This window comes from Labeo rohita, chromosome 25, assembly GCF_022985175.1.
Source record: "Labeo rohita strain BAU-BD-2019 chromosome 25, IGBB_LRoh.1.0, whole genome shotgun sequence".
Lineage (NCBI taxonomy): Eukaryota > Metazoa > Chordata > Actinopteri > Cypriniformes > Cyprinidae > Labeo > Labeo rohita.
Genome location: NC_066893.1, coordinates 20,964,651 through 21,016,562, shown reverse-complemented (window position 1 = coordinate 21,016,562; position 51,912 = coordinate 20,964,651). Strand labels below are relative to the sequence as shown.

Here is a 51,912-nt window from a genome sequence, read left to right as displayed (position 1 = left end):
GGGGAAAAAGAACACTCTTTTAGCGCCACCTAGTGGACATTTCACATCAAATATGTCAGGAAACGTACATGGCGACACACATTTTGCGTTTTGTGAAAAAGTTCCCACAGGTACATGTCCATCACAAGAGCAGCATATTAAATTGATTTTCTGAAGGTTTATGTGACGCAAAAAAAATTTTAAAAACAACACTAATAATTAAAAATAATCGTAAACATCTTCATGTAATATTATCAGTACAATATAAACAATGAGCCAAGAAATATAAAATATTTAAAAATCAGAGCAATAATTGCATCCAGTTCATTCATCTCACTGTACATGGAAGGTCAAGAACACACAGCATTGTGAAAGACCGTATCCCACGCAGAATGCTCTGTATGCTGCTCATTTTGCCAAATAGAGTAGATTATCTATGCATACTAGTTATTACATCCAATTGGCATACTAACACACAGAACAGAATTTATTCCAAATTTAAATCTTTTGTAACAATATAATCCTTTATCATCACTTTCTATCAGTTTATATGGTGCTCAATTTACTGTGTCCTGGCTGAATACAAGCATTTTGGTACCATTTTTTTTTTCTTCACCAAACTTTTGGATGTTAGTGTATCATGGTTCATTCATGCAAATATAGTAATTAGCAAAAACTATTTGTAACATTGATAATAATAATTGTTTCCTGAGCAGCATATTAGAATGACTTCTGAAGGATCATGTGACACTGAAGACTGGAGTAATGATGCTGAAAATGTTATAAATAACAAAACATTTGAAAATATATTAGAATAGAACAGCCCATAATATAATGGAACAGATTTTTAAATTGTACTGTTTTACTGTGTTTTTGATCACATAAATTTGTCCTGGTAACCATAAGAGACTTTTAGAAATGTTAATTATTCCATATATATATATATATATATATATATATATATATATATATATATATATATATATATATATATATTATTATTTTTTTTTTTTCATCATCATGTTGCGTCTTTTATTTTGTCAGTGCCAGTATGTTAGAATAAATTTGATTAAAGGGATAGTTCACCCAAAAATTAAAATTCTGTCATTACTTACACTCACGTCGTTCCAAATCCGTAAGACCTTTGTTCATCTTTAGAACACAAATTAAGAATTTTTTGATGAAATCCAAAAGCTTTTTGACACTGCATAAACAGCAATGCAACTGACACGTTCAAGGCCCAAAAAAGTAGTAAGGACATCAGTACAAAAAAAAGTCCATGTTTCAGTTTTTTTTTTTTTTTTCTTTCACGCACAAAAAAGTATTCTCACAGCTTCATAACATTACGGTTGAAGCACTGATGTTACATGGACTATTTTAACGTTGTCCTTACTAACTGTTTATGCAGGGTCAGAAAGCTCTTGGATTTCATCAAAAATATCTTAATTTGAGTTCTGCAGATGAACAAATTTCTTACAGGTTTAAAATGACATGAGGGCGAGTAATTAATGACAAATCTTTCATTTTTGAGTGATCTATGCCTTTAAGGGAGAAGTCCACTTCCAGAACAACAATTTACAAATAATTTACTCACCCCCTTGTCATCCACGATGTTCATGTCTTTCTGTTTTCAGTTGTAAAAAAATTGTTTTTTGAGGAAAACATTTCTGTGTTTTTCTCCATATAATGGACTGATATGGTGCCCCGATTTTGAACTTCCAAAATACAGTTTAAATGCAGTTGTAAACGATCCCAGCTGAGGAAGAAGGGTCTTATCTAGCGAAACAGTTGGTTATTTACATTAAAAAAAATACAGTTTAAGTACTTTTTATTCTCAAATGCTCGTCTTGACTTACTCTGCCTGAACTGTTTTTTCTGGTTCATGACAGTTAGTGTATGTCGAAAAACTCCCATCTCATGTTCTCCCTCAACTTCAAAATCGTCTCATATCAAAAAAAGGTTTTACCTTTTTTGTTAAGGGTGTTTCATCTTTTTGCCATGTTCAGTTTGCAAAGACTGGGTTGGTACTTCTGCAGCGATGTAGGATGATTTTGAAATGATTTTTGAAGTTGAGGGAGAAAATACGGTCAGCGCTTTTTGACATACCTTAACTGTCTTGAGCCAGAATACCCAGAGTTCAAGGAGAGTAAGACAAGATGAGTGTTTGAGAATAAAAAGTACTTAAACTGTATTTTTTTAAAAATGTAAATAACCGATCGTTTCGCTAGATAAGACCCTTCTTCCTCGGCTGGGATCGTTTACAACCACATTTGGGATCGTTTGAAGCTGCATTTAAACTGCATTTTGGAAGTTCAAAATCGGGGCACCATAGCAGTCCATTATATCGAGAAAAATGCTGAAATGTTTTCCTCAAAAAACTTCTTTACGACTGAAGAAAGAAAAGGGGATGAGTAAATTATTTGTAAATTGTTGTTTTGGAAGTGGACTTCTCCTTTAAGGTCTAGTATTCCATTCTGAACATAGACAATCCCCACATCCAACTATGCCTACTGCACTTCTCAACTATTCATGAAACAGTACCCCACTGTCATATTATTTTCACAGAGATGGTATTATATTTATACTACACTCCTTCATACATATAGAAAATTGCTGTAAAACATTCAGAAAACAGAACTTTCCAGCAGCCAAGCTGAAGAACTAGAAGTACAAGTACATACTGTAGCTTTATCCTGTAGAAAGTGATCACAATTGTGATTGATAATGTTTTCCCAGCCATTTCTTCTGCAATAAATCACTAATACACTTTGGAAAGAACTTAAGAGCATTTGCTGGAGAAGTAACCACAAAAACTGATTAAATGTATAAAAAGAACAGGACAGTCACTTTAGTTTTGTTTAATCAAAACAGCAACTTCCATGATCACTTAAATGCCATCTTTCATAAAAGTAGCCATCACACACCTGTGTTTGACACATGGTAATTTCACAGCATTTGCATATTTTTGAATCACTGAATACGAAATCCAATCAAACAATAACACATTTGAAGGTAATGATGTTACAGCTGACCTAATTTAAGGAAAGAACAGACAGTTGCAAACTCTGCTTGGGGAAATGCAGTGCAAACTCCGTCCTATAATATCAGGCCACTTTAGAGACTTCAATATCTCAAGTATTTTTGTGGAACTAGTTGAACAATTACAAACTGATTGGATTAAATAAGGATTTCATGTTTTGAGTGCGTCATCAATTTGAAAAACAGCCCTATTATTGTCAAAGAACACATCATTTTAAGCTTTGAACAGGAAGACACCAAATGCATCATCATATTATTAGACTAATATTTTTGTATGTTTATATATATATATATTAGTTAATGCTCAAAATGTTGCTGTTTAGTGTCGCTAAAGTTTTTCATATATTTATTTGATTAAAAAATACAGTAAAAACAGTAAAAATCTGAAATATTATTACAATTTAAAATAATTGTTCTCTATTTAAATCAATTTTTTTTCTCTATTTAGATCAAATTTATTTCTGTGATGGCAAAGCTAGATTTTCAGCATCATTACTCCAGTGTTCAATGTTGTACATGATCCTTCAGAAATCATTCTAACATGCTGATTTGATGCTGAAGAAAAATTATTTATTATTATTTTACAGTTCTGCTGTTTTATTTATTTGTTTGTTTGTTTGTTTGTTTGTTCAAGAAGAGCATTTATTTAAAACAGAAATCATTTGTAACATTATAATTTATTTCTTTTTTCTTTTCATTTGTTTATTTACTGTTTACTCTCTTTTAATTAATTTAATGCATCCTTGCAGAATAAAATTAATGATTTTAAAACTGTAAATAAAATAAAATTATTATGATTATAATAAATTATAATAAAAAAACACAGTATGATATAATATATATTATATCTTATATATATCTTAATATATCGTAATATATATATATATATATATATATATATATATATATATATATATATAGTTTTGTAATGACATTTCTAAAAGATTAGGGTTTTTTATTAGATTAGGGTTAACTTCTTTTCTTTTTTTTAAATCATATTTTTTTCAGGAGCAGCAATTATTACCAATTTTTATCTTATTTGTTTGTTTGTTTGCTTGTAACATCATAAATGTCTTTACTGTAATCTTTTTCTGATTATGTGTTTCCATGTTTTTATTTCACTGTTTATTATCCCTTTTAATTAGTTTAATGCATCCTTACTGAATTAAAGTGTTAATACCTACCCCCCCAAACACACACAAAAAAGATTAAAAAAAAAAAAAAAAAATACATATATATATATATATATATGTATGTATATATATAATTAATACAATTATAAATCATAATAAAATTTAATAAATTAAATAAAATCTTACTGACCCCAAACTTGTGCGTTATGAAATTATAAAATATATATTTAGTTTTCTATTAACATTTCTAAAATATTTATTACACTTTTTTTTTTTATCTTACTTATTTGTCGGATTGTTTGTTTGTTTCTAACATTATACATTTCTTTACTGTCATTTATTACCAATTTAATCATTTCTGAATAAAAGTTATTGGTTTGTTTATGTATTTATTTATTCTTTGATGAAAAGAAAAAACAGCATTTATTAAATTGTTTATCTTATTTATTTATTTGTTGGTTTGTCTGTTTGTTTCTAACATTATAAATTTTATTTACTGTCATTTTTTTAATAAACAACAACAACAACAATAATAAAAATAATTAAATTATTTATAATAAAATAAAAAAATAAAAAATAAAATAAAATCTCACTGATCCCAAACTTGGCTGTTATGATATTATAAAAATATATATTTTGTTTTATAATAACAATAAAATATAAAAAGATTAGGTGTTTTATATATCGTTTGTTTGTTTGTAAGATTAAAAATTGGCTTATTTTTATTTTTATTTTAATGATTTTATATATATATATATATATATATATATAAAATCATTAAATCATTATATATATACACACACACACACACACACACACACACATTATTTTTTTTTGTGTGTATATATTCATTTATTTAAATATATAATTATAATATATTCACACGGCAACACTGCAGCCGTAATAAAGCTCACTAACGGTCGCATTAAAACACGGGCCATGTTTGACCGTGGACAGGGGTGACACAGTTTTCGTGAGTTTCATCTTTTTGGGAGCTTTAATGGGTGGAAATGGAAGGGTGATATCTGGAGCTAATAGCCTGAGGTCGAACTCTTCAGCGTGACAGATATACTACAACAGCGGGACACATGGACGTTCTGGAGAAGCTCTCTGCCAAACTTTAATTATATCTGCTGACACGAAATGACAAAGTGTAGTTCACTCATCTCCTCGGGCTCCAGGAGGATGAAGCAAGCGGCTAGAATGACACTTGTGTATATTATTTTCCTGTCTTTTACAGCGCATACCCTCTAGCTACTGTAAGTATCCATGTGGCACTATTTAGCATTTATGTTGTGCCAAGGTCATCACGCTCCGCTAATAGTCATTTACTGTTACCCTGAGGCGAGAGTTTGTGTGTAGAGCGCTTAATTTACACAGATGAATGTTTAACGCCACCTGCTTTCAACGACCTGCTTTAAGATCGTGTTCCTTGAGGTTTTTACTCAAGAATTCCCCATTACCCAATCACATTCTGTACTGAACTCATCTTATTTTAGCATCTTTCATATTAATTTCTATTTTCAAATCTATTTTTCATGTTCAATTTAATTTTAAGTTAACGTTTGTTTTTTTCCCCCATATTTTATTGTTTTAATTAATGCTTATTTTATTAAAATAATATTTTTAATCGTTTTAGTTTTATTTTAGTACATCAAATGACAAATACATAAAATAAAATGTTTATTTTTGCATTTTATTTTAATGTGTATATATATATATATATATATATATATATATATATATATATATATATATATATATATATATTATTTCAAATAATATTTTTTAATCATTTTAGTTTTAGTTATTTTAGTACATCAAATGAAACCAAATGTAAATGAGAATTTTTGCCTTGACAGCTAGATGAAATAAAATAAATTAATTTTTTCAATTTCATTTTATGTTTTTTTTTTTTTTTCATATTTTATTTTATTTTAATTAATGTTTATTTTATTTAAAATAAAACTTTTAAAAAATGTTTTTGTTGTTTTCAAATTAAACAAAATGAAAATCAGAAATTTTTCTTTGGCAACTAGATAAAATAAAATAAGTATAATAAGTTTACTTATTTTGGTACATTAAACATTAATGAGAAATATTGACAGCTTTTATTATTATTATTATTTTTTTTTTTTCAGTAAATGTTTCTTTTATAACAATTTTTTTTTTACAAAGGTTTTCCCAGCTGTGAACAAAATATCTTCCAGAAGAATGTGTTTGTGAGATACAAACACAGGTGCTTTGGAGAAAAAGTGTGTTAAATAAGTACTTCGGGGGGCTGCGTAACCATCTGCTGGTTAAAGTCCACGGGGGCGGCTAGGTCAATGAACGCGATCAATTTAGCCACTCTGAACTGTATTTTATATAAACAGTGGAAAAATGAAGAAAGGTAGTCATTAGCAGCTGGGATCAGGAGGCCCCACGGTAGGCCTGGAGCCACTCTAATTAAAATCCTGTAGGGCTGTGTTTATCTTAGATTAGCTTAAAGCTAACGGAGTCCGGGTCTTTGTTTAAATCCATTCCCAAGTCTTAAAAGCCTGGTAAAAAATAAGCCTTATCCTTTGGGCCCGCTAACAAGTATACAAATAGAGAACGCCACCTCACGCATCCTAAAACGCGCACACGCGCTTTCCTCTCCTGGCGAGTTTGTTTGCTGTGCTTGATGGTAATGGATTACATGGGTGCTGTAAGCCCTCCTTCCTGTGAGGGTCTTTCTAGACCAGACCGCCAATGGCGTTTAAAGCATTATACGATGCCGGGGAGCACTAGCCCTGCACACGGTGGTGCCCGTTTGAACACGGCTAACTGCGGCGAGCCCTTGCTGAGCCGATGCGCTGCAAAATCCAGATATTATATGAGCACTACCGTACGACCGTCATTAGTTGACTCTTTAAACATTGTCCAGTCATTTTTTTCTGAATGACAAGCATCAAATGCTAATTTAGGAAGACTAGTTTAGTAGTCTTGGAAGACAGGTTAGTAATTTATTGGCGAGTAGCACTGAAACAGTGCATATAAGAGTACACAAGTTAGAGCCCTGCACGGGCCTTAAATATAGGCCCTAGCCCGCCCTTGGCTCAAGATGTTCAGGCCCTAGCCCGATCAGAATTCTTGGCCCGAGTCCGTCTTTTTTCACCCTTCTCCCAAAACTGCTTATACTACTGTTTTAGCCATTAAAATAGTTCAATTTTGTATGTAATGGCAAAGTGATTATATTTCGTTTCGTTTTTTTTTATTAAGTTAAATTAAAAAAGCATTTTTTGTTCGTTAAATATAAGTTTTTGTTTTTTAAAGTAGCAACCAAGCGGCCAATATCTGTCATTAGTTTAACTGTTAAACCTAGATAAATATGTCCAATCATTTGTGGGGGGAGTGGTAACTAAAGCCGCTTTGCAGGACGTGGAGTCGCCAGCACGATCACTTTCATTATTTCATTGGAAACATTTTCAAATATTCCGTCATTTTTGCCCATAAAGGTAAGAGTAATATATCATTCGGAACTGTAAAGGGCCTACTTTTATTCGTGTACACTCATAATATCAACAAAATGTTGCAAACGGTGCTTTTATATAATAAAGTAAAGAAACATGATGCACTTTCTGTCATCTCAACAGGAGCGCTTCACAAAAATGAAGCGAAACTCAGCGAACACATACCTCACAGACATGATAAATGTATCTATAGAAAGTTTTAAATTATTACTTAACAAAAACTCTTTCATTATGTAATCTGTAAAGACGCATTCCTCTCTAAAGACGCGTCCAAAGAGGAGATGGCGAGTCAGGATTGGCAACTTCTTCCTTGCGACACTGACTCAGAAAACACTAGTTTATTAATAAATAATTCAAAAATCTCCTTGCAATATCCCCCCGAAACATTCATGGTAATAACTTGTGCCGGTGCTTTGCAGAAAGCTTTAGCCTCTTGCATGTGCTTGAACGTGGAACTCTTCCAGCTGCGCTGAAGGCGGAGACACTAAACGGAGACACTAAACGCTTTCCGAGCCAGTCTCGAAAGTCAAAGCGAAAGTAAAGTCTTGTGTTGTTTTCACCAGCGTGGAATTTTTTTTTCATCATCATAATTGGTGGATGTCTAAAATATAAAAATAAGGAGAAGCCTAAAACAGGCCCGCGTCTGAACTATGATGTGAAAACTGGCCTGAAGCCTGGCCTTAGGGGCATTAAAAAAAAGTCGGTGCTCATCGGGCTCGGGCTGAAATGCAGGGCTCTAACACAAGTTATGTCAAACATGTTATGCCATTTAATTCTTATTTACTTCTGTAATTAGATTATTTTTGAATAGAGATGGGCATTTTGGGAAATTTCTCATTTTGATTATTGATAGGTTTCAAAACGATTAATCGGGGGCGGGGCTTGTGCGGGGGGGAGGGGCATGTCCATAATGGATATAATGAAAAAAACTCTGAAGACTGTTAAGAAAATGAATGTTAAAAATAAATATATGACATGAAAACCTATGAAAACATGATTAGGCCACTGTTACATTATAATTATGATGCAGCAATATTATTAATAAAGAACCATCTAAAAAGGAATAGCTGCCTGAGGTGAAGAGTGACTTTATGCCAATAAACTGAAGCCCACTGTATGACGTATCCTATGATATTAATCAGATAACTTGGTAACATTTAAGTTACGTGCTAGAGAGAGAGCGAGTCAGCGAGCTCCCGCTGTGATGCGCTTTCATAACAGTGCGCTGAAACATGGGCAAGGACAGAATTCACTATAGATTTCTATAAAGTTAACCATTATAAATGTTTATGGCAGATTTGTGCTATATTTTCATCTACATCGTTTAGAGATTCCATAAATCGCCTGAGCGTTTTCAAAACCATACGAACTGAATTATGCCTACTGTTGAACAAATATGATGGAAAAAGCACTACTGCATTATTATAACATCAGTATTAAAAAAAAAAAAAAAAAAAAAAAAAAAGAAAAGAAACGTCTAAAAGCAATATGACCATCTCAAATAACTCAACTGATATGCAGCGCATTCAGCATGTAATAAATGTTGATATCCCAACACATCCCAAGAGTGACTTTATACCAACTGAAGCCTGTTCTATGGCACATACTATGATATTAATCAGATACCTTCTACACATAACATAGAGGTAACATTACAACTATCTGCACAAGAAATCCCAGGGAACTTTCTCTTACACGTTTTAGAGAGAGAGCGCGCTCCATGTTGCGCTTTCATGACAGTGAACTGCAATGAAAGCAGATATAATTTACTATAGATTTCACATTCTGTAAAGTTCTAATTAGTATGCTGTTTTCATGAAATGCCAGTGAACTTTAAGTTACACGCTATAGCGAGAGATGCACTTTAATAGCCATACGAATTCCGAAAACAACTGAAACTGAAGAATAATAATTTTATATATATATATATATATATATATAAAATATAAATTCATGCTATGAAAAAATTATAATAATATTATTATTATAAATATATAAAAACATTATAAAAAATACTATGCATATTTACTTCTACATATGCTTAACATTTATATATTAACATGTAATATAATAATTATTATAAATATATAAAATATAAAAGTCATGTTATGAAAAATAAATAAAAATAATAGTATATAAAAATATCACGGTTATTATTATTATAAATATATAAAAAACATTATGAAAAAAATACTACTTATATTTACTTCTACATATTCATGATTTATATATATATATATATATATATATATATATATATATATATAAATGAATTACAAAATTAATCATTACAAAAATAAATAAATGTTATAATAATGTTAAATAATGTTTAATAATAATAATAAACAATAATAAAAAAATTACCAAAAAAAATTAACAAATATTATTGATTTATATTATTTTATATAATTATTCTCTTGCAATTCTCTCGCTCTCTCTCTAATTTTATAAATTATATTAGTGTATTATGTATTTGAATTATAAAATGAATTAATATTAAATAGAAATACATGAATAATAATAATAATAATAATAATAATAATAATAATTCTATAAATTATATTATTATAATTGTAATAAAATATTAAACTATTATATTTAAATATTCCTACCAATTATTTACATTTTACACACTACCATTAAAAAGTTTTGGCTCATATTCAGACTTTATATATTACATATAATATTATTACTATTATTAGTACTATATGTAATTATTTCCTTAAGATACATATATACACACACACACACACATTATTTTTTTGTGTGTATATATTCATTTATAATTATAATATAATATAATATAATATAATATATATATATATATATATATATATATATATATATATATATATATACCATGTATGTATATATATATATATATATATATATATATACACATTTATTATGAAGTATTATTAAAATGTAATTTATTCCTGTCATGCAAAGCTGAATTTTCAGCATCATTGGTCCAGTGTCACATGATCCTTCAGAAACATTCTAATATGCGGATTTACTGCTCAGGGAACACTCATTATACTGTAACAGTTGTGCTGGTTAATCATTCTGTGGAAACCATAATATCTGATATGAAACTTAAAACAGATTTTTTTTCTATATTATTTACTGTCAATTTAATCCATCCTTGTTGAATAAAAGTATCAACTTCTATCAAACATAAATCCTACTCACCCCAAACTTTGCTAGCTGAAGTGTTTTGTTTCCCCCCCCCACTCCTAGTTCCCAGTTCTCTCATTTTCCAGATCCGCTGGTCTTTAAACACCACATTTCCGCCTGTGCAGCAGAAGCCAATTGATGGTGTTTCTGCAATTAGGTATTTGGAGCACAGTTGGCATAACAACTGTAGCTCTGTGTTACCTGCTGTGCTTCCCAGCGGTGGTAAATCTGACTGTAATAGACCTGCTTGGTGATTGTCACAATTTGTATTTGACTGCCGCACATGCGTCTGGTCCATACATGGGCATGATCGGAGCAGGAGGAAGCAGAATCTGGGAGAACAGCCAGAGCCCGCTCTTTTCTCATCGGGGGGTCAAGGTGAGCGTCCGATGCCAGGTATGCGCTGATGGGAGCTGGCAGAGCAACCACAATGCCACTGTGCTAATGCCCCTGGCAGCATCTGTCCAAGAGAGAGAAAAGAGCATGAGGAAATGGATCAAATGAGAAGGGGAAAAAATACAGCGCTTGTTATCCGCATATGACCTTGGAGGTGTCCATCATTAATAAGACAAGCTGGTGAGATCAGCAGGTGGACGGAGGTATAGAAAACTTACTGTATAATAATTAATAACACCCAATCAAGGTCTTTCTCCCTGACACATTCTCTGCTGGACGTTCGGTTCAATATGCTAAGCTTTGCTTTAAATAGGATTCCTGAGAAAAAGGTCCTAAGGTTAGGCTAGCAAAATGAACATTACTGATGAGAGTTTTATAAAATGGTTCAGGTAATAAAATCTTGAAGGCTGCCACATTCACAATTGATTGAATAAACGCACTTTGAATTCGATTTCAACTATCACCACTCGCCTTCTGGACATTTTGAGAAGTCAAATACACTTTCATGGCAAACTATTTTGCATTTTGTTGAACTGGTTGGTAAGTCATTTCTCATTTGTACATTTTCATATGGCTCCATAGAGATAAACCTTCATGCTTATGATTTTTTTCAATCTAAAAATAATGATTCTGTACGAAGCACATCTTGTGACTTCTTACGAAAACGTCAGCTTAAAATAATGAGCATCATGCACAAGTTTAGGAAGGTTAGCATTAGTTTAGTCAACATGGCAGTCAACCACTCAATGCTTAATTAGGAGTTCAAGCTAGAGGTCTTCACGGGTCCAAAAATTTGTACCCGAACCTGAAGAGGCCCGTAAATTTGTTGCACGGAACTGACCCGGACCCGTATTTAATTTGAAATTGGGACCCAACCCATGCAGACTTGAGAAATGTCTTAGGTTTACTACCCGGAACCGACCGTTATTCGTAAATTGGACACGAACCCGGCTGGGAAGACACAGACCCTTATTTCCCACTCACACTTTTCTCATCCTAATTTTACAAGTTACAAGTTACAAAACACAAGCAAAGTGCTGACTGACACCGATCACTGGCGGGTGCGGTGTTCTCCGATCGATTTGGGTATTTATTGGTTCGGGTCTCATGTCCTCCGTGAAGACCTCTAGTTCAAGCACATAGTGCTGAAACCCTATTGTAATTGTTAGAATGATCAATGATCAGTGATCTCCACATTAAACTGATCAACTGATCATGCAGACCAAACCGTAAGTCGTAGAGACCTGAAACTTGGAGGGATGGTAGTACACAAACGGCCTACAACGTCACCAATGCTCGCCCCAATCGGCCTGACAGGGAGCGCTACAACAACCAAAAGTATGAAATCGCGGGCTTAAATGTCTAGGAATCCTCTGAAGAGTGAATACCAATAATTATCAAAAAAAAGTTGAACTTTCAAGGGAACTTTCAATCAAAGAGACCCTAAAACATTCGAAAGGGGCAGGGCCACTTTTAGTAAAATGCCTGAGTTATCTTTGCCAAACTCAGAACACTTAATGTAAAGGCTCAATCTGAGGTCACAGGAAGAAAAAAACAAAAAAACAAAAAAAACATTTGTCCTATCAACCATCTCTCTTCATTTAGATTACCGTTTGCGCAACCATTTGTCCTATCAACATGAAAATGTGTGCGCACAGTCTGGTTCCAAAGTGCCACAAGTGTCTACAAGAACATTGCGTATCTTAAAAAACATGGTCGCCACTGGCCGATGAAGTTTGAGCACCTATTAGACATGGTTAACGGAGGCCGATCGGAACGAAACTTGGCGGGCCTGTTCGACTCACGGCCCCAAAGGTCTGAGAAAAATTTGACAGAAATCAGCCACTGGGGGGGGGTGCATTTTTTAAGGGCGCAAACAATTGTACGTCGCCCTTTTTCACACATATGCCCAATATTCATATCATATGATAGACGACCTCCTTCCGAACAACTTTGCTTCTAGAACCACTGCAATTACTCACCCCCTTGTCATCCAAGATGTTCATGTCTTTCTTTTTTTTTTTCCAGAAAATAAACATTTGTATACTTTTTAAGCACAAAAGCTCGTGTAGCATAGGCTCTGGGATGCACGATCACGTACTATTGAATCATATTGAAAGGTCACACGGAACCTAAGAACAAAGACTAAGAAAGTGCAAGTCAAACGCTGTTTACAAACAAAAAGGTACAACGATGTCGGACGCAGTTGTAGGAGAAAATAACATGGAGTTTTGAGACATACTCTACCTTTTTGAGCTGGAGTACACAGACAATAAACTTGTGGTAATTTGAAGATGTGATTCGTAGTAGTGATGGGAAGTTCGGATCATTTTACCGATTTGGAACTAAAATGAACGGATGTTTTTTCGAGTCATTTCGTTCATTTTAGCAAAATCAGCATCACGTGACAGCCCCATCAGATGAACGAACGACTCGAAAAACCTGAAGACTCGAAACAGGTGAAGTAATTCCAGTACAGAACTTAATAGGATGTTGCCCATATGCGACTGATTAAAGATTCGTTCAAAATGAACGAACCGTTCAAAAAACGACCCGTGGATGCGCATCCCAGAGCCTGTTCTACAGGAGCTTTTGTGCTTAAAAAGTATACTTTTTTTTTTTTTCCGAAAACAATGACCAGTCGTTCCGCCAGATAAGACCCTTCTTCCTCAGCTGGGATCATTTAGAGCCCTTTGAAGATGCATTTAAACTGCATTTTGGAAGTTCAAAATCGGGGCACCAATGAAGTCCATTATATGCAGAAAAATCCTGAAATGTTTTCCTCAAAAAAACATTTCTTTATGACTGAAGACAGAAAGACATCAACATCTTGGATGACAAGGGGGTGAGTAAATTATCTGTAAATTGTTGTTCTGGAAGTGGATCTCTCCTTTAAATGCCTTAAGCACTTCAACCCCACTAATCGCTATATTCACTTTTGTAATATGAAATATTAAAGAGGTGGTTCAGCTAAAAATGAAAATTCTGTCATTAACTACACACCCTCATGCCGCTCCAAACCCATAAGACCTTCGTTCACTGTTGGAACAAAAATTAAGATATTTTTGATAAAATCCCAGAGCTTTCTGATCCTGCATAGAAAGCAACGCAGCTGACACATCCAAGGCCTAGAAACGTAAGATATCACTCAAATAGTCCATGTGACATCAGTGGTTCAACAATATTTTTATGAAGCTATGATAAATTTTTGTGCACAAAGAAAACAAAAAACTTTATTCACTCCTAAACATAGCATTGTGGTACTGTTGTAAATTTCTCCAGAGACTGACACGGAAGAGAAGAAATTGTCAAAAAAAAAAAAAAAACCAACAACAACAACAAAAAAAAAAAAAAAAAACTTTTTTTCTTTGCACACAAAAAGTATTCTCATAGCTTCATATTACGGTTGAACCACTGAAGTCACATGGACTATTTTAATGTTCTTACTACCTTTCTGGGCCTTGAATGCGTCGGCTGTGTTTACACAGGGTCAGAAAGCTCTCGAATTTAATTAAAAAATATATTAATTTGTGTTCTGAAGATGAATAAAGGTCTTACAGGTTTGGAACAACATGAGAGTAATTAATAATCATTTTCGGATTATTATTATAAAACTATTCATTTAAAAAAAAACACTTTTCAGACTCTCACTGTCTACTAAAGATATATCATTTTACAAAATGTACCTTCATGCTGTACATTCATGCTTTTAACTTTCTCTCTCTTTTTTTTTTTTTCCCTTAAAATGGTAAATTACCGCCAGTGTCATTTCCAGAATATCTCAAGTCATGTATCGTGTTTAAATACCATTTTGTGGCGGGAAAAAAAAGAGAAAGAAACATTTTATGTATCCTAATTACATACAATTAAATATTTTTACACTTTCTTGCACAATTTTACAAAATTACAGCTTGACTGGAATGAGCCGTTCTCGTTTCATTTCAAGCTCTTCACAAACTGTTGTCTTGGTAACTCTTACGTCAAACAAACCCGGCTGTGCACCAAAAATGCCCCTTAAGTTTTAAAAACACTATAAGATTGCAACTAAATCCTTTTCACACAAACATTGAAATCTCTCTTCATTTAGATTATCACAGTCTTAAACGTGAGCCATGTGGCCTTTTCAAGTTAAAATCACAAGCACAATCTATGCATTAAAGAACAAAGTAAATGATAAAGTCATGATAAATCATCTATTTAAATGAATAAAATCAGTCTACATACAGTAAATCTGCTTTGAGTTGATGCCTAAAGTTGCACTTAGTTGCCCAGGAACAGCAAACTGCCTATCGTTAAACTAATTCAGTATAAAACTTAATTTTCTGTAATTTTCCATCATTGCCATCTCATCTTATATATCAAAAGAAATATTTGGCTGTGGCAAAAACATTTAGATATCACACAAATTTATAATTTTAATTTATATAGTTTACCCAAAAAAGAAAGTTCTGTCATTAATTACGCACCCTCATGTTGTTCCAAAACCGAAAGACTTTCGTTCATTTTCAGAACACAAATTAAGATATTTTTAATGAAATCCATTGATAGTCTATACAACAGTTCAATTCACATTAATTAATTTTCATTTTTGGGTGAACTATCACTTTAAAATCACGTTTCCACCATTCCATTTTTGTGCCAATCAAAACGACCAAATGATGACTTATTGCTTTAATAAAATATTGAATTCTGTTCTATTTTAGGTGAAAGTGTTTTGTTCACATGCAAATTGAGAACCAATAGAAAGATCAACAGAGCACGTTTTACGTATATTAGCATTTCAAACATTAGCGCAAAAAGGGGATTTGGATGAAACCCAGTCGTAAGGCGATGTCAATAAGTGTGGCGATGGGGGGAGAAAAAAGGGAGGAACGGACAGGGAAATTTCGAGGACACCCACGCCGCGGGTCTTTCAAAGCCGAGCTGTCAAAACCGGATTACCAGAATGAGCAAGAAGCCTACAATAGGCAGAAGCTTATGTACTTTAGCGGCCAGGATTTCGTTTTTAATCCACTGTAAGTTCGAGGAAAAAAATACGCAAATCAGTGGAAGACACTGGAACGTTTTGTGAAGGGAAGAGAGCGATAACTTGTTAAACGTTAATGATGTACCGAAAATCAAGAAACGCAGCGCACCTGTAAATCTACAATGGCTCGTCACCTGTCCGCACTGAACCTGACAAAATGAGAGTTGAATACTTACGTTTCAGATTAGCATTTCGATTCATCGGATCCCATTCAGACGCTCAGACTCCCGCGTAGAGTCACAGTCTACAGTCACTAATTATATGCAAATGACTGCTCTAGGGGAAAGAGATGTTAGGAACATAATTGTGGGGGCTGAGACTGAGAGACTCGGTAAAATAATTGCTGTGGAGGTCAAGGCGATTATCATCTCGCGAAGATGTTATTTTTCTTGTTCCTCAGGTGGGTTCCGTTCAGCAGATGTTTGTGAATGTCCTCCTCTTCACCTTTTGCCTCTCCCGCCATTGCTCAGCGAGTTTCCCGCGGTTTTTTCTTGAGCGCGAACGTTTGAGGAGCTGAGGAGAGTTCAGCGCTTATTCTTTTGACCGTTCAAGCAAACAGAACAGACAGTCCACTTGCTCAGCGGTGAAAAAAAGTGCTGAATCTGGGGCTTTCTGTACCTGCCATGCCAACTATATACATTACAGATGGGGCACCCAAAATTAAATCCATAAATCTTTTTTTTTTCTTTCTTCTTCTTCTTTCAGGAGTGACCGTTTTGTACAGTACGTGTTTATCTTCCTCTACTGAGTTTAACCAGATGCTATATATTGAATTAGATTATATAATTTTGTTATTTTCACCACAAATACTGTATGTCTTCTATTTAAATTAGACTTTTTTCTTCGTTTAGGAGTTTAAAGATGTGAAGCAAACCAACCAGACAGGAGATGAACCACAACATGAACTTTGAAGTATTAAAAAAAAAAAAAAAAAAAAAAAAAAAATCAGACAAAATTACAACACTGTACATTAATGATGGAAAGAACATTACACTGTGAAGGATGTAAAATCATAAATAATGAAGAAATATAAAACTGTTGATTTAAAGATGCTGATTATAAACTAACAGTCAAAGGTTTGGAATAATCACCAAGGCTGCATTTATTTGATATACAGTAGAAAGATAATACTGTGACTTTTTTTGATCGATTAGGCTAATTATACACTACCAGTCAAAAGTTTTTGAACAGCAAGATTTCTACTTAAAAGTTAAAAGTTTCTTCTGCTCACCAAGTCTGCATTTATTTGATCCAAAGTACAAAAGCTGTATATTTCTGAAATATTTTAGCTATTTAAAAGAATTGTTTTCTATTTGAGTATGTTTTAAAATGGCATTTATTCCTGTGATTTCAAAGCTGAATCATTACTCGTCACATGATCCATCAGAAATCACTCTAATGTTCTGATTTGCTGCTCAACAAAACATTTATTATTATGATGTTAAAAACAGCCGAGTAGAATTTTTCAGGTTTCTTTTTTCAGCATTTATCTGAAATAGAAATCTTTTTTTAACATTATAAATGTTTTTATCATCCCTTTTGATCAATGTAAAACACCCTTGCTAAATAAAAGTATTAATTTCTATGAAAAAGAAGACTTCTTTGAAAAACATTAAAAATCTTACTGTTCAAAACCTTTTGACTGGTAGTGTACTAATATGCTAATATCCTGGTTTGCTGCTCAATAAACGTCTTATTATCAGAACGATGTGAAAAATGTTTGTTTGTGCTGCAAGCTGTTTTTTTTTTTTTTTTTTGCACTTTAAATAAAGCTAGAAAATCCAGAACTACTTTTTATTCATTGAGCTTTATTCATTCAGAGTCCAGATCCATTTTTAAGCTTTATCTGAAGAGAGAGTAGCACTTAATAACTTTAATTAATAAATCAATAAACATTATAAAATGATTAACAAATTATTAGATAATATATATTGAAACAGCCACAAAAATATGAGTGAAAATGTGCTTGTAAATGTTTACTAATAAACTTACTGAACATTACATAATGATTAACAGATCATTAGATAAATTAAAATGCTTAATGTTTTTACTATAACAAAGTTTGAATAAAGAGGGATTAGTTAAAGACCACTAACCACATATAATAGTAATTTGTAGCTATTTGAATATTAACTAATGATCTGTTGAACATTATATAATGTTTGTTAATGATTTATCAATTGAAGTTGTTGCTTTTGTTGCACTACAACAAATAAATCATAGTTAATTTCCTGCTGGGTTCATTTTTCTTTTGTATGCGTTTAAATGTAGAATCATAAGCCTTTTATACCTTTGTCATTATCATGTTCTGCCACCATCTGCCAGCAGTCACCTGTTCAGCTCAGAGGACTTCATGTCAGAAGGTGTTGTGGCAAAATACAGAGAATGAGTGGGGGAAAAAAAGGAAAAGGTGGTCTAATGGGCAACACGCATGCATTTTAATATGCACATCAACATACTGGAGCAGCCGTTGACAACCTTTGTCACCTAAAGTGCAATTTTAAAATAATTTTTAATTCATTTATTCATGGTCATAGTCAATGAAAAGCAACAAAAAAGCACTGCTGCATTACATCCAGACCAATCTGTACAATTATTTATTTATTTATTTATTTTTAAAGTACTGATGTATCAGAGTCATCTTTGACTAGAAAAGCAGACCTTTTTACCCTGCTATATGTTGACACTGCTTACTGGTGACATTTTTACAGGTTCAAAACGTAGCTTAGATGAGCAGTGACAGGTTGCCATATCTTCAATAAATCACCTGCTTTCGGCCTACCCCTGATAACTCATCTTGCTCAGGCGGGATGCTGCTCTTAGTTCTCGTTCACTGTGTTTGGACACAGTAAAGACATTTCGCCTGCACACCACCTGCTCTAGTAGCATTAGTTTTATTGTTTTCCATTTCCGGCGTAAACCAACACATACAAGAATGACTTTCTAGGCGAAATGTGGCATTTAATGTGCACTCTCCACGATAATATCTACTCTGCTGGGCTTAATAGAACTCAGACTGAGAGCTAATATTTTGGGGTTCTTCACAAACAAACAAATCCAGCGCAAACAACACCTACGTGCTTTGCACAGAAATATACATCAAGCATTAGTTTCACTCAGGCTGCAATGAATTTTTCAACTAATTCTTAACATAATGCATCTGTTGCTCAGTATTTATTTTTAAGCCTGGTATATTAAAATAAATTTCACTAAAAATAAATTGTATTCTGAAGCACAGTATACAAAACTTAAATTAGATATTTGAAAAATTAGAGAACACTTTCAGATACCTCCAAGTTATTGGTGGTAATCTGGCACCTGGTGCTAATTTCCTTGATAAACCCTATTTAACTGGCAGCATTCCTCCAATTTTCACTGAGATTGCAAAATGACGGGTTGCTCTAAGGTGACTGAAACCCTGCAACAGAAGGTTGTCCAAATGAAGTCCAAAAGGGATAACCCTTTCAGCCATTGCAAGAGAATTTGGCCAGTCCAAAACTCTGATTTCTCGAATATTGCAAGTTTACAATGACACAAATTCCTTCGAGTCCTCCAAAAAGGCTGGTCTTCCACATAAAACAAATGCATGAGAAGACAGGATAATGCAGAGACTCTCATTGGGGAATTGGTTCAACACTGCAGCTGGAATTGCTTGTAAGGATCTGTCTTCGCACATTTAAGAGAAGTCAGACTCAAAGGATACTCTGCAATGACCAAAAAGAAAGAGTCAAAAGGCTAAGCTCACCTTTGCTTAGGAGCATGTTGTGTGGAAAGAAGAGAACTGGTCCAAAGTCCTCCAAAAGGGCTGGTCTTCCACACAAAACAAATGCACGAGAAGACAGGATAATGCAGAGACTTTAAATGGGGAATCAGTTCAACACTGCGGCTGGAATTGCTTGTAAGGATCTGTCTTCACACGTTTAAGAGAAGTCGGACTGAAAGCACACTTTTGCAGTGACCAAAAAGAAAGAATTAAAAGGCTAAGCTCACCTTTGCTTAGGAGCATGTCGTGTAGAAAGAAGAGAACTGGTCCAAAGTCCTCCAAAAATGCTGGTTGTCCACATAAAACAAATGCATGTGAAGACAGGATAATGCAAAGTCTCTCAATGGGGAATTGGTTCAACACTGCAGCTGGAATTGTTTGTAAGGATCTGTCTTTGCACCTTTAAGAGAAGTCAGATTCAAAGCACACTCTGCAGTGACCAAAAAGAAAGAATCAAAAGGCTAAGCTCACCTTTGCTGAGAAGAACTGGTCCAAAGTTCACTTTAGTGATGAGAGCAAGTTTAATTTATTTGGGTCTGATGGGAAACATTTTGTTCAGCGTCAAACTGAGGAAAGACTGAAGCCCAAGTGTGTAAAGAAGTCGGTAAAAGGTGGAGAGGATGTATCATGGTTTGAGGGATATTTTCTGCAGCAGGAGTTGGGCCTCTTATACAGATACATGACAGGGTGAATGCAAATGTTTATCAGAACAACATGCATTTCCTTCCCTGCAAACATCTCCCAATCAGCCTACAATTTTCATGCAGGACAATGCCGCTGTCACACCGCAAAACAGATAAAGCTGTTCCTTGAAGCTGAAAACATTATTATAATAATATAGCTGGCCCAGAGTCCTGATTTAAACTAGATTGAAAATCTCCGGAAAATAAATTGGCACCAAAGTTAAACCATGGAACTAAGGAAAAGAGTGGACCAAGATCACACCAGTGCAGTGTGAGAAACTAGAAATGTCCTGCGGCTGTAGATGCGCTGTCATTCAAAGCAAGGGCCTCTACATTTCCAATAATTTTTGACTGTAACCCTTCAAAACTGTAGTTGTAATCTTCTTTTATGCACAGTGATTACTGTGCTCTAATTTTGATCAGTTTGTTTTCCACAAAATAAACGTTTGTGCTGAAATTCCTAGGATATTTTGTCAAACAAGTAAGTAGAACAGTGGTATACAGCTAATATTCCCTCAAATTTTGAGCGATGAAGGTTAACAATATTTCAGAAAAAAAGCATCATTAAAGTACTCACTATGACTCAATATGCACTAGATTTCAAGTCTTCGGAGTGATCAGACCAAAAATCCAACAGTCCATCCACCTTTGAACTTTTCATTTAACATGTTTCACCTCAAAGTCTGTCTGAACAAGGTCATATATCATGTCCATAAAAATAACATGACGGAGTCCTAAAGCAGGGCATATAATGTTATATCTGATAAAATCTTTATAAAACATCTCTTATTAATAGTACAAAGGAGATGGCCTACATTTAATAGAAAAGCACTAATCAATAAATGTCAGCCATGCTCAATGAATTTTATATCAAAATGCATCAACCACCACAGAGTGAAAGGCTTTTGTTTGCAAAGTTCAGACAGACATTTTTTCCCCTTCTGCACCTTGTAGTTTTGTATTTGTAAAAAGATTTTGACATCGGCACTGCAGAAGCTTGAAAACTTGATACTGTACGGAAGCATTTAGAGCAATTTCACTTTTTCGCTTCATCCTGTTTTTCATCTTGTCAAAGATCTGGGCGATGACACCTTGGGAAAGATGTTTCGGAGTAGAAGAGAGTGTTTTTTTGAAGGGCTTTTACGCCGAGATGGAAGATGTGTGCAATTACGTGGAAATGACGAAAAATGCTCAAATAAAATGAACGTGCACTGAAACACGCATATCTCAGATTGGTCAGACAATTAAAGGCTCTCAGGGAAGCAGAGGACGGTCGTGGCAAAAGCCATTAATGGCTGAAATTGATCCTCTGAAAATACACTGGACCAATCAGGTCAAAAACATTAGTTTGAAGAAAATATTTTCTTCTTGTAGAACTTTAAAAGAATTTTGAATGTCTTATCAACAGCACATACTATATCTATCTATCTATATATCTATCCATCTACAGTTGAAGTCAAAAGTTTACATACACCTTGCAGAATCTGCAAAATGTTTTTTTTTTTTAATCAAAATAAGAGGGATCATACTAAATGCATTTTATTTTTTTAGTACTGACCTGAATAACATATTTCACATAAAAGATGTTTACATATAGCCCACAAGAGAAAATAATAGTTGAATTTCAGTTTACGTACACTTGATTCTTAATTTGTGTATTGTTCCCAGAATGATTCACAGCTGTTTTTTTGTTTGTTTGTTTGTTTAGTGATAGTTGTTCATGTGTCCCGCTGTTCTTCAGAAAAATCCTTCAGGTCCCACAAATTCTTTGGTTTTTCAGCATTTTTGTGTATTTGAACCCTTTCCAACAATGACTGTATGATTTTGAGATCCATCTTTTCACACTGAGTACAACTGAGGGACTCATATGCTATTACAGATGGTTAAAACGCTTCAGAAGGAAACAATGCATAAAGAGCCGGGGGGGAGTGGGGGGTGAAAACTTTTGAACAGAATGAAGATGTGTACATTTTTCTAATTGTGCCTAAATATCATATTTTTTTTTCATTTAGTACTGCCCTTCAGAAGCTACAGAAGATACTTACATGTTTCCCAGAAGACAAAATAAGTTACATTTACCCTGATCTTCAAATTCAAAACGGTTTCACCCCCAGCTCTTAATGCATCATTTTTCCTTCTGAAGCATCAGTGAGCGTTTGAACCTTCAGTAATAGTCCTCAGCATGAAAAGATGCATCTCAAAAGCATACAGTCATTACTGGAAAGGGTTCAAATACACAAAAAATGCTAAAAAGCCAAATAATTTGTGAGAACTTAAAGACTTTTCTGAAGAACAGCGGGCAGTTTAACTGTTCAGGACAAACAAGGAACTCATGAACAACTATCACACACACACACAAAAAAACTGTGGATCATTCAGGTATCAACACAGTATTAAGAATCAAGTGTATGCAAACTTTTGAACAGGGTCATTTTTAAAAATTCAACTATATGTAAATGTCTTTTATGTGAAATATCTTATTCAGGTCAGTACTAAATAAAAAAAAAATAAACTTCTGACTTCAACTATATCTATCCATTTGAAAATGTTATCTATGGCAGTGCATCCCTACATTTACTGCCATGGTTCATGTTTTCTGCATGTTGGCAGACAGTAGCGAAATCCTACTGAAAGACTGATTAAAATGCACTTCTCACTGACTTTATATCAGCTTTAGTCACAATAGATTAATTTTACTCATTGACATTGAATCCCTTATGTCCCATTTACTGCTGTGTAATAATTTTCAGATGGCATATGAAATGGTACCCTCAAATTACTTAAAAGATTTAGGACTAAAATTAGTCGAGTAACTGCTTGTGCTGAACTGACACGAGGTCGTTTAACAGGTCGTTTCGGGACAGAGGTTGTCTGGGCACCTAAATGGCGGCATGACAAAACAACAACTTCTCAGCCTGACATATACTACACTTGCCGATGGCTTCTCCCAGCTGTATTCTGACCACTGACCTTTGATCCCTGGTTTTCCTAGGAGAACTGTAAGAATGGTCGTCGTCCTCTCCGTACCGTGACCCCAGGCCCCGGAGGAGCACTGCCAGGAGAAGAGCCAGGTCTAGTGAGGTCAGAATGACAGACAGAATAAGGATCCGGTTTCCCGCCTCTTTCCGTCCCTATCAGCACCGATCTGTACTGGAATCATATTTGAAATGACAGGCTTTTAGAGGAATTTCACACCCTGTGGTAAAACGGCTGTCAGATGATTGTGAAACAGGCTGTAGATGAATAGAATGTAGGACAAAATTAATGTTTCATTTTATGCTAGCACACATTTTTGTGATATATTTTTTAATGAATGTAAACTTTTACCATTTATGATTTACAGTTTACTCACTCTCAAGCCATTCGAAATGTAGATGAGCTTGTTTCATCATCAGATTTGGAGAATTTCAGCAGTATATCACTTGCTCATCAATGGATCATCTGCAGTGAATTGGTGCCATCAGATTGAGAGTTCAAACAACTGTTAAAACATCACAATAATTAATTAGCTTCTTAGAAACACGCAGCTTTTTGCTTCACAAGACATTATTGGATGGACTGGAGTCGTGTGGATTACTTGTGCTGTTTTTATCAGCTGTTTGGCCTCTTGTTCTGACAGCACCCATTCACTCCAGTAGATCCATTAGTGAACAAGTGATTTAATGCTAAATTTCTCACATCTGTTCTCACATCTTCGATGACCTATAAATATATGCTTAAGAGAAAACCGTCTCATAACAGCCCATTAAAGCAGTTCCTTTTTTTCTGACGTTACATTATTAATGCAAAAAAAACATGCCTCACCTTGTGAGAACTCATGCTGCCTCCATACAAATCTGACTCAACTCAAACTCACCTGACCTGACCCCCAAAACACAATATAATCACACCAGCCAACAGCATAAGAGGCCATGGGAGAGATGTTATCGATGTGCACTGAATACAAGAAATCCAGCGCACAGTTTAATCTTTCACCTGTAATGACCAGGCCGTGTTACTGCTGCTGCCAGTGCTTGGGAATTGATCCAATACCCACGCTGATCTTCAATGACACTGGACCCTGGCCTAAAATCTGTTCATCTGCAATTGCGTAATGTTGGAGACTGTTCTTTTTGTACACTTATGGCTACATAATAAACAGTATTTACTACTGCCTACACTATCTATCTATCTATCTATCTATCTAGATTTTAATCAATCCTCATTTTTATGAAACAACACTGCTTCTTAAATCCCATTAATCGTTTAGTCTAGCCTGTTTTCAGTTAATAAACAGAACATGTAGCACCTCCCAGGGGTGTCATTAGGGCTAATCATTCGGGGCTAGAGTAAAACAACCGTCAAATATATGCACAGAAATGTAAAGGTATTCACGGCAAGTCGGCAACCCTTCAAAATAAAAGTTCGGTTTAACTTTATTCATCATTCAGTATAATGTATGTGTCTACTACTACTACTACTACTACTACTACTACTACTACTATTAATTAATAAAAAAAGTATACATTTTTTCACACAATATTTCTTCCATGTTTTGCATTTTAATAGTAAATGCCAAAAATGAAATATAATTTCCATTAAAAGATATATTAAATCAATATTGTATACCTTCATCTAATAACCAGAAAAATACACAATACAGAATTCCATAAGGCTATTGTAAAAATAAATAAAAGTTGTTTTTATGCATTCAAATAAACAGACATGCTAAAACATATTTGTGACCCTGGATCCCAAAACGTAAGTGTCATTTTTTTTTCAAAATTTATCACATTTCATCATATGAAAGCTGGATAAATAAGCTTTTCATTGATGTATATTTTGTTAGGATAGGACAATATTTGGCCAAGATACAACTATTTAAAAATCAGGAATCTGAGGGTGCAAAAAAATCAAAATATTGAGAAAATCGCCTTTAAAGTTCTTCAAATAAAGTTCTTAACATTGTATATGACTAATCAAAAATTAAGTTTTCATACATTTACAGTAGGAATTTTACAAAATATCTTCATGGAACATGATCTTTACTTAATTTCCTAATGATTTTTGACATAAAAGAAAAATCAATAATTTTGACCCATACAATGTATTTTTGGCTATTGCTACAAATAAACCCCAGCGACTTAAGACTGGTTTTGTGGTCCACGGTCACATTGGGTAATAATAAAATGTAAAGTCAGAAAAAATAAAACATTTCATAGGGTCCCAAACATCTAAATTTTCTTAACTTTTGATAAATTGACTGTAAATTGTATAAGATTCATAGTTTTAATTAATTACACATGATTAATTACATTTTGATTAATAAAATTAAATTTAAAAATTAAAAAGAAGACCAGAAAAATGATACAGAAAACAGAATTAAAAAAAAATAAAATAAAACGGAATTTGGAAAAAAAAAAAAAATAGGGCCCTATTTTTGCATGCAACTATATATTTGTTATAAATACATTTTCAAATGTATTATTTTATTTGTCTAACATATTTTTGTAATGTTATAATTTTGTTATAATACTTTGATATGTTTGCTATTGGCAGTGATTACTATTTACTATTGTTAATAGTGTGACAAGGTCTTTAACACCCGGTTTAATGCTCCCGGACCCACCTAGAAGGATCCAGGTTCAACCACTGGTGTCTAACAAAATCTTATGTGAGGTTGATGTGAGCTCCCACCCACTACCACTAGCCCCTGATGTTTTGGCACCAGCCCCAGATGTTTTAAAATCCGAGAAACGCCCCTGGCACCTCCCATCCAATAAATCGCAATAAGCTTTGTGTTTTGCTAAATATATGCACCTTGGTTACTTCTGATATGAAACGAAGTCTCAAATTCCAAATTCTGTCTATTTTATTACAGTATTCAAACAATAAATACCGCTTTGACGCTGTTTAATGTGGAGTGACAGATCGCTTTAGCACCTCAGTTCAACATAAGCGGTGTGTAAACTGATCATCTCCTCCACTTTAACTAGTTTCAGCATGAAATAAACATCCAAATCTATGTTAAAAGACAGAGTACAGCTTACCGAAATCCGTATCCTGTCTCATGTAATCGCTCGATCAGTGTTTCAACAGCAGAAAGACGTCAATATAACAGCTTGTAAACAATATGTCACGTAACGTCACATTTACCTCAGAAAAACATATTTGGTGACCATATGCTTGTTAGTCAGCTAGAAAAATAAACTGTAGAGAGGAGCATTTACAAAATGTATGCACATTTGTTACTTCTGATATGAAACAGAATCTCAGATTTCTAATTCTGTCCATTTTATTACAGTATTCAAACAGTAAATACCATTTTGGTGCTGTTTAATGTGGAGTGACAGATCGCTGGAGCTCCTCAGTTCAAGAGAATTGGTGCGTAAACTGATCATCTCCTCCACTTTAACTAGTTTCAGCACGAAATAAACATCCAAATGTACCTTAAAAGAAAGAGTACAGCTTACTGAAATCCGTGTTTCATGTAATCACTCGATCAGTGTTTCAACCGCAGAAAGAAGTCAATAAACTTGTAATGAACATCACATTTACCTCAGAAAAACATATTTGGTGACCATATGCTTGTTAGTCAACTAGAAAAATAAACTCTAGAGAGGAGCATTTACACCTTTGTCAATTTTGATATGAAGCAAAGTCTCAGATTTCAAATTTTGTCCTTTTTATTACAGTACTCAAACAATAAATACCGTTTTGGTGCTGTTTAAAGTTGAGTGACAGATCGCTGTAGCACCTCACTACAAGTTATGCGGAAGCGGTGCGTAAACTGATCATCTCCATTTTAACCAGTTTCAGCACGAAATAAACATGAATAAACATCCAAAGGTATGTTAAAAGAGAGTACAACTTACCGAAATCCGTATCCTGTCTTATCTAATCACTCAATCGGTGTTTTAACTGTGGAAAGACATCAGTAAACTTGTAAACAACGTCACGTAACGTCACATTTACCTCAGAAAACCACTAAACAAAAAACATTTGGTGACCATATGCTTGTTAATCAGCTAGAAAAATTAACTCTAGAGAAGAGAATTTACGCAGCTTTGTTAGTTTTGATATGAAACAAATTCTCAGGTTTCAAATTCTGTTCATTTTGTTAAGGTATTCAAACAATGAATGTCATTCTGGTGCTGTTTAATGTGGAGTGAGAGATCGCCGGAGCTCCTCACTTCAAGAGAAGCAGTGTGTAAACTGATCATCTCCTCCACTTTAACTAGTTTCAGCATGAAATAAACATGAATAAGCATCCAAATCTATGTTAAAAGACAGTACAACTTACTGAAATCTGTATCCTGTCTCATGGAATCACTCAATCAGTGTTTCAACAGCAGAAAGACGTCAATATAACAGCTTGTAAACAATGTCACGTAACGTCACATTTACCTCAGAAAAACATATTTGGTGACCATATGCTTGCTAGTCAGCTAGAAAAATAAACTGTGGAGAAGAGCATTTACAAATATGCAACTTTGTTACTTCTGATGTGAAACAAAGTCTCAGATTTCAAATTCTGTCCATTTTATTACAGTATTCAAACTGTAAATACCATTTTGGCGCTGTTTAATGTGGAGTGACAGATCACTGGAGCTCCTCAGTTCAAGAGAAGCGGTGTGTAAACTCATCATCTCCTCCACTTTAACTAGTTTCAGCATGAAATAAACATGAATAAACATCCAAGGTACCATAAAAGAAAGAGTACAGCTTACTGAAATCCGTGTTTCATGTAATCGCTCGATCAGTGTTTCAACCGCAGAAAAAAGTCAATAAACTTGTAATGAACATCACATTTACCTCAGAAAAACATATTTGGTGACCATATGCTTGTTAGTCAACTAGAAAAATAAACTCTAGAGAGGAGCATTTACACCTTTGTCAATTTTGATATGAAGCAAAGTCTCAGATTTCAAATTTTGTCCTTTTTATTACAGTATTCAAACAATAAATACCGTTTTGGTGCTGTTTAAAGTTGAGTGACAGATCGCTGTAGCACCTCAGTACAAGTTATGCGGAAGCGGTGCGTAAACCGATCATCTCCATTTTAACCAGTTTCAGCACGAAATAAACATGAATAAACATCCAAAGGTATGTTAAAAGAGAGTACAACTTACCGAAATCCGTATCCTGTCTCATGTAATCACTCAATCAGTGTTTCAACAGCAGAAAGACGTCAATATAACAGCTTGTAAACAATATGTCACGTAACGTCACATTTACCTCAGAAAAACATATTTGGTGACCATATGCTTGCTAGTCAGCTAGAAAAATAAACTGTGGAGAAGAGCATTTACAAATATGCACCTTTGTTACATCCATTTTATTACAGTATTCAAACAGTAAATACCATTTTGGCGCTGTTTAAAGTGGAGTGACAGATCGCTGGAGCTCCTCAGTTCAAGAGAAGCAGTGTGTGAACTGGTCATCTCCTCCACTTTAACTAGTTCTAAATCTACGTTAAAAGAGAGTACAACTTACCGAAATCCTTATCTTGTCTCATGTAATCGCTCAATCAGTGTTTCAACTGCGGATAGACGTCAAAGAGTTTGTAAACAATGCCACATAAAGTCACATTTACCTCTGGAAAAAAAAAAAAAAAAAAAACTAATTGGTGACCATAACGCCATAAAGCCATAAAAAATGAACTCTAGAGAGGAGCATTTTGCTAAATATATGCAGTATATAACATATTCATTATAGTTCTCACTGTTCTTCAATGTTTAATTCATGTTTAAATAAATCTGTCAACTTTTGTGACAGCCACCATTTAAATATGTATATTTCAAAAAAAGAACTGGAGCAGAAATATAGTCTATTATGTAATTGTAACTTTTTTATGATATATTGTGTAATTGAAGCGTTTGTATACAAATCAGTCTATTTTAACCTTAAATATTATAGTATACCAAATGACTCTCATATATATTTCACAGCAATAGTTGATTTTTTTCCTTGAAAAACTTTGGCACATACTGTATGGTTTGGATACTTGTATATATATCCAAACATCGAATAAAACCGCAAGCTTGTGAATCAGAATCGATTCGAATTGTGAAATAAAAATGTTTCTTGAGCAGCAAATCAGCATATTAGAGTGATTTCTGAAGGATCATTATTTTATTTCAGGCTGTAATAATTTTACAATACACTGTAAAAAACAAAAAACAATTTGTAGAGTCAGGTTAAAATAATTTGTTACCCTGCTGCCTTAAAATTTTAAGTTCAGTCAACTCAAATAAGTTTAGTCAACTTGAAATGTTAAGTGGTACTAAGTGACAACTTAGATATTTGTGTTTGTTAAACTTAAAAGCAAGGTAAGTAACCCAGCTGCCTTAAAATTTTAAGTTGGATCAACTCAAATATCTAAGTTGTCACTTAGTACAACTTCACATTTCAAGTTGGATAAACTTTTTCAGAGTTGATTAAACTTAAAATTTTAAGGCAGCCAGGTAACAGATTATTGTTGACTCAACAAATTGATTTTTACAGTGTAGTGTTGTTTTGTTTAAAGAAATGCAGCCTTGATTAAAAACATTAAAAACTGTAATTAATTTAAACTTCTGACCACCAGTTTATAGAAAGAATCTGAATAAGGATTTGAATATGCTTCCTCCTGCAAATATACACTGAATTAAAATTCAAACTCTTAATTTTGCGACAACTGAGCAACTTAGATTGAAGTAGCTATTTAATTGCGCTCTCAGTATTAGTTAAATCACCTGAACTGTGAAAAAACAACATACTTGTATGAACCATTTTACTCTTGTAATAATGTTGCACTCAGCTCAGTTTTTTTAAAAATAATCATTAATGGCACCATTAACGGAACCAGAATCATTAAGAGGAATCAAACTCTCATTTTTACTTTACTTTGGGAAAAAAACAACACATTTGCGATTTAAGTGAACTGTCATAGAAACGTTTTAGTTAAATCTCCAAAAAAATATGTAAAAAGCAAAATCTGAGCTATTTTCCTCTTGGAAAAAAGTTCAGCTCAGCTCCATTTCATGCATTTTACCATATTTCAATCCATTTTGTATAATTTCCCTGTCAGTCAGTGCAGAAAATGCATGCAGGACATAAAGGCGAGCTCCGAAATTAATGCTAGAATGGTTGCAACATGTTCTTCTTCGCCGAAAGAATCTTTCGCCATTCTGCAAACCGGACAAGACCCTCTTTTCACATTAAATTTGAACTTTTTGTAACAGTTGAGTAAGTGTTCCAACTTACACGGAGGTCTGGATTCAGCAGTTTTTCCAAATGCCAGGCATATTTTTTCTTGCAATTTCAGATTTGAGGAAATGGCACGGCTCACACCAGGTACACACCAGAGAGAAAAATCTCCTGCCCTGACTCGGTGTTGGCTTTTTCGACATCTCACACACACACATAAGTGTTCTTCGGCTTATTTGTGTGGTGTTATGCCCTGTTAACCGCTCCATGCGGTTGGAGTTAGTTAGTGCGAGCAGGGTCTCTGTGACTGAGATGAAGTCCCTATTGCATTAACAGACCCCGGGTCTCAGCTGTAGTTCGCTGACCCGTCTGCTGGTCTCGAGGGCACTGTGTACAGCACCATACTCTTCCCGACATCCCCTCCACTCATTTATTGCACACGAGAGCCTACACAAACTGTGCCCCATGGGAATAAAGCTAGCCAGTCCGGTCAGACAACATGCTGTAAGAGTTTTCGTGTGACCTATAGCTGTTGTGACAGGACAAGTATGTCCACAATAAATATGGCAGGAGAGCTGAAGCCGGACAGGCACGATATATGAGCGCACGAGGCCAGGTTAAGTGATGATGTGCCTTTTGTATGCTCAGCGCGGTCGTGCACATCGTTTCAGGTGAATTAATTCGCCTCCAGCGCACCTGTAGATGAAGGTTCTGAAGAGGTCATTTTTTAGTTGTACTGATGTGCATGCTACATTATTCAAGTTTTGTTACATTTTTTTTGCCATATTATGTATTCTGTGCCAAAAAACTGAAAGTGTGAAATGTGTCCATTTTTGCATTTATGACAAATAACCCAAAAGCCCCAGCTTTTACTACTTTTCTAAAAAAGAAAAAGAAAAACAAACAAAAAAAAGTATTTTTTTAGTTGTTAATTTTATTTTTAGTTCTTTAAATGTATATTTTTATTAAAATATCAAATAAACATTATCTCTTAAAAAACACAAAAATGAAGAACATATATTATTTAAAAATTGCTCAGATAAAAAAAGATATTCAAGAATATTAAAAAAAAAATAAATAAAATATAAATATTATTATATAATAAATAAATAATGATACAAAATGATATTATTTTTATTATTAAATAATAATAAAAATATCAAGATTTCCAGTGTGATCTGAAAATTTTCTCTTTTATCAAATAAACAAACAAATAAATTAATAAATAGCGATCTGAAACTTTTTAACCAAAAATAAAAAGGAAAAGAAATTACCAGATGACCTTTATTGATGTGCATCTTTTTTAGTTCATTTTAAATTCTTATATATATATATATATATATATATATATATATATATATATAAACCCAAGTGGCTTTTATTGATGTGCCAAAAAAAAATCTTAGTTTATCTTTTAGTTTTTATTTTAAAAAGTTCCAAGAAGTTAATATAAAGATTTCCAGTGTGACTTGAAACTGTTCTTTTTCAGCAATAAATAAATAAAACTAATAAGTGATATAAAACTTTTCACTAAAAAAGAAAAATAATAATAATAATAATAATAATAATAATATTTAAAAACACTTAAAAATTAGAAAAATAATATCCAATAATAATAATAATTTCCAGTGTGATCTAGAACTTTTCTTTTTCAGAAATAAACAAATAAATAAATACATTTTAATGTGATCTGAAACTTACTCAGAAATAAAAATAAATAATTATACTTACAAACGTGTGTTATAAAAATTTGCCCAGATGTTTTTTATTGATGTGCATGCTATATGAATCAAGTTTAATCACATTTTAAACCATATTATGCATCCTGTGCCATAAATTGGGGTCTAGAAGTCTGAAATTTGCATCCATTTCTGCTTTCATAACACAAATTACAATCAGAGCAGCCCCTGCTCAATAAATAAATAAATAAATAAATAAATAAAACTTTTGTATTGTATTTTTAAGTTTAAGTTACTGGATTTTTTTTTTTCCAATAAAAAAAAAAAAGAAAATAACAGGATTAAATTAATTAATTAAATACAAAATTAAATAATAATAACAAAACCCATAATTTGCAGTGATGCTTTGCTCCCGAGTCTTACTAAAATAAAAATAAAATAAAATAAAATAAAATAAATAATAATAAATCAAAAAAGGGAGACACAAGTAAGAAAGTAAGAAAGAGGGGGAAAAAACATAGAGCGGGTTAACCCTTCAGGCTGATAACTTAACTCGCACCAATCGCTATTGGCAAGAGAAGAGGTCAATACACATAAACGGTGATCTACACACTGAAAGAATGAAAATCATCAGCGTCAATGTGTGGGTCAGATACACCCCGCTGCGTTTGTCGGCGGACCCCCCTGCTCTATTCGCTTTCACGCGACCCTCGGGGGTTTCCGAGCCCAGAGTTTCGATTTCCAATCACTGCTGTTTTACTGCATTTAATGTGTGCAAGGATGCTTGCTAGCACAGCTAGCCATCACGACATTTAGCATTCCAATAAACCTTCATTATGATCTTAGAGAAGCAATTGTATTTTATAAATGACTGGAAAAAGCCATTCGTTAGCATTTCAATTCATCTCAAAGGGCCACGCTAAGCTGCCAAACCGGAAATCTGAGATGACGATGACAATTCGTCTCTCAGGGAAGTTTGAGTCTGATTCGAAAAGCTCCAAGTCAGGCTCAGAATTAATTCAATTTGGAGCACACAAAGACAGCCTGGTTGTAAATAAATAAATAAAAAGCTAGATACTATGTCTGTCTAGGGAACGAGACATGATGAGAAAAAGCGTTCGAGACCGGACTGGCAAGTGAGTTACAGAACATGCTAAGTATGTGGGAATCAATAGCTAATGTTAGGTCGGTAATAATGCATGCTAACGAGTAGTGTCTTTCTTTGAAAGACTGCCCTTTAAGGGATTCACCACTAATTGCTAACACCATCACCACCGCCGCTATTGCCACGACAACATTAACTTCCCTTCATATAGTGCTTCTTGGTAGGTTTTTTTTTTAATGTGGTGCATTTGAGTGCGACATAAATTGAAATGCACGTTATTACATTCTGCCTGCAATTATAATTACAAAGACTATTGTCTTAAATCAGCAAAAAGTACATTTTTGAGTGCTTTTCATATCATTTTCTTCCAGGCCACTCCAAAGTCTGGAACATTAGAAACGTTTTTTGGCATCGAGTAATTCTCCTGCTCTCACTGAAAGGGAAATTACTGTGCAAGGCAGCAAAATCACAGATAATCAGATCATATTTGAACAGCTATATGAAATTTCATCACGGGTAGAGCTATTAGCACAGTCGCTGCTGTTTAGGACGGAACATTTTGGATAATATGTGAAATTTGCTAATGCTTCAATGTCGGAATTATCATATTTATCAGTGAGAATCTCAAGATTTTTAAATCATGGCTGAACCAATTGGAACCAATTTTGGTGCGCTAGTTCTAAACGTTCCTGTCTTTGCTGAAGACAAAAATTAGAGAAAAATAGCCCAGTGCCTCCGTTTAGGGAAAGAAAATCATAAGAACTTCCAAGGATGTCTTAAAGCCGGCTAACTTTTAGCATCTTTGTCTCCTTTGGCCATCACTTTTTATTGTATCTAGTCAAAGTGCAGCTATTTCAGAGCGAAGCGCTAATAAAGGACCTTTGAACTCCTAGTTTAAGTGTTTGTAGTCACTGAAACATGAAGGCTTTGTCTTGTTAGTCATGGGTTCACAGTTATAAAGAAGCTACTTTTTTTGTAACCTAGCATATTAAAGGAGAAGTCCACTTTCAGAACAATTCACAAATAATTTACTCACCCCCTTGTCATCCGAGATGTTCATGTCTTTCTGTTTTCAGTCGTAAAGAAGTTGTTTTTTGAGGAAATCATTTTAGGATTTTTCATCATATAATGGACTTCAATTGTGCCCCCGATTTTGAGCTTGTGGTTAAAATGTAGTTTAAATGCAGCTTCAAAGGGCTCTAAATGATCCTAGCCGAGGAAGAAGGGTAAGATAAGATAAGCTAGCAAAACGATCAGTCATTTTTTTTTTCGGAAAATAAAAATGTGTATACTTTTTAAGGACAAAAGCTTGTGTAGCACAGGTTCTGGCATGTGTGTTCACGACACTACGTACTATTGAATCAGGTCAAAAGGTCACATGGATCTACAGACCCAGTGTTTACAAAGCGAACGCGCAAAGACCGAGAAAGTGCAAGTAAGTCAAACACGGTTTACAAACAAAAACGTACAATGTGTCGGACGATTCTGAAGTTGGAGGAGAAAATAAGATGGAGTTTTTCGCCATACTCTACCTTTTTTAGCCGGAGTACACAGATGATGAACTTAGACGTGATTCGTAGTAGTGATCAAAATGAACGAATCGTTTAAGAACGACCCGTTGATGCGCATCCGAGAGAGTGCGCTACATGAGCTTTTGTGCTTAAAAAGTATACAAATTTTTATTTTTCGAAAAAAATGACCGATCGTTTTGCTAGATAAGACCCTTCTTCCTCAGCTGGGATCGTTTAGAGTCCTTTGAAGCTGCATTTAAACTACATTTTGAAAGTTCAAAATCGGGGGCACCATTGAAGTCCATTATATGAAGAAAAATCCTGAAATGCTTTCCTCAAAAACCATAATTTCTTTACGACTGAAGACAGAAAGACATGAACATCTTGGATGACAAGGGGGTGACATTTCACAATTCTGACTTTTTTTCTCTAAATTCTGAGTTTACATCTCACAATTCAGATTTTTTCCTATGAATTCTGAGCTTACAATTTGCAATTTTGACTTTTTTCCCCTGAATTCTGAATTTACATCTCACAGTTCTGAATTTTGTCACAATTCAGAATTGTGAGAATTTTTTTTTTTTTTTTTTTTTTTTTGAATTGTGTCAAATTGTAAAATAAAGTCAAATTGCGAGCTTTTTTTTTTTTCTTAACCTTCTTAACAGTTTTTATTCAATGGCAAAAACAAGTTTTCTTAATTTAGATTTTTGAATACCATTACTGTAATATAAGATTTTGGTCCAACAAAACTATTATGAACATAAAATTAATAGTAATGATAACAAATTGAACCAGAAGAGATTAACTGTTCACTTGGCAGGCATATTTGCAATGCCTCTGGGCATCTATTTTGGAAATCTAAGACCAAGTCGTATTTATTTGAATGGGAAAATCCTGAAATCTCCAAAAATGCTTCCCACGTTCACATTTAAATAATTTATATCTGCAAACATAATCTGACATGAACTGTCTCATAAATGTAGTTTATAATGGCCAAATAGCGTTAAAAAGGAGCTTTCACAGCAGCTGTAGTGACACGACTTTACCAATTAGCAATTGTCTCTTTTATTTAGAAGGGAATTATTCCACCACCAACTTGACATACCAAGTCTATACTAAAATATGACTTTTTTAACTGTTAATTCAACACACTTTTACAAATCATTTACATTTTGGCGAAGTGGTGACTAATTCTTATGAATTTGTATGACTTCATTTGTACGCTTTCTCAAAATCTGCTTACACTCCACTGATGTATGATCACATCATACAAATTTATATGAAATCGCATCTTGTACAATAGTTAAGTAGTTTACAAACTTCTTACTGAAAACACTATTGACATACAATGCCCTTTTACAGTAATCCACCACAATACAGCATTAATCAAATGCCATGACCTAATGAGATTCTCAAAATGGTATGACCTCTTGATGTCTGAGAATCATCCTTCAACACAGGTGATGGTGGATTCAATTTTATTGAATCAGCTCATTAATCTGAGTTTTATGCATGTATTCACTGAGTAAGGCAGAGTCTTTACTACAGCTCATAATTATCTTGAACACTGCTCCGGGTCACACAGCAAAACCGGCCATCAATTACCATAAATTATCTCCGGGGCTGCATGCATCAGGTAGCTGTATTGTAAGTAAGGTTGTGAGGTGAAGATAAAAAGAGAGGGAGACGGAAAGATGAGAAAGCATTTGGCCCCACGAGTGGTTTTAGCGGCGCAGATCTGAACATTATTCGTTATGAACATTATGTTGCTAATGAGGTGAGAGAATATGACACTTACTCCGCTGAAACGCTAAAAAAGGAAGATCTAACGGATCACACATGCTTTACACGGGAAAAAAAATGAAGGGTGCGCTGTATTGCACTTTTTAATGAATGACACTGTGGTATCACAGTTTTATTTTTTCACTGCTTGTATCTCTCCGATATCGGTGCATTAGCTTTTTTGGGGGATTTGTCACTGATTATTTTTGCATGTTAAATAGTTACAACAATAGGTGGTGACAAAAGTCTGCGACAAAAGTCAACTGATCCGTTCAAAACAAAGAAGTGAAACAAGTGAATGAGTAACTCACTGAATCATTCGCTCAACCAATTTGTTAAAAAATGCTGATTCATTCAGGGCCTAAACGTGTTTCTGAGTGATTCACTGAATCATTTATTCAACCAGTTTCTTCAAAATGCTGATTAATTCTGATGCTGATTAACTGAATCATTCACTCAAATAAATTTGTTCAAAAATGCTGATTCATTCAGAAACCAAACAACTGACTGAGTAACCCATCAAATCTTTTATTCAACCAGTTTGTTCAAAAATGCTGATTTATTGTGGAACAAAACAAGTGACAATGATTCATTGAATCACTCACTCAACCAATTTGTTCAGTATGCTAAATCATTCCAGTACGAAAACAAGTGACTGAGTAACTCTGGGTAACACTGATTAATTCAGAAAGAAAACAAGCGATTGAGTAAGTCATTGCATCATTAACTCAATCAATTTGTTAAAAAAAATCCTGATTTATCCAGAAACTAAACAAGTTACTGAGTGATTCACCAAATCATTCACTCAACCAATCTAATAAAAGTGACTGAGTGATTCATCAAATCATTCACTCAACCAATTTGCAAAAAAAATCCTGATTCATCCAGAAACTAAACAAGTTACTGAGTGATTCATCAAATCATTCACTCAACAAATTTAATAAAACACGTGACTGAGTGATTCAAATCATTCACTCAACCAATTTGTTAAAAAATCCTGATTCATCCAGAAACTAAACAAGTTACTGAGTGATTCATCAAATCATTTAATCAATTTGTTAAAAATGCTGATTCATTTAGGAATGAAACAAGTGGCTGAGTGATTCAACGAAATATTCACTCAACCTTTTTTTATTTTTTTTTTAAATGCTGATTTGTTCAGAAACTAAACAAGTTACTGAGTGACTCATCGAATCATTCACTCAACCAATTTGTTAAACAATGCAGATTCATCCAGAAACTAAACAAGTTACTGAGTGATTCATCAAATCATTCATTCAACCAATTTGTTAAAAAAAATACTGTTTCATTTAGGAACGAAACAAGTGACTAAGTGATTCATCTAACCATTTACTCAGCCATTTTTTTTTAAATGCTGATTAATTCAGAAACAAAACAAGTTACTGAGTGACTCATTGAATCACTCACTCAACCAGTTTGTTCAATATGCTAATTATTTCCAGAATTAAACAAGTGACTGAGAAATTCACTGCATAATTCACTCAATAAGTCTGTTCAAAAATGCTGATTCATTCAGAAAAGAAACAAGATTCACTGAATCATTCACTCAGTCAATTTGTAACTGTAACAATTTGCAAGATTCATTTAGGAAGCAAACAATTGAGTGATTTATTGAAAAAATCATTCAGAAACTAAAGAAGTGACTGAGTAACTAACGGAATCATTTACTCAATTAATTAAAAAAATGCTGGTTCACCCAGAAACTAAACAAATAACTGAGTGACTCAAACCATTCACTCAGTGACTGAGTAACTCACTGCATCATTTACTCGGTCAGTTTGTTTAAAAAACAATGACTGATTCAGTAATGAAACAACTGACTGAGTGATCTATAGAATCATTCACTTAACCAATTTGTCAAAAAGCTGATTCAATCAGCAACAAAATAAGTGACTGAGTGACTCATTGAATTACTCACTCAATTTGTTCAAAAACATTGATTCATTTAGGAACAAAACAAGTGATTCACTGAATCATTCACTCAACCAATTTGTTCAATAACACTGATTCATTCAGAAAAAAAAACAAATTACTTGCTGAATGTGTCTGCCATACAGCATATGAAAAAAACAAACCAAACAGTTGTGAAGTGAAGCACAACATTGCAAACTTTGATATGAAGCAACAAGTTATTTAAAGGCTTAAACTGTTAAAGTGTTGATTTAAAATACACCACAGTTATGCACTTACAATACAAAACAGCCACTTTAAAATTGTATTTAAAACCCAAAAAGAGGTAAAAGGTAAATATTTTCCAACCTGATTTTGTTCCCTGTTCCTGAAATGTGTTTTAGACGGAGCAGGTACCAGGAGATAAACACTGTCAGCTCTAAAATAATTCCTGTTGAGAGAGAAATGAGAGAGAGAGAAACGCCACTGAGGCCTGCTTGTTCAAAGGAGCCTGTGTTCTTAAAGGCCAACTGACCAACAGAAATAAACTCCATCTAAGAGAGTGTGACCTGGGGCGGTCAGGCCTTGGATGAGAGCAGAGACGCAGGGAGGAAATGTCACAGCCCATCCTGGAGAGCAGCCCTCAGTGAAGGCATCTGCCCCCGTTTCTGCCGGAGCATCGCAGCCATGTCAATCATGATTTCTGCACTGAATTTACAATTCTTAGTCCTGAGTGCAAAGATGGTATTTTCAAGTCAGAAAATGTTGCATTTAAATAACTATGCATATTGCATAACGGTGCATATTCTTAAATATGGATTATATAATTTGGCTGTAGGTCAGTGGATTCCAGAGGGCAATTTCCATTTTTTACTTTCTCAGAAACTTTACATTTCATTTGCTTATGAGAAATGGCATAGTTCTCAAAAAATTACTTGTAAGCGAAACACTTTTCTATGTATTGCATTCATTATCCTGTACTATAATTGCCTTACAGTGCCTGTGCAATTACAAATGCGTGCAACTCTCATGCAGTTATGAATTATATTAGCTACAGTTTTAAGGCATGTTCTTCATAAACAAGGGGGATATATATATATATATATATATATATATATATATATATATATATATATATACATATACATATATGTATATATATATATACGTGAACAATGCATGACTGTATAATTCATAGTTTTGACATTTGTGCCAGGGTTATTGTAGTTAATTAAAAATAAAACCATAGAAAATGTTCATTATTTGAAATTAAATTAAATATCTAATTTTAGCTAGCTAGCAAGGCAACATTTCTCATTTATATTTTAATTAAAAATAATTAAAACTACAATAATTAATGAAAAGGAAATAAAACCTAAAAATAATTAAAAATAAAAAATTGAATACAAAAAAAAATCTGAAAATGACTAAAACGTCAATTAAAATGAATATAAATAGAATATAAAGAGGTCTTCATAATATTTATCAAATACGGCTTTTCCCATTAATTGACCGTGTTACTGTGTAATTTAATATTTCTTTACAGAAGAACGTCAATAAAAATGCTTTACAATGTGTCACTGAAACACACTTTGATTTTTGGAAGCAACAGATAATTTCCACAACACTTTTAACTACGTCTTGTGTGCTTAAATTGTTTGATTTATATTGTACAACATCATTCAATTATCAGTGTCAATGTGGGGTCTGTTATCTGCGGCTAATCAGATTTAAACAATTAGCGATATGCTGACATAACTGTGTTGGCGTGGCGTGTGACATTAAAAATTGATACATGCGCCAATGGGAAAAGGTAATTTGTGGTAATCATTGTCATTCATGAAAATTACCCCCAGACTGATACCATGCTAATGACTTTATGAAATATTTAGCGGTTTGAGTGACTAATTGGGCTGTAATTCTCACGGACAACGAACCAGAAAGTGCTTTCAGGGGTCGGACAGCTGCACAAGCATGTCTGCTAAATAAAAAAAAAAAAATTCACAGATGATGTCCTGCAACAAATAACAGTCCGGTTACATCATACAACCAACGGCAGAGAGAAACATGAGTGATTTACACTTAAAAAACACAACTACACAAGATTTTCTTGTATAGCACTTTTGACAAATATCCAAACGTTTTACGTTTACTTGATATGCAAAATTATGTAAGATATTAAGTCTTGTTTTTAGAAAAATGTATCAAAAGTAAGTGACTTTATACTTTATAGAAAAAATAACTTAATTTAAAAAAAACAAACAAAAAAAAGTTTATTTGTCCTACCCCACTGGCAGATATGTGCTTTGGATATTCAAACTGATATTTATATTTGAATAAATATAATGCACATATATATATATGTGTATGTGTATATATATATATATATATATATATATATATATATATATATGTGTGTATGTATGTTTGAGATATTCCATGTTTTAAGCAAGAAGTAATTTTATTTATTTAAATTATTTTAAGATTTTCTATCTTATGTGAAAATCTTATATTTAAAACAAGAAAAAAAAAAAAAAAAATCTGCTAATGGAGTCAGATAAATCAGCTTTATACGAAGGGAGAACTCAGACAGATATTTATTCTTGTTTCAAGCAGAAAATCACTTAATTTTGTTAATTTCTCTAGAAAACACTTTATATCATATGCTTCTAAAGTAAACATATATTGATTTAAAGGCATAGTTCACCAAAAAATAAAATAAAATAAAAATATTTTTAAAAATGGTATAAATTTTATAATTTTATGGATTTTATAAATGTAATTAATAAAGTACAAAAAAAATACAATTACAATAAAATAAAATACAATAAAATAAAATAAAATAAAATAAAATAAAATTAATTATTAAATTAAAATAAATTAAATTAAGAATAAATAATAAAATTAAATTAAAATACATAGAATAAAAGGAATAAAATAAAATATAAAATAAAATAAATAAATTCAATTAAACTAAATAATAAAATAAATAAAATACAATCAGTAAAACAAAATTAAATTAAAATTAAATAAATAAAATAAAAATAAATAATAAAATAAAATCAATATAAATAGAATAAACTGAATAAAATAAAATAAATAAAATAATCAATAAAATAAAAATAAGATAAATAAAATAAAATTAAAATAAATAAAATACAATAAATTGTTTAAAATAATAAGACTAAAATAAAATAAAACAAAATAATATAAATAAAATACAAAATAAAATTCTGTCATCATTTACTCACCCTCAAAGCTGAATGAATCTCTATAAAATAAAATAAAAAAATAAAACGCAACACTATACAATAAATGAAATAAAATAATAAAATAAAAAGTTAAATAAATAGAATAAAAGGAAGAAAATAAAATGAAATAAAAATAAGATAAAATAAAATAATAAAATTAAAATAAATAAAACACAATAAATTGAATAAATAATAATAGACTAAAATAAAATAAAGATAAACTAAATAATAAAATAAAATAAAATAAAATAAAAATTCAGTCAGCATTTACTCACCCTCATGTTCCAAACCTGTTTGAACTTCTCCCGTCTACTGAACACTAAATAGGACAATTTTAAGAACACGAGTAACCAAACAGTTTCTGGTCCCCACTGACTTTCAAAGTACTTTGTCCATACTATAAAAAAAATTCTTTTATGTTCAACATAAGAAAGAAACATACAGGTTTGAATCAACTTGATGTTGAGTAAATGACAGAATTTAGATTTTTGGGTAAACTATCCCTTTAAGAATCTTCAGATATTTTTACAAAAATCAAGACAAGAATACTGATAAAGAAACCCATTTTTTGCATTTTCCACAAAGCAAGTCTGGGGGAGCGAGAATGCACCTTCTGAAGCAAACGAACGCACAGGAAAGAACGAGAGCGGGGAGGCGATGGGTGGAGGGTGTTTTGCATGACTTTGAAGGTTGTGCATAAATGACAAATGATATTTCAGACACATTATCAACAACACCAGCTGCTTTCCAAACGCAGCTCGGGGATGTATTCCTGGTTCGGCGAGGGGAAAATACCTTAAAAGCATAACCCCGAATCCTTCCAGCGACCGGGGATCTGTCACCGAAACGCCACTAAGCAGACGCTCGTTTGATCGGCATCTGCTGAGATTGATAAGAGGCGCTGATAAAACCACTACAAGGGCCAAAACAGAGGGGATCATTTAAAAGATATCCATCTCAGACCCCGAGCCTTGTTTACAAGTTCTTCAAACGAGCACGTCTCCGAAACAGATTTCCTCTCGCGCGCGTGCCGACTTTTTTTCGAGATCTGAGCCGTAAACATCACTAAGCTATTATTTCAAAGTGAACAATTACGCTGGAGTGTGTGGCGAAGCCTCTCGGCGACATCAAAGCGAGTGGGCCTGTCATGGCCGAATCCCTTATTTTGATAAGAGATGTGTGTAATTCGCACCCTCGGATGGACACAACCTCCGTTTGTGCTTCAGAAGATGTCTGAGACGCCGATGGAATTGAAATTCCAGCCACACGAGCTGGTGGAGTAGTACATCATTAGGGCCTGGGAAGAAATAGAAGGTCTTTGTTTGATAAGTGCGGTGAAGGGAGAAGTCTAAGGGTTGCGAGGTGTAGGACGCGACGTGCAGCTGTGGAGGGAAAATGAGGTTAATTTTCCCACACTGTACGTCTCGCTCAGGCCGCGCAAACTAATCGATTGATTTGTGAAAGAGAGGTCGGACTGGTCCTTTGTGATTGCGAGGAAACCGGTGTGGGTCACTCACTAGATTAGTACTGGGATATCCATTAAAGTTCGAAAGAGTGTACGTTTATTAGGTTACTGATCTAATATCAGTATATAATGACTCTGGTTTCCAGAACCTGTCTGCCATTGGTTGGTCAAACAGATAGCCTCGCCCTACACACACACGCAATTGGTTGAGCCGCTGTTGCTGGTCGGGATAGTCAAATAAACAGAGCAATGTTTTGAAAACGACTTGGTGTTTACATTTTTCAGGAGAATCAACCTACTAGTAGCTCTGCATATTAAAAAAGAGAAAGAATTTTAACATGTTAAAAAATACAAACTTTATATTTTTATAACTTCATATGAATATTTTAATTTAAAAAGAAAAGTATTGTTCGCCTTTTTATTTATTAACTTTAAATTTAGGAATTTTAATTAAATAAACTGGAAAGACAGGAAAAGGAATTCAAAGACGTTCAATACAATCACATAAAAGAATTAAATTAGTCCAACACAAGTTTTGTGATGACAAATTTTCACAAAAATTAACTAATTTATCCTACCAATATTTTTTTTTTTGCCTGTATTTCTTCAAGTTTAATCAAATTGTAACAATTTTGCCTGCTTATTTTATTATATTTTATAATTTATCTCAAATTATTAAACATATTTCTCCAAGTTCAGCCAATTCTTTTTGTAAAAAAAAATGCTTATTTAATATTATAAATAAAGCAATAATAAATATTACATTTTTAGTATCTCAACATGTTAAGTGTATTTCTCCAAGTTCAAATCATTTTTTAAACAAATTTTGCTTTTTTAATATTATAAATAAACCAATAATATTCTATTTTTATTGTCTTTATTGTATTTTTACAAGTTGTGCAATACATAAACAAAATAATAATAATAATAATAAATTCATTTTAACACATTCATTTTAACATTATAAATATTCTGAACAATTTTTATTCCTGTATTTCTTCAAGTTCATTTAAATTGTAACAAATTTTGCCTACTTAATATTACAAATATAATCAATAAATACACCAATAAATATTATTGTTTTTGTTTTTTTAATCTTCAGTATATTTCTCCAAGTTCAATCAGTTTTTTAACTAAATTTTATAAATAAATAAATAAATAAATAAATGAATATTATAAATAAACCAATAAATATTATATTTTTTATATTTATATTTTATTGTCTCTATTGTAATTTTACAATATATTTTTAAGTTTAGTTAAAATATAACAACAACAACAACAATAATAACAATAACAATACTTCCTCTTCAGATTCATTATCTTTAACCAAATCAGGAATTTTAATTTTATTTTAAACAATTTCTGCATTTCTGTATTTTCCAATTCAATTAAATTGTAACAAATTCTGCCTACTTAATATTATAAAATATATCAATAAATACACCAATAAATATTACACTTTGTCTCAAACTATTAAATATATTTCTCCAAGTTCAGTTAATTATTTAATATTATACATAAAACAATAATAAATATTATATTTTTAGTGTCTCAACACATTAAGTATATTTCTCCAAGCTAAATTATTTTTTAAACAAATTTTGCTTATTTGATATTATAAATAAACCAGTAATAAATATTATATTTTTATTGTCTCTATTGTGTTTTTACAAGTTGTGCAAAAAAAGTACAATATAAATAAATCAATAATAATAATAATAATAATAATAATAATAATAATAATAATAATAATAATAACAACAATAACAATAATAACAACAATAATAATAATAATAATAGTTCATCTTTTGATTTTTTACCTTCTACCAAATTTTAATCAAATTAACTGGAAAAACAGGAACAAGTATTCAAAGAAATTTAATCCAATCACATAAAGGAATTAAACAAGTTTTGTGACCAAAAATACATATATGATACAATAATTCATTTTAACCATTTAACATTATAATTTATCATGATGAATGTAGCAATAATTTTTTACTTAATATTACAAATATATCAATAAATACACCAATAAATATTACACTTTTGCCTTAACGCATTAAATGTATTTCTCCAAGTTTGATCATTTTTTAAACTAATGTTGCTTATTTCAAATTTTAAATAATAATTATCATCTCAACTCATTAAATGTTTTTCCAAGTTCAATATTTTTTTTTTTTCTAAACAAATTTTGCTTATTATTATAAATATCCCAGTAATAAATATAATATTTTACTGTCTCTAAACTCAAAATTAAATGTATTTTTCCAAGTTCATTTAAAACAGATCTCAACTTCGGAGCCCGGTGCATGCTGAACTGTTGAGACTTTTGAGAGTTCTGGGCAACTTTCTTCCACTATGGTCTATTAAAAATAAATATTAATACAAATTTCCACAGGTGGCATAGCAACCCGCAAACATTGCTTAGTAATATAATTGAATGCTTCTGTAAACAGCCCATGCGTTGTGTGCGAGATGATGTTCATAAATTATTAAAAAGTACTCTCTGAAATTTTGAGTGAAACCTCTGCCCTTCCTCTGATAAAGTCAAATGTGAATGGTTAAAATCTGAATAAAGTTTTTATCAAACTAGGAGATCTGAATTATGAATAATGGGATTCCAAGGGAGTCACTCAGCATGAGAAATTTTACAGGCTGAAAATTGCTTACGATGAACAAATTATTCACAGCTAGATTTTAAGGTTCAGCTAAAGCGTTTCAAAAGTACTGCTTTTAGAAATAACAGCCCGCTGGAATTTAAAAGTTATTTCCATAAAGGTTATGCGGCATCAGTGTCATTTCACGCAATTACCCCTGGATCTGATGGAATATTACACTCATAGCAGGTAAACATATTTCGTTTTGTTCTAGATGTGTACCTTGTCTTCAGAGGTTACTGGGTGCTTGCTTTTTCATCTATCGGAACTGACAGAAAATCGTTACTATTACATGCATGAAGACCATTTTCTCTAATTTACTTTGACAACTTTGAACCGAGACTGAATGAGTTTCTGAATCTTACATTGAAATTTATTTATCGCACTGTCTGTCTGGCTGTCAACAAGAATTTTCTAAACTCAATCATATGAAGTCAGACAAATGCACAAGGGATGAGAGATTTTTGATTTGTACTCTGGAGATAACTATTAATGGAATTTTCTTGCTTAACTTCAGGGATGTTGTTATAACAAATGCTCAGAACAGAACAGAAAATATGCATTTGGATGGTTGAAAAAAATATTCTGATATCTAACAAATGTATTAAAAACAGAGACATAAGATATTCTATGATAATGTTTTCATGCTTTTAAAAGAACCAAACTCAGACCTATTTGTGTGGACCAAAAAGTGAATTGTTTGAAAACCCCATTTTTTTTTTTTTTTTTGCATTAAATGTGTAGTTCACTTCAGCTATGATAAATCCACTTTTCATTCATACTTTTAAAGACCGCTAGATAATCATAGTAATCATAATACTCCTCATTTATAATCTTTACTATTAGGACATCTCATTATTAACTGGAAGTATCTGCAGGGAAATTTTGGTTAATATTATTTTTATTTCAAAACTTTAGTGTGTTTGACAGTACCTTATATCCATGAGTCATATTACACATCTGTGTCACCATTACCTGTAACAGACAAAAATAATGCATTGCTGTAATTAAACCACATAATACTGAAGTCTGCACATTGGCCAATTCACTCTACAGGGGTCTAAGTTCTTTGGAAAAGTTCATTGGAAAACCCAACTTTAATTTTGCAAAAAACAAAGTGGTTACATAATCTGAATGCAAATTCTCTAGTCATATTAATAGGACATCATTTACTCGTTCACTCACCCTCCTGTTGTTCTAAACCTGTAGGACTTTCTTTCTTAGTTTAGTGAAACACAAAAGAAGATATAAGAATGGTGGTGACCAAATGGTTAAGAATGGTGGTAATCAAACGTTTTTGTTTAAGAATGCAGGTAATCAAGCTGTTCCGGATCTCACTGACCCACAGTATTTTTGTCCATGCTAAGGAAGTCAACGGGATATAAAACAATTGTCTGATTACCAACATTCTTAGCCAAAACCATTTGATTACCAACATTCTTAACCAAAACTGTTTGATTACAGACACTTTTAATTTAAACTGTATTAACAGAAACCGTCTGATTACCAACATTCTTAACCTAAAGGATTTAAGTATCAACATTTTTAACCAAACCCATCTGGTTACCAACCTTCTTAACCTAATCAATTTGATTACAAACATTTTTAATCAAAATGATTTGGTTACCACCATTCTAAGCCTAAACTTTTTTTATAACCAACATTCTTAACTATCTGGTCACGGACATTTTTAACCAAAACCGTTTGGTTACCAAGATTCTTCACCTAAACTGTTTGATTACCATCATTCTTAACATAAACCGTTTGCTAACCAACAGTCTTAACCTAAAACGTTTGATTACCAACATTTTTTAATCAAAATAATTTGATTACCAACATTCTTAACCATTAGGTTACCAACATTTCTAACCAAAACCATTTGGTTACCAATATTTTCAGGCAAAACAGTTTGGTTACCAACATTTTTTGTTTATTTATTTATTTTGTTACCAACATTTTTAACCAATGTTGTTTGGTTACCAGCATTCTTAACCATTTGGTTACTAACCTTTTTTTTTTTTTTAACAAAACTGTGTGGTTACCAACATTTTTAACCAAAACCATTTGATTACCAACATTTTAAACCTAAACTGACTGATTACCAACATTCTTAGCCTAAAGCATTTGATTGCCAACATTTATAACTGAATTATGTTTGGTTACCAACATTCTTAACCATTTGGTTACCAACAATCTTAACCAAAACAGTTTGATTATCTACATTCTTAACCTGAACTGTTTGATTATCAGCATTTTTACCTAAACTGTTTGATTAGCAACATTCTTAACATAAACCGTTTTCGTAACAAAATCTGTAACCAAAACGTTGATTGGTTGGTTGCCAACATTCTTAACCGAAACGTTTGATTACCAACATTCTTAACCTAAACCATTTTATTACCACTTTTAATAAACATTTATTAACATTTGTAATAAAAATTCATTTGGTTACCAACATTCTAAACCTAAACGTTTTAGTTACCAACATTCTTAACCATTTGGACAGCAACATTTTTGGCCAATACAGTCTGGTTACCAACATTCTTAACCATTTGGTTACCAACAATCTTAACCAAAACCGTTTGATTACCAACATTCTTAACCTAAACTGTTTGATTATCAGCATTTTTACCTAAGCTGTTTGATTACCAACATTCTTAACATAAACCATTTGCGTAAAAAATTTGTAACCAAAACACTGGTTGGTTGGTTGGTTGCCAACATTCTTAACCGAAATGTTTGATTATTAACATTCTTAACCTAAACCATTTTATTACCACTTTTAATAAACATTAATTAACATTTTTAATAAAATTAATTTGGTTACCAACATTCTAAACCTAAATGTTTTAGTTACCAACATTTTTAACCATTTGGATACCAACATTTTTAGCCAAAACAGTCTGGTTACCAACATTCTTAACCTAAAGCATTTGATTGTCATTTTTATCCAAATCCGTTTGGTTACCAACATCCTTAACCATTTGGTTACCAAAATTCTTAACCGAAACTGTTGATTACTTACATTTTTAACCTAAAGCAAATTTAAAAGTATATGAGGGTGAGTAAAGATGACAAAATTTTTGGGTTGACTATCCCTTTAAGTTAAAATCTCCATGACAAAGAGGTTGTGTGATTTGTTTGCTACTCTATGCACAAACCACACAGTTCCACTGATGTGATGTTAACAACACAGGCAGCCACACTTGGGCTATTTTGTTCGAACTTGTGCTTCATTTGGAGAGGCTATAAGGTCTCCATCTCAAAGCCGCACCTCATCTCTTTCCCTTGCAATGAACAAGTTCGACAAAAAGGCTTTGCTGACACACATTGCCGGCGAGATTAGACTTTCTCGCCGAATCGGGATCTACATCAGCAAGAGCTCAGAAATCCAATTCTACAGACATGGGTGGCACTGGAGAAATCAATCACAGATAGCATTAACCAGCTGCGATTCCATGATCGCCTCTATATCAGCCATTTCACACCTGGGCCTACTAGAAAGGCCACAAAAGGATCTCGCACCCTTACTTAAATGACACTAAACTGGGTGCGACGAGAGCTCTGAATAACAAACCCCAAACGGTGCGGCCGCATCAGCCTCGATGCTGCTTCCTCATTCAGGATGCGCTGTGTTTTGCATGTCGTTTCAAGAGGAAATGTTAATGCACTTCATAACCTGAAAGATGTCACTGTAATTTGGTATTTCGTGGTGCCCCAGTCCTGACACCTTCATTCTCAGCTAATGTGTGGCCCAATATAAACCTCCGATGATGAGAGCGAGTCGGCAGCATTAACAGCAGTTCAGCTCTGAATCAAAAATAGCTACGCCCTCAGAATACCCATCATTTTCTTGTTTTTCTCACGTCAGTCACAGAGGAACAAACGCACAAAAACAAAAAGAGAAGAGAATGTGTACTTTAAGAAGAGGTTTATGCATACCTAAACTAGCATATGTAATTGCAGACTGTGTGTTAAATGCACCTTGGTGTGTGTTTTTTTTTAATGTTTATTTTTTAACGTTAAATGCAAAATTTCTATTTTTTTTGTTGCATTAGAACTATGCAATAAACTGATATATACCCATCACGAAAATTTAATATGGTGCTCCCTATAAATAGTGATTTTGGCAGACACAAACCAGGATTATTATAGGTAACAAAAACTAAACTAACCAAAAAATAAAAAATAAAAATTGATGCTTCAAATAAAATAAACGTTAACTGGAATAAAATAACAGACTGTATGTATACAACTTAAACATTTTAATTCAGCTAGTTCCTAATGAAACATTTTTCATTTTCATGTAGTTTAACTTGATTTACTAAAATTAATATTAAAACTAAAATTAATTAAAAAAAAACTATAAAGACATATAAAACAAACAAGCAAAGTAATATATTGTCAAAAACAAACATAAAGCTAAAACTTTTCTCAATTTTTACAAATTTGAGATGTTGTCTGTATTCGCAAAGTTCAACCATTCAACCCTGTTATTTAAGTTATTGTAAGAATATATATACATTATTTATCAACGACTATAAACCAACATTTCACCCAAACTAGCTCATCCTTTCAAACAACTGAATTTAAGCCAATTTTTCAATGCTGTTACCGATTATATTGTACTGATATATGATATATATATATATATATATATATACCTTAAATAACAGAATTGAATAGTTGAAATTTTGAACTTTTCTCAAAAGTCAATAATTTATCAAGAATATATCAAGAATATAATATTTATTAGATCTATATTAAAACCCCTATATGCTAGAATGGGTAACAGGGTAGAACAATTGGTCTAAACTTTGAAAGGCTTTAGTTTGGGGTGAAATTTTGATTCATGCATTTGCATATAATCATAAATATAACTATTATATTTATGATATTTAATGTTTAGCCTACATATCCCAAATTTCAGTAACAGGGTTGCAAATGCATGATCATAAAAAGAAAACCAAATTAATCTGAGCATTTTCTTTGACTGATCATTGTAGAAAAAAAACCTTAAAACTGCGACACAAAATAAGTAACATGAAATGTTCTCAATTTTTTGAAATATTACCTGTAGTTGCCAAGTTTAACCATTCAACCCTGTTATTTAGGTTATTGTAAGAAAACATAAGTTTATCAATGACTATAAACCAACATTTCACCCCAAACTAGCTAAGCCTTTCAAAGTGACAAGTGACAAGTGAGTTTAGGCCCATTTTTCTACCCTGTTACCCATTCTAGCACATAGGAGTTTTAGATCTAATAAATATTATATTCTTGATATATTCTCATTAAATTACTGACTTTTGAGAAAAGTTCAAATGTTCAACTATTCAATTATGTTATTTAAGTTATGGTAAGAACCCCTGACATATCCCAAATTTCAGTAACAGGGTTGCAAATGCATAAAAAAAATTATAATACTTCATTTTTGAAAATATAAGTTTAATCAATGACTATAAACCAACATTCCACCCCAAACTAGCTAATCTTTTCAAAATGACAACTATAGGGGTTTTAATTAAGATCCAATAAATATTATATTTTTGATATTTAAAGTTTAGCCAACATATCCCAAATTTCAGTAACAGGGTTGCAAATGCATGATCATAAAAAGAAAATCAAATTAGTCTGAGCCATTCCTTTGACTGATCATTGTAGAAAAAAATCCTTAAAACTGAC

General features: G+C 32.8%; 2 long non-coding RNA genes across 2 annotated transcripts; both read right to left on the bottom strand.

Moving 5' to 3' along the window:
• Positions 1–10,663: 10,663 nt before the first annotated feature.
• On the bottom strand, positions 10,664–24,292 carry LOC127156800 (uncharacterized). Its single transcript, XR_007825787.1, has 3 exons — positions 24,043–24,292; positions 23,661–23,840; positions 10,664–11,282 (listed from the first exon to the last, which is right to left on the bottom strand). It is a non-coding gene; the product is annotated as an uncharacterized LOC127156800 (long non-coding RNA).
• A 4,514-nt stretch (positions 24,293–28,806) lies between these two features.
• On the bottom strand, positions 28,807–47,178 carry LOC127156801 (uncharacterized). The gene is made up of 4 exons (XR_007825788.1): positions 47,161–47,178; positions 39,418–39,577; positions 39,218–39,299; positions 28,807–29,267 (listed from the first exon to the last, which is right to left on the bottom strand). It is a non-coding gene; the product is annotated as an uncharacterized LOC127156801 (long non-coding RNA).
• Between the last annotated feature and the right edge of the window lie 4,734 nt (positions 47,179–51,912).